Source organism: Manihot esculenta, chromosome 6, assembly GCF_001659605.2.
Source record: "Manihot esculenta cultivar AM560-2 chromosome 6, M.esculenta_v8, whole genome shotgun sequence".
NCBI lineage: Eukaryota > Viridiplantae > Streptophyta > Magnoliopsida > Malpighiales > Euphorbiaceae > Manihot > Manihot esculenta.
The window spans coordinates 22953323-23006228 of record NC_035166.2 but is presented as its reverse complement, the minus strand read 5'-3'; the positions used below and the strand labels follow the sequence as shown (position 1 = coordinate 23006228).

Here is a 52906-nt window from a genome sequence, read left to right as displayed (position 1 = left end):
ATAAAAAAATTTTTATAGTAAATACTCCTCCATACAGTTGTCATTAGTTAATAAGTGGGGTTTAAACAAGAAATTGAAAATATAATCACTCATCTCTTGCCAAAGCGTGGCGCGCATGCACCACCCCATTCTCATTTCGCCACCCCAACGTCACGATATCTTCACGCGCCTCTACTCGTTATCGATTAACGCTGCCGGCACTCTTTGACGTCTTTAGATATTGCACGCGCTACTGAAGCGTATGATGCGGGTAGCTGTAGCTACGGAATAAAGAAGCTGGACACTTGTCCATGAAGTAACTGCCGTCTGCTACCCCCCCAGCACAACTGCTTTTAATTTTGTTATCATCACCTGTGCTCGAGCTCACCATAAGCAAATCAGCATAACAATACGTCGTTGTTAATTTTAGGCTGAATATATAATTTAATTTATAACTTCTATTTATCAACAAAGTATTATACTGTTATTATAATCATAAATTAATATATTATTCCATTTGTCTTATGAAATGTATTTTATTTTACTTTATATAATTTAAGAAATGAAATTAATCTATTTTTAAGGAGAAAATAATTTACTTAAATTAGAACATTTGTTTATTTTAAAATTTATCAATTACATATATTTTCTATTAAAAATAATTAATTCATCTGATTAAACTATTTTTATAATTAATGTTTTATTATGTGTTGATTAGAGATATTAATAAATAGTAATAAACAAATTATTATATAAGAAAAATTTATAATTTAGAATGTATGAATTGAAAATTATACCTAATTTTATAGGACAGAAATATTATTGTCGCACTGAAAATAAAGTTTATACTAAAATATCAGTGAGTCGGTTTACAGGATAAAAATGAGGGCGAGTATAGAGGATCAATAACGTTATTTGTTCCATATTTTCAATTTTGAGGGATATTTTTAGCTCTGCCAGTACTGCCAGTAACAGAAAGAGCAAGCGAAGCAAAAGCAGAGGCAAAAGGAAAATCGATGTCGCTTTAGATCACCACATTTCCTTCGTTTCGAAGCGCACTCAATCATGGTATTCTATATAAGTTACTTATGTTTTCCTCTATCTTCTTCGCATTCCTCGGTTTCCTCACCTTTTTCTTTCCTTTTTTTTTTTAAAAAAAAATTTTTGTGTTTGGTGATTAATTGCTCATGTTTTGATGTAGGAATGGTAAATTTGGGATTTTTAGGTTACGAGTTGTTCAGGTAATTTCCAGATCTGGTCCAAATCCTGCTCATTCTTGTTTTTAATCCGCTTGGTTCTGTTTTTAGATTGCTTACCTGTGTCTTAATGTAGTAGTTTAAGTGGTATTCTTGATTGGACTAGATCTTTGTTCTTGAGATTTTCAATTGACTTCTCTAGACTTGCATTCTTGCTCCTTCCCTCTATTTCTCTCTGATTCTGGTACTTGAGCTCATTCCTTGGTGGGCATTTTACCTGATTTTTGGTCATTGTGAATTCAATATGGAAATTAGTTGTTTCAAAAGCTGGAAAGATGTGAAACTAAAACAGTTAAAGGGGGAAAATACGTAATTAGCACTGGTGTTATGAAAATTATGCTGTAGTTTATTGGGTTCAAACAGAAAAAACTGAAGTAAGGAATGCAGTTAGTTTTGCCACACCCACATTCTGACTTCTGAGTTATATTATTTTCTCATTTTGCAATTTATGCGTGTTGAAACTGTTAACGGGTGGAAAAATAAAATTGCAGGAACTGGGGTTTGGATTTCTCTGGTTATAATTTATCCAATCATGGGCAAATCACCAGGGAGATGGATCAAGACCGTACTGTTTGGAAAGAAGTCTTCCAAATCTCATACAGCTAAAAGGAGAGAGGTAGCGTTTCCTCTTAGTCTTCGCCCACCCCTTCTTTTGATTACTAGGTGGCACTTACCTAATTATTGATATTATCACATCTTACACTTCAAATGTCCAAGAAGTATTACTCCTTCTGAAATTTAATTTTGGAACTTTTAATCTATATAACATTAGCTTCAAATTTAATGGCATCTCATTTTAGCTTTTCTTTACTTGTTCCTGTCTTGATCTTAACGGAATTGAATTCTTGAACGGTCAAACCTGTGCCACTCTTACTATTGAGGTAAGACCTAATGAATCACAGCATATAGAAATGCGCCTTAAGCTACCTTTCCATGCTTTAGCTTTTAGATGGTAATTGTGGAATTATAACTGGGAATTTATAATGGGTTTGGTGTTTGTGGAAAAGTTCATATATTTACATGACAATATTTCTATATTCATGTGAAATATGCACTTAGTGGACTTATTAGATTTTTATTTTCTCTCATTTCTTGTCTTTTTCTTCACTGCGAGCTTGCCTACTTATTGATATATATATATATATATATATACATATATATATCCTTCTACTTTGGAGCCACTGGTTTGATAAATCAGTATGGTTTGACTATTAACTTTCTCCCATGTGTATCAAGTTATGTAGGTAAAAATTTATATGTAACTTCACTTACTATGTGTAGAGATCTGCAAATGAGAGAGAAGTATTGGTCTCTGCACAGGCAACAGAAGCTGATTCTATCTCTGTTCCTCCTGTAACCTCGCATCCAACACCCGTTATCACAGTTCTCTCAGACAGACAGTTAGAACTTGAGAGCCAGGTGACTGCAAACTTGCCACATAATGGGGGCACATTGTTGCCAGGAAATCAAGAGGCAGATTTACAAGGGTCTACAACCCAAGTCTCATTGTCTGATGCTGAGAAAATAAGGCAAGAGAAAGCTGCAACATTGGTACAAGCTGCATTTAGGGGCTACTTGGTAATCTTCTCCTTATAAGTACTTTATTCTAGAAAGTTCACTAATTTCTAGCAAACTTTTTGAACTTGTCTCCTTTTGGTTTTGGTGGTGAGACATGTCCTTTTTGAGAGCTATAGTGAGATCAGATCTGTTTATTAGGTACTGGGGCATCGCCAGTTGCAGAAGCACAACTACAAAATTGATAGAGTTCTCGTTTTGTTTTTCTTTTCCCATCTCATTAACAAGGATTTTTATATTTGAAGGGGTGTAATCCATGCAAACCGCACAAAATTATGCACTATTTCTTTGTCAAATATCTTTAATTTTTTTGCCATCCGATCCCACTGTTTGTTCTTATGGACTCATAAGATTATGCAATGGAATTCGTATGCTGGCATGCGTGCCCAGATCCCCCAACGAAAGGAAAACTTTTACATGCACAAGGGAGGCATCTCCTAGTCGAATGAATTTGTAGTTATTTTACTGTTTGTTGCACATGATAACCAATATCAGATTATGTTCGGTAGAGACTATACATACACTGATGCAAGCTTATTATGCAAAGGCTCGTCGGGCATTTTGGGCCCTTAAAGGCATAATAAGGCTCCAGGCTCTTATCCGTGGGCACTTGGTCAGGAGACAAGCTGTTGCCACTTTGTGCTGTGTGCTGGGAATCGTCAAGCTGCAGGCACTTGCTCGAGGAATAAAAGTTAGGAATTCATATGGCGGGCGGCATGCTCTTAAAAAATTCAGCATGGTGAGGCCTTTGGTACTTTCTTGAATAAACCCTCCTGTAGTTAATTACTTATCTTTTCTTCATGAATGTTATTGGGAACATGTCTTCTTGTTATGGTGCATTCAGGATCTCTGATGTAATGGGAGTTTGGTAGTTGAGTTAAATTTATAAATAAACTCTTCACTTGTATTCCCATTGCATCTAAATATTATGGGACTATGACCTTAGAGTTATATGTTCTTGTGTATTATGCTGGAGCAGTAAAATTATCAAGTTTACTTGTATAAGCCCATTAACTACTTTGACTTGAAGCTTGTCTTTGTAAAGCTTAAACTTTTCTCAATTTTACATGACTCAGGCTCTTCAGTCTGGCTTATTGTCTCATAAAGTTACCTTACAAATTAAATAAGTTTAGTTTGCGGTTGTTCTTATTGCATACCTGAGAATTATTGTTTTTTAGTAATTTTTGTCATTTGGAAGGTGCAATGATATTTTGAACCACATTACATGTTTTTAGTGTCTTGTGTTCCAGAGAGAGAGGTCCATAGGTGTATTTCTTGTAGTTTCTTTTGGTTATTTTGTTTGATCTGTTCTAAGATTGAATCAATCTAAATATGACTAGTAAGCTGGTCTAATGCCTAAACTTTTGCATTAGAAAACTTCAATTTTGTTTCAGTATGTGTCTTGGAAAAAGCCGAAAGAGTGTGACCTATGTGAGTACTTCTCTGTTGTTGGATTTGTCTTATCCCGACCTCATACACATGGTGTGTCTAATTGGTGTTCTGCATGTTTCACTTTGACCATCATCTAGTTTCTTATATGTTTTTCCATCAGGAGGGCAAGCATGGGGATCTTAATGGAGCTAATATTTCTATCCAAAGAGCAAGGCTATCGGCAAATGCTTTTGTTCACAAGGTATGATTGCCATACTGCCATGACAAGAGATTGTCATACCCTTCTGTACTTCTATTCCTTGCTGAAGTTTGCAAATTAGGAATCATCCAGTTAGTGAAACTTGTTTCTGTAATGATGAGAGTTGTAATTATCATCACACTATAGCAGCACAATTTGCAAACATTTTGGGGAATGTTGAACTTTTTGCTCCTTAAATTATTTGACAAGGTTGTATCTGCCACATAATTGGGTTCTATTTGCTTCCTGTGCCTTTTATCACATCAATCTTAAATTGATGCATATCTCTCTACAAGTATCTTTTATTTTGGCAGTGGCTTTCTTCAATTTTGGGGTGTAGATGTTTAATAGTTCCGTTTATTAGTATCAATTATGAAGTATGCATTGACTATATGAACATTTTAATCCATTTAATATCTGCTGGGTTTGTTTCTTCAGCTTGTGGCTTCATCACCTACTGTGATGCCTTTACGCCTTTATTATGACCCTGCCGAACCAAATTCGGTTTCAAACTGGTTAGAACGTTGGTCTGCGTCCAACTTTTGGAAACCAATTCCCCAACCAAAGAAAATTTCTTACCCTAAAACTCAGAGAAAGCAGGTTAATGGTCATATGCCAGAAGCTGAAACTGGTAGGCCAAAGCACAGTGTTCGGAGGGTCCCTGCTGCAAATGCTGACAATACTTCTGTGCAAGTAACCTCTGAATTTGAGAAACCCAAGCGCAACCGTAGGAGACCTTCAAGCCTTCCTACTGATACAGTGCAGGAAAATCCACAAAATGAGCTTGAAAAGGTAAAACGTAGTCTGAGAAAGGTCCATAATCCAATAATTGAAAGCTCTGTTCAGGCAGAGGTAGAAATTGAGAAGCCAAAACAAAGTTTGGAAAAGGTATCAGGCACTTCTGGTGATAACCTTTTGGTACAGAATATGAATAATTCGGGGGAGAAGACGAAGAAAGAAACATATTTGGCTATGCCCAAAGTACCTGATGTGGTGACGAATGAACCAACCTTGATAGCCCCCAAATTGCCCGATGTAGAAACAACAGCAGAACCGCTAGGAGTAAAGGAAGCATCAGAATTACACGCGGATCAAACCATGGTTGAATCAAAGCCTTCAGTAGAGAATGTTGGTAAAGATGAAAATTCTCCTGTTACGAATGGGGAGTTGAGCTATAAGGAAGATCCAACAATCAATGAAAATCATAAAGCTAGCAGGAAAGCCTCTAGTCTGGCAAAGCAAGAACGTGCAGAAAATGGATTACAGAGTAGTCCAGCACTCCCAAGCTATATGGCAGTTACTGAATCTGCAAAAGCAAAGCTGAGAGCACAAGGTTCCCCAAGGTTTAGCCAAGATGGAGCTGAGAAAAATAATCTTGCTCGGCGTCATTCGCTTCCATCTTCAACAAATAGCAAAATCAACTCACAATCGCCAAGGACACGGACTGTTAATTCTGGTGGGAAAGTGGGGAATAAAAGTGACAGACCTGTGTTATCATCAAGAGAAGGAAATGGTATGAAGTTTTAACTTCTCATTTGAATTACTGATTTTTGCTTATGGATTGCACTTGAATGCATCATACTTCGTAGTAAAATGACTTCTTAAAGCAGTTTTAGTCAACCTATTTTCAAATATCACTTCTTAGGACATCTACTTGTGGAGTTGTTCTTTCCACAGTCAAATGATTCACATCTCCAAATGCTAACTTGGATGTTGATTGATTTTGCAGCAAAGGCAACCCATATTGAGTGGAAGAGGTGATTTTTTTTTTTTGGTGCCTTGAGATTCAAGAGGTTAGCACAATGGGCGGCTTTCTGATTTCATACGTAGTTGTTGTCTGTGATGTAAGATTATGTTGTGAAACTAGAAACTTTATCTATAGTTGGAAAGCTTGTCGATCCCAGACTCTTTATGTTAGATATTGCTGCAGTGGCTGTGTGAGTGAATATACATCATAGGTTTTGAGTTATTCGTTGTGCTACAATCATACATTTATTCTAAACTGTGGTTTGTTTCGACGGTGGGTCTTTAGATGTCAATTGTGTAATTTTCTTTTCTTCTCCTTTTTCATCTTGGTAGGCGGCAGTTCGTTATGTAATTAAACTTATTTCTAATTACCATGGATCTGAACACTGAATGTATTCTCGTTTATATTGCTCAGTATCTATGCGTTTATCATTTTTCAAGTTTCACAACCTGACTGATTTTCCTCATCCCGACCCCAAGGCCTGAGATTTAGCGTGTATTAAAATAGCTGAAGAAGCGTTAAAGCTCTTGATTGGTCGCATAATTTTGATGTCTGGCTAACATTATTTTACACAGATCAGGCGTCGAAGGAAATATTGGAAATGTTATTTTTTTTTTTTTGAAATAGAGGTTAGGAGAGTCGAATCTTAGACTTTTTAAGGTTACAAGAATGCATTTTCCAGGCTAAGTTTCGGAGTGCTTGGAAATGTTATTTTTGACGTCAGGCATTGCAAGGAAGTTTAAAGTTTTGAAAATGATGAAATTGAATGTTAATGCATGCGAGAAAGATAAGGGAATGGGAAAAATACACCAAGAGTTCTCTCTCTAAAATTTCTTAGAGAGAGATTTAAAAAAAATAAATAAATAAAAAGCTTAAATTTTATTGCAATCATTCTACCGAATCAGACAATGGAAGAGATGCCCTAGCTAGCGTATGGACCACCTGATTTGCTGATTTCATTTGTTTAACATCACTATCAAGCTTTTAGTCCTGATTCGCTGATGTCATTTGTTTAACATCACTTATCAAGCTTTTAGTTCTGATTCGCTGATTTCATTTGTTTAACATCACTCATCAAATTTTTAATATTAAGAACTAAAGATCCAAAATAAGACTGAATAAAAACAAGATTAATCAAAAGAAAAATTATGCAGAGTCTGAACTAAAATTATACAATCCGTCGGCATCTCTGCAACTAACATTCTTGTCTTTCAACTAACTTAACGCTTCACACATATATAAAGCCTCAGCTAGAGCTGGATTGTCAATTCCTCCTAAGGCCATCATACAACCGCCCATGGAGTGCCTATATTCATTCCCGAGAATCCAGCCAGCCTCTGCATTGAGATCAAAAGCAACATCAATATTTAGTTTCAAAGCTCCTCCTACTGGAGGCTGCTAAACCAGGCAAAAGCCTGACTGTGGGTTGCTGGATCGGTAACTTTGATGCCTAAGCCAAACGCCACTCGTGGAGGCCTCGCAACACACGGTTACACACAACAACTATAGTAATCAACTTGTTCTCCCACACTTTCCCATTTCTGTGTATCCATAATTCCATAGCAATGAAGAAAGCCATGGCTCGTTTCATTCTCTCTCGCTGTCGGCCTCTCTATTCCCTCCTTCTGCTGTCGGCCTCTCTCTACTCTTTAGGGTAGAGGGAGGCCTCACCTCCCCAGCTTCATATGAGTTCCTTTCCCCTACCCTATAGAGCTGAGATGCATTCAGTTTTGGTTTTCTTTTTTTACTTTTCTTTTAGAAACAGTGAGGCTAACATGCGGAGGGTTTTTCTTAGCTATCTTGTGCTGTTGTTTCTTCTTTTCTTTTTATATGTTCGAAGATGAGGAATCATCATTTTATTGGGGAGAGGAGGCTCACCAGGGTCTGAACAAAGCACATGTCTTCTGCTGTCCTACAATCCAACTGGAAGTCTTGTCTTCTTGATCCATTTTTTTCCTTCGTTCATGCTCTCTCTTGTTTTGAGAGTGCTGAATCGTTTATGATACTGAGCATATCTGGAATCTCTTGTTGAGTTTCACTTCATGGACGATAGATCCTTCGCGAATGGTCGCCGAAGAACATTGCCCAATATCCCCAATCATCTCTCAGACTTTTTAGGAGAACGTTTGGCTGCTGGGCTTTTTGATGGTTTGAGGTCTCTTTCTCTCTGATATGTAGTTACTCCAATGATGGTTTTTATTAGTTAACAACAATACACAAGCCTCCACTACCAGCTTCATCTTAGGTAGACGGCAACGCAGCAGTTCTTAGACTTCGTAGCTTCCTACGAAGTGGTGTTTTTCTTGTGGGTTTTGAATTGTTGACTTTAAGTTTCGGACTTAATAGCCTTTATTTTTTGTATATTTTGTCTACTATGATCTAGGCCTTTAGAGCCCATCAAGCTAATGAAATTTCTACCTTCGGAGGGAAGGAACTGGAATGTTAAAAATAAGATTAATTACTTTCACCTTTGAATAGAAGAATAGTTGATATGTATAAGAATTTTCAATCTCTATATTTTGCCTTCCACTTCGTTGAGTTTAACGGATATAAATATTTAACTTTCATTTACTTGAATAACTCAAATCGAGATTAAAATGTCAATATCTATACAATGTTATTCTGTCTAATAACCAACTCCTACGGCATACCCAAAAGAAAATTGGGAGATTATTTTGAAGCATTCAAATATCAAAATTCTATACAAAATAGCCAAATAAAAGGGTAGAACAAAGCTATCAACTAGTACCAAAAATAACAGATTATCAGAATACAATAATATATAAGATTTAATGAGGAACCTTATCATCAAGGATTACTAGAACTATTCTGATTGGGGTCGATCACGATTCCATAAGCTGGTTGTCTCCTCCGGCTAAGGAAATTTCTATTAGAACGTGGGGCTGCTGAACTAAATGGTTGAGCGTTGGGAGGCATAGGCATCTCAGCAGAGTGACCAGAAATGCAGAGAGCACCAGAATCATCTTGCTCCCAGTATACTTCAACCATTATGCCTCTAGGATTCTCTGGAGATTCTGTTCCTGGAATCCCAACAAATCTAGCTCCTACAGGTATCTACATTTTCATTGTAGGCAGCAAATGTGAGGGTCAAATTTAGGACTGAATTTTTTTTCCCTACTCAAGTAGCTTGATTTACGAAAGGACTAAACAAATTGTTCCTACCTGAACTGAGGCTCCAGATGTTAAGGTCAAAGTGACCAACCTCCCCTCGATCGCAGCACTTTCTAGTTCTGCCTGCTTGGCAATATTTAAGAAAACTTCTTCAAGCGTTGCAAGGCCAATTTGAATATCTGATATAGCAAATTCTCTCTGTCTATCTTGAAGCTCCGAAAAAAATCTCTGTTAAGATTTTAAATGTCAAATAAAACTTGTGAAGAAAAAAAAGGGGCAGTAAATAATTGTGACTGAACTCTTCAATGACTATCTATTTTGTTGCTTCTGTTGAAGATTTGAAGACTTGAGTATTTTGAAGAAAATGACCAACAAGTCTGTTCCACTGTTCTCAGTAAATAGTGAAACGAGCATATCAAATTATAGCAAATACAATTCCCTGATTGTAGTCCATATAAGGAAACATAACACTAATAGTTGCATATAATATCGTTAATTTTCTAAACCTATTAAAAAAATATACTTTATCTCGCATAAACCAAAACAATGTTGTTTTCTTCAGCACTGACAAAGTAATTAATATGAAGGAACAAACGTGTGCTACATTAAACTAGCAGGCCAAATCTACACATTTGTGTCTGTTCAGTTCATGAAAATTGCTGCTTTCCACTGTACTATATATATACATAATTTCTTCCATCGTCCTACTTTCAAGTTGACATGTATAAGCCAACAATTTTTAAGCCATGAAGGTGACATTTCACAATAATAAGAAAAGCAAAACAGGAATTCAAAAATGCTTACCGTTAAAAGCTTCTCTCTATCATGGGGAATTACAAAAGTCAGGTAGGATTTGGTCTCCTCTGTTGGCATTACATCCAAATGCTGTCAAGGCATTACCCAAGTCAGAAATAGAGTACTCTGAAAAGCATAGAAACTCTTGAACTATTTTAGTCATTCAACATACATATTTGAAGAACTGCTTTACATCCTCATGATGATTGGCAAGATCCACAGTTGTATTGGAAGGAGATTGTCCAGCAGTGCTTTCAACAAAGCTCACATTAGTGATGAAGCCAGTGCCAAATCTTGATTTCAACCTAATTGATGTTCCAATGCATCGGAGCCTACCCTTGGCCATAATTCCTATGCGATCACTTAGAATGTCGGCTTCTTCCATTGAATGTGTTGTCAGAATAATGGAGCAGCCTTTCTTTGCATTCTGTATAATATCCCAGACGTGTCTTCTTGATATTGGATCCATACCAGTAGTCTGCAGGTTACTAATTGAAATTAACAAATATGCACGTACAATTAGATCAAACATGCATGTACAATTTAAAATATTCCATTCTTCATACTGGTTCATCAAGAATGGCCAACTTGGGATTCCCAATAAGGGCTATTGCAACACTGAGCCTGCGCCTCATTCCTCCACTATAACTCCTGGTTCTGACTTTAGCTGCCTCAGTGAGTCTTACCTTTGCTAATGATTCCTCAGCAACCTGCACTTGAAAGAAGTACAAATAACCGCAAACACAAAAATTGATCAAAGCACAGTTGACCTTCGAACAATCATTTGAAAGAAAGCATTATGACAACATCTTTCCAGGTTAAATAAGCAATTACACATACCAAATCTATTGAATCTGGGGGTAGGCCTTTAATACTAGCAAAGAGATGGAGATGCTCTGCACCAGACAATGCATCCCAAAGGATGTCAAACTGTAAAAGGAAACTGCCTGTAAATAGACACGCACAAGCAAACATAAAGAAAGACAAAATCTGCACAAATAAATGTGTGCGCATCCACACTCATACATATTTCACCTGAGGACAAACTCCTATGATTCGTCGAATGTTGGACATGCCAACAGAACTTCGGATGGAGTATCCATAAATCAGAGCTGTTAACAATTCAGTTCATAACATTATTATATCTCAGTTGACCTTATCCCTGTTTCCAATGTAATTGTGATTGATAAACAAGGAAACAAATGTGTGTAATACCATCTCCACTTGTCAATGGTGTTATGCCTGTCAAACAATTGATTGCTGTAGTTTTTCCAGCACCATTTGGTCCAAGGAGACAGAACAATTGATCCTTAGCTAAGTTCATCCATAAACCCTGCAGTTAATTCTTAAATAAGATGTGTCCAAGCAACGTAAAAGAGCTTAAAAAGTATATTTGAGTACATTCTTAAAATAAGCAGATAATACAGTTGAAAAGATGTTGCTTACCTTGAGAGCATGGTAAGGTGAAGTTTTCTTGCATTTAAAGCAACCAATATTCGTAGTCCCAGCATACACCTTTGCAAGTCCACGTACCTGAACTGCAACATCTGGATTGACTAAACCGTCTTTTGCTTCTTGTTTAACAAGATTTTCCTCTTCAAGGACATCATCATCTTCTGGAGTAATGTGCTCTTGTTGTGGGTCTGAACCCATGCAACTACATATGCTACCCTCTGTTAAGGGAAAAACACAGAGAAGAATTAGCAACAAGAAGATATGCGGGAAACAGACCGAACTTAAAGCTCACCTACCTTCCACCCTATTTCCACCTTTTCCAGTCCAATATCCAGGCTTTAAGAAATAAAATATAGGTTTTCTCACACCATATGCATTTGGAATTATATTGTCAAAGTAGATTGCCAAAACAAACCAGACAAAGAATGTAGCTGTAAGCCATAAGTAAACACCATTCTGTCAACAACATATAATTTAAGATCAGCTTGAATGGCAAGAATTTAACTTAACTTTAATGAAAAGAGAAGAAAACTACAGGGGAAAAAGTAGAAAAATCATTTTACCAATGAATGTCTCATCTATTATTTTACTACATTGTGAGCTTAAATACTGCAAGTTCTTTTAATGTGTGAGTTTTGAAAGTTTTTACATACAATTGATATTACACACTCTTCTGCTGCACTAGCATCTCGTACACACTCTGTCCGTCTACTCCAGCTAATCCCAACATCTTCAGGAGTGGCAGTTGCCTCGGCAAGCAAATTCACGGCTATAGCAAGAAGATTGGGTGGGAACAATGACCAGATAATTCTTAGAATATTAGAAACTTTGATACCATATGGGAATCCAAATATGGTAACCAGCTGCAACCACAAGAGAAACAATTAATTCACTTTAATTAATGACTTTACAAATATATTAATAATAAAATAACACATAAAAAAATATGAAGAGTAACAAATATAAGGACTCGTAATTGATCTATATTTTCTAATTAATAGACATCTCCTTTCATTTTTTTCTTTTCTAGCGAAATGAAAAGTTGGCTTTAGTTAAACATGAGCTTAAAGAAAACACAGCAGAATCCAATAAAATATTGAAACAATTTAAATGCTAATACTCAATGTAATTCTTCATGTGAGGACAAAGAAATTGATTTGAAATGCTGGGGAAAGAGATTGAATCAAGAATTTGACTTCGACTCTATTTTAGGCCATAAAGAGAAGAGAGGGAGGGTGGACGCATGCTCTATTTACTTGTACTATGAATCTGCGGGGTCCCAATAAAAGAGGTGTATAAGATTTTTTCAACCTGTTCATTGCTTAAATCAAGCTTGAAGAAAAACATAATTTTCAGAAACCCAGTTTGCGTCAGCTAGCTTGAAGGTTTGACTTTCATGTCAACTAGTATATCCTTTTTTGTCCCTTAGAAAGGGTGATAAAATATCAGCCAGACAATTATTCCATCAGATTTATGGCTACTGCAATACATTGGGGATGTCCAGTCCGGGTTTTAAAAAAGTGGTTAATGATAGAGTAGGAATCTTGCCTGTGTAAAAAAGCCAACAATAAATACAGAGAAACCGGCTGTTGTGGCTGAAGATGACTTGCTAATGAAGTTTGACAGCAAAAAGGCAAAACCAACCTGTCATCAAACATGAGAAAATAACAGGAAAGAGTTGGTAGAATAAGCATAAATTAAATCAGTGAAAAGTACATGGAAGAGACATTGAGTAGTTTTACCATATTGAGCTGAAAAAGATAGAACACAAGAAACACAACTGCAAAATTGTTTTTCTTGAAAAAGTCAAACTGAAATATCATTCCAAAAAGACTGAGGAGAAGTGATGACACTAGTGCAAGTATTCCATCCCATGTGATCCAAGAGAGCCAATATGCAGATTCGTAAAGACCTGTCATACTCATTGCCTGTGGAATCAGATAAAAGATAAATAAATAACACAATGAAAAAGATGAGGAATCAGCAGGGGACAACTCACTAAAGCTTGAGATTCCAACTGGGAGGTTTCAGGTATGGAACAGTGTGATAGGAAATGGGGATCTTTAAGATGTGCAGGGATACAATTCCTGAGCAGTCATCATTTCTAGTCCTACTCAAGTCCAAAAAGGATAAAGTCAAACCTGGCGAAGTTTGAGTTCTTTCTCTGCCACCAAAGATCCAATTTGCAACACAAATCCGAACATGGCAAACGCAAGAAAGAAAGTTGGTCCAATTGTTGCCAATATGGAGAAATCGTCTTTTGCAGGGTGTGCAAATTCTTTAAGTCCAACTACCCAGCTAAAGTTTGGATCTGTTTATCCACAATAATAAAATAAGCAATGTTTGTTCAAATGAATAAATAAGACACTTCGTTTATGTCAAAATTTAGCCAAAAGAGCATAAACAAATTCCTTAATACCCAGCTAAAGTTTGGAACTGGATATCTGGAGTTACATTACATGTAAATGGCAAATCAAATATAGAAAAGTAAATGTGTCATTTTGCACCTCCAATGATAGACCGAGCAATTTCACGCTCTGCTGCAATCTGAAGTGGGATTTGAAATTTGAATGTAGGATTTTCAAAGTATCCCCTATTTCTAACTGGGGTAGAGTTAGTCTGTATGCCATAGCTGATAACAGTGGCATTTATATCATTGAAATGCAGAGCTCCAGGACAACGCATAGGATTATTCAAAAGCCAAGTATCTACATCTTCTGTAGTTCTGAATGATTTCACCTGTACATTGAAAAGGTAAACAGGAGAGCTTTCATGATGTTTAATGTCCAAGAAATAAGTTTAGCTTTCAACTTTCCAGAGTTTGTCTCTTCAAATAGTTTTCAATCAAGCAAAACCAAAATATAAAATAAGGAGAAATTTTGTGGAATGAAAATAAAACCAGCACTTGAACTTGCAAAATAAGATAAAGCTACGAATTGCTCGTAGATGTGATTAACCATAACTAGCCTAATTCAAATAACTAAAGAAAAACTTCAAAAAAAACACTAAAATTTGGTGCTAGTTGATTTTTTTTTTCCCTAAGAAAATTGAAAGCCTCCTAAATTGTTTTTGGTTGTTTACATTCTCAGAAAACAATTAGAATATTCAAAATTGCAACCAATTCGAAAAGCTACTATCTACAGCCATTAAACACTGCTCATAGCTTGTTTAACTAATTAAAAAAAGACAGAAAATTCTAATTTGAAAAACAAAAGGTCCAATAAATACAAGGAAAAAAAAACAATATCAACAGTAGCAAAATAACAGACCTAAACAAATGAAGCTCTATATTGAATCAACATTCCAAATAATAACCGTCAAATTGTACTTACGCCAATATCAGACATTCATCGTCAAAGTAGAGCTTTTCACTTCTCACTTGATTTTGTTTAAATTTAAAACTAGACATTTCTTAAACACATTAATAATAATGAAACGAAATTTGTGTTAATACAAAATAAGATTCTTTTCTTCATTGGTCCTCAACCAAATTCTCATTTCCTTGTTCCATACCTTATTGGACGGAATCAACCTGCCAGGATTATTTGCCATTATTGAGTTGACAATACGATTCAGTCTAACGCTGTCGTTTCCGCTCCACACAAAGTCGAAGCACGGCTTCTTAATGTAGAACTTGTCCTCGCAGGGAGGGATCGGCGGCGAGACCAGAGGCTGAGGATTGAGTACCGACTTATATTCCGTGGTATCAGAGTTGCTAGCTTCAGTGGCTCTGTCTATGCAGAAGAGGAGGAATATGAAGAAAAATGACGAAAATAACTGGAGGAACGCGGCGCTTTTGTTCCTCCATGAGAGCAACAGGTTCTTCTTCAATAGAGCTTTGAATTGCTGGTATAGTAAAGGAATTCCTCTTTGTAATTCCATAGCTCTGGTCCCTTTTTCACTCTTTCAATGCTTTTGTTGGTTCACTGAGACGGCCTGCATCTGCTTTAAAAAGCGCGGTTCATGGCTTATGGTTTATACTTGGGGTAGCTTGTGAATGCTGACAGGAAGATAATCGGGTTTGATTCGTTTAAATTTCCCGGAAGTTTACGAGTTGTGCCGCTGAATCGCGACGATGCTGGATCGCTGGGGGTATTGTGGTAGAGTGATTGGCGTATAATTCGAGCTTGAATTTGGTTGGAATTACGAAATGTGCCACTTGGTGTAATTTGTAAAAAATGTAGGATTAAGAATTTTAATTAACATTTTTACTTTGATAGAGATATCATTGGATTATCTTATGCTGTTAATAGAAAGAACAAATCCATTGTCTATTTCTGTTTGTCATCTCAATTATTACGTGTTTGCATGAAACCTAAAAAATAAAAAAATACAAAAATAAAATGTCCACATATGAGAATCAACCTCTACTTCTCATTTAAAAATGCTAGTCAATTCAATACGATAATACTAATAAGTAACAACTGAAAATGCAACTTTTCCCGTTGTTTTGACATGAAAGGAAAAAAAAAAATCTTTAATTAATCTGGTAGTCAAGCATCTAATTCCTTTTTTTTATATAAAATAATTAAAAATTAAAAAAAATTAATTTAAAAAATTATGTCATTAATATATCAACTTAATCTCAATGAAACGTAACAAAACATGATAGAATATAAAACAATCATAAGGACGTACTTAAGATGTAATCTTTTGAATAACCTCTTGTATTCATCTCTCAAGTCAAGATTATTTTTTAACTTATTTCATTCACCCATAGCTATACTCTTATTTACTTGGAGCTTAAGGAACTTGTAAACTTTTATTTAAAACTGTCATCAAACTTGTCGTTAATATGAACTAAAAAAGAAAAATCAAATCTCATCACATCATTCAGAACAACTTGAATCGAAACAACAGGATATTAATTAAGTTGAAATCAATTATTTTGGGAAAAAAATAAGTTTCAAACTATGGGATAATGTGAATCCAATGACCAAGAATGGAAGTCATTGCTCAGATACTGGCAGGAATAATCTCCTGCTTCTGCTAAATAACGACCGAATGGCGAAAACCCGCCAAATAATTGTTGTATATTTTGGAATTCCTTGTTGCTTAATTAGTCTTGTAATTAATAAGCCGCGTTTAATTTGTTGGTTTGGTCCCGACTCCTCTCCTTGGAGCTTTCACGCCCACAAGCAGCCACAACCCCTGATCACCGTACGTGTAAAAGTCATATTCCATACAATTGTTCAAACTTGTTATTACTCCATCCATCTAATAATTTCATTTTATTTTTTTCCACATATTAAAAAAAATAATTTTTTATTAACTTTTTAATTATTTTATTTTAAAAATATTAAATTTTATTAAATATTAAATTTTTTTTAAAATAACATAATTTTAGACTAAAGTGGTTGTGAGGTAACTGTGGATTATAATTTATATATAAAAAAATTCAAATCCAACTGATTTAGTTGGCTCGAATAAGTTTTTCACAATTTAAAAGATATGATTGTCGTTTCTTTAATTCTTTGACTAACACAATTGTTTCTTCCTACGTATTTCTCTGTTTTAAAAATTGGCTGAAGGTATTTTCTTGATGTCTTCTTCCTAGACCATGTCCAATTTATTCAATATCTTAATTAATTGTAGTATTAGTCCACCGAGTGAAGAAATCAACAAGCCCACGCGGATGGCTAATTTTAGTTTAATTGCGATTACGAGGACCACTCCGTAAAAGGAAAGATTTATACGCGATTAACTCTAATAGTATAAAAGGAATTTATTCAGTGGATTATTTGGTTTTGTTCACACTTTACTTTTTTTTTTTATAATTATTCCCTAAATTTTTGTTTTTTTAATAATTTTACCCTATTTTTAATGGAGTAATTAACTATTATTGAGTTTAATTTTGCTATAATTATTAAAAATATATATTTAATGGTATAATTATTAAAGGGGTAAAATTTAGATATGCTTTTATTTCTCAATCATCCATTAAAAAATTTATTAACATGTGGTTTGTGCTTGTGTTGACACGAACGGGGATGGAAAATATGATGTTGTTAATTAAAAAAAAAAAATCTAAGTGTTTTTTTTTTTAATTATTTGTTATTATTATTTTTTGTGGTCAAGATTTTCCCTATTTTCTTTTAACAATTTGATAGTCAAACATTTGAAACGACAAACCGCATGGTATTTTCGCGTCTCATTCTTCTCTTACCTGCTAAGCAATTTCGTTTCGCATATGTCCTCTTCTTTCACTTTCACTTGTTTAGAGGTCAACTAAACCGATTAATGAATTAATTTTTGGAGTTGAACAAGATAAATTAATTAATTTTAATTTCCGGCACCATCACATTAACTTCATCATCTCAACATATTAAATCTATGATTATCATGAAACAAAACCATATAACCTAATTTACTTTAAATATATTAATTTATTTTTATTTAATTCGAATTCAAAATATTATAAATTCAATTCATCATATTTCACAACCACAAGCAAGCGTCGATGGTTTATGAACAGCAAAAGATAACCATAAACTCATAAAACTCAAGATTTAACTGAAAAATGGCATTTGAAATCTGTAAAAAGCATATATTATTTGTAATAATAAATTGGCTGCTTAGAATTTAATCTCATCCCATCCCATCGCAAGTTATGGATTATGATAATTTTAAATTATATATAATAGTTACTAAAAAAATTATTAAATGATTTGAATTAATCATTTTGAATTAAGTTAAAAATGAATTTAAAAATTATTTAAGTCAGTTTAGACCGAACTATTTTATTATTAATATAAAAATTATATACTATCAAATAATTAAAGTCTCAATAATAAAATTATAAAGAAAATTTATATTTCACATGTTTTTTTAAATGAAATTGAGTTGAAATTTTAACGTACATTAAAAATTAGTAAATGAAATGGAGTGAAGTAAGAGTAGGAAATGTAGTTTTCTACCTTTTATCTTGCATTAGACATGTTGATGATGCCTTCTAAGAAACCACAAAAACATCATTAAAAAATTCAAATTAATATTCTTTAAACCGTAGATTTAGTATTATTATGCAATCAATATATCAACTGTTTATCGAACTAACACAAGATTTTAATTATTATACAATTTCTTTAATGAACCAACTTCGCTTGAATAATACCCAAATCGATGGGTAATTGACTTAGGAAATTGCACAACATCTCCACAATTTATTGAATTGACCACTACTCCTATAAGCCATAGAGCTGGTCGAGGGCGCTTGTGATATTTTAGGACAATCAGAAGGGCATTTCGGGACTTCCGAAAAAGATATTAGAAATTGTCCAAATGCATCAAGGGTAATACAGACATTTAACTGAAGGTAATTTGGGCAGTGAAAATATTGTCCAAAGTCAAGTAAAACTGAAAGTCAAACAGCCAAAATCTTGAGCCAGTAACCGAACCCTGAAAATCGAAAGAAATAGGGAGGGGTAAAAAGGTAATTCGAATATTTGGTGATTATTACCGTATTACATTACGTGCCTAACGAACTACATAAAATGAGGAACTCCGCTTCGTTCGATCTCAATTCTTTTGTGCTCATAAAGCAGAGAATTGAAATCGCATTCTTCTGATCACAAGTCACACTGACACAGCAACCCTCTCTCTCCCTCTCTCTCTTGGTTGGCGGGAATTTCAACGGTAATATATTCTTATCTGGGCTTATTACTGTGCATTCAAATCCTTGCTTAGCACATCCATGGCGGACACGTCACATGGCCCTGCAAGTTTCTGGACTCAAGCTGATGCTTTGCTTAGAAAGAACTTAACATATCAGGTTATCACTTGCTTCTCCCTCTCTCTCGCCTTATATTTATATGTAAGTGATGCTCTTTTTGAGTAAATGTTTGCTAGTAGATTCTTTCTCTTATTTTGATTTCTGCTGACTTGTGAGCATAGTGCTGGTTTTTTTTTGAAAAATTGCTCTGTTTTTATGATTGATTTTCTTTTTCGCTGTGTTTATGTTTTGATTCTTGCTTGCTGATTAAGGTTCCGGTATTTCTTTTTCTCCCCTTCATATTTTTGTTTTGCTTTCTGGGTTTTGTATGATTAGTTAGATTATGGATTGATATTGTTGGGTTTACTGCTCGCTCGTCCGTCTATGCACATGCGCTTTTCTCTTTCATTTTTACCTACTGGTGTGAGTTCTGAGATGCGAGGTTTGTTGGGGTGTTTAGTCTGAGGAATTGAAGGAGGGGGGAGAAAGAGAGAGAGAGAGAAGGAGGGCGTTCCGTATATATTCTTTGTTTTCGCTTTGGCATTTCATACCTAAATTTTGTCATTGATTAAGAGTTTGCTTTTCTTTTTCCCTTTATTTTTGATATTTTCCCTTTTTCTTCTTATATAATCTATATGTGGTCAAATTCATTGCTTAGCTGCTCCAATACGCAAATTCATAGAGAAATTTCAGCAATAGCCAATGGGCAAATTTTAATTGGAATGTGTTATTTTCTTAACTCTTGATTTTGGATAATTCAATTGTCGTTAATTAGCAACTACCAACTCTATTTGTCTGGTGCTGCAAACAATTATGTACATGACAAATGCTAAGCGTTTCTAGGTAAACTTAATTATAATTTTATGTCTGTCTGTCTACAACTGGTAGAAAACATTTACTAGAACAATTATTGTTTTTTATTCATATCAATTATGGACTGCCAAAGAGGCTTTTCCATGTCAATTTGGGATTAGTTAATTTTCAATATACCGGAAGCTTAACACAGATTCTGAATTTTAATTACACAATGAAGATACTGAACGTGATTTATCCGCTCTTTTTCTTCTTCTTCTTCTTGACCAGAAGCGAAACGCTAAGACAAATTGCAGGCTCATTTTATTTCCATTTATCCTCTGCATACTACTTGTTATCACTCAACGTTTGATTGACAATGAATTGAACAAGCCTAGTAGGAAGTGTGGTTGTACTACTGTTGATACAAATGGAGATGGACAACCAGAGAAAGTTTGCGGTTTGCAATACTCAACTTTGGATCAAGTTGCCACCTGTTCCATTCCAAGCCCCCCGCAGTGGCCTCCTCTCTTACAAATTCCAGCTCCCCAGTATCGTGCAGTCAGATCTGAAGTTATCCCATTTACAGACTTGCCAAATGATTCATGCAGGAGCACAGGGTCCTGTCCTGTAATTATACTATTCACTGGAAATAATCAATCACTTGGAGAAAGTATCTCTCTCACTCTCTTCCTCTCGCCCTCCCTCTTTTATATGGTTTTGTGTGTGCTTGTGTCTGATATTCACCTTTATGATAATTTATATGCATCTTATTTTTTATTCTCCATAACTGCTTTGTCTCACCCATTAGAAAATTGGAAATGAACTGTTGGGTTTTTATCTGAATCTTAATCTAAAATTTTGCTGTTCTACACAGATTTGGCTGGGAATATATTCCCAAGTTCTTTCACTATAAATTCTTCCAATTTTCTGGAAAGTTTAGCCAACAATGCACTGGTAATTTTTTTCCCTTCTCTTTTTATGCATTTTGCCCTTTTTATTTATTTCACTTTTATCATTTGTAATCTTTTAATAGTAGGTTTTGCTACTAGTAAGAATTCTCAAAATGTTTCAGGGTTCAGATACAGAGCCAAAACGAGATAGTTTTCTTGATCCAGCTTTTATTGAGGATTCTCCTCTCTATTATATTCAGCATCAATGCACATCAAACTCCAGATTCTCTGTTTCTGTTCAGTCAATCATTGACTTCCAAAAAGGTATAGATTTATCACCTTAGAGTAAGATTCATGCTGTAAACTATAGCAAATTGTGCTACTTCACAAGGCTCAGAGGAAATTATTTATGCCTTTAAATCCCATGCCTATTTGCTTTACTTTTATGAAGTCACACAACCATGCATTATTGGCTAGTCGAACAACTCTGCATTGGACCTGTTTTGTATCTTATTCAGTCACCCTGCCACTTAGTTCTCTAATAATGTCAAATCATTTGCTTGTAATATAGTGAATTTGTTCTGTCTTGAATTCAGAGGCAGCATGTGTTCAAGATCTGAGGTTGTGGCGCAATAGTTCTTCCGAGATAAATGAACAGCTATACAAAGGATATCGCAAAGGGAATTCTGATGAGAAGATTAATGAGATACTTGCAGGTTTGCCTTCCTGATTCTGGTGCAATTTTCTCTTTTTTTGTGGGAATGTAGTATTATGTTTGATGTATCCTAACAATTTCTTCTTCTGCAGCCTATGATTTCTTAAACTCCAATGCTAATAATTTTAATGTGAGTATATGGTACAATTCCACCTACGAGGATGGTGAGGTTCCAGGCCAATTTAACTTTCTGCGGGTTCCTCGCTCTGTGAATCTGGTAAATGTTAGAAACTCATATCCTTACACTTGAGAACTGTGGTTCTGAGAATATTAATGGTCTATGACTTTGTAAGGTTAATGGATATAAAAAATAGATTAAGATCACTGACTCTTGGCTGTCCAATACCCTTATACACACTGGAATATGGTTTTCATTTTCATTTTCTCTTGAGCAGTAGATTGTCCCCTGTCCCCCTCACATTTATACTTTGTTATTAATATTTTTTATTAATTTCTGCAAATTCTTCATCATTTTATTCATTTTTTCTTAATTCTTTTCCCATTTATTTCATGAAAGACTCCCTGTGCTTGTGAATGCTGACTTTGATATTACTTGTCAATTTGAGGGAAGGTAATTATCTCCTTTTTTTTTATTATTATTATTGTTTATAATTTGGAAGAGGAGAGGACCCCTCCATTGTAATGTGTTGCATATTGTTGTAGCTGGGTGACATCTTTGTAGCTTGGCTGCTACAGAGGCATTGTGCAACCAGTTATGCTGTCTGCAACTTATGTTCTAGGGAAGCCTTTTCCCTCTCAAAAGAACAAGGTTGCAGTTAGAATTATAACACATTAAAAATTTACCGTCTCCTTTAATATATTTGTTTGGTATCTAGGTTTATATTATTCACATTGACTATTGTAGATTTCATTGTTTCTGTGCCTTCTTATGCAGTTTTCTTTTTTACTTGCTTTTTGAGCTTCTTATCATTTGAAATGAACTGTATAAACTGCTGAAATTTATTATTTTTGCCTACAGGTGTCAAATGCCTACCTTCAGTTTTTCCAACGGCCTGGTACAAAAATGCTATTTGAGTTTGTCAAAGAAATGCCTAAAGCTGCCAGCAAGATCAATGTGGATCTTGCATCTCTTCTTGGCACACTTTTCTTTACATGGGTCATTCTACAGCTATTCCCTGTAAGCATGTGAACCATAGTTCATTAACATTAAACCATGCAAATTATGTTTCAAGCATGAACACCATCAGCAGTTTATTTTAATTTTTTTTTTATTGGCTGAAAAGGTTAAACTATGGGTATTAAGGATTATACTGTGTGATCATAATGAGTCCTATATTTCCAAATTACTATCAATGTTCTTTTGTTTGGCAACTGAACTTTCATATGAAGTTTTATCTTGTCTGTTGAGCTGAAACATGAAAAAGAACATTCCATATTGAGACATTAAGCACATCAAGTTAGGATTACTCCTTAATGGGACATATTTTTGGTCATAGGGGAAGTGTTTCACTGATGCTTAGTTTAACATTCTGATAGAGACTATTTGGAAAAGTTGTCTTAATTTGGATCTGCTTTTTGTAAAACTCACTTGGAGTTTAATGATTTGAATCTTAGTTTTCTGATTTTATCTTCAATGCTAATTATAGTTATGTGTTTACTTTTGTTTTGTAGTTGCATTCAATGAGTTAGACAATAACTAGCCAAGCCACCTAATGACATATTTTTCTGTTGATGTAGGTGGTGTTGACTTCTTTAGTATATGAGAAACAACAAAAACTGAGGATCATGATGAAGATGCATGGACTTGGTGATGGGCCTTACTGGATGATTTCTTATACATATTTTCTTTCCATATCTTTGATGTACATGTTGGTTTTCATTATATTTGGCTCAATTATCGGTAATATTCCTCTCATTTGTGCTTTATTCTTTTATCTTATCTTCCAGTTACTAATGGAGTTATATTACAGGGTTGAAATTCTTCACATTGAATGACTATGGCATCCAATCTGTGTTTTATTTTATATATATAAACCTGCAAATTTCCTTGGCCTTTCTAGTTGCGGCAATGTTTTCCAATGTTAAGACTGCTACAGGTTTGCTGTTAGCTATTTGCTTTATTTTTCGATTAATATTCACTTTTAAAAGTATTACCTATTTTTCTTATCTTTTGTGATTAAATTTTAATGGTATAGTTGTAAGCTACATATGCGTCTTTGGAACGGGGCTCTTGGGTGGTTTCCTTTTCCAAAACTTTGTCGAAGACTCATCATTTCCTAGTAAGTAGACACTGTGTGAAACATCTGCAATTTGACTGGTCACATTGTATGCTTTAATTTAGGAAATCATTTTCAGGTGTTTCTCTTGTTCTTTGAGATAGTTCTATGGGAATGGATATTTTGTAGCCGAATTTTCCAACAGTTGTTGCCTTAGATTCAATGTTTAATGTGTCTTTAGGTTTGTGCATGCCTCGTTTTTTACTATATTTACTCATTGCGGTACTTTTCTGTTTTCTGCAGGAGGCTGGATCATTGTGTTGGAATTATATCCTGGTTTCTCTCTATACCGGGGTTTATATGAGTTTTCACAATATGCTTTCACTGGAAATGCAATGGGGACACATGGAATGCGTTGGGGAGATTTGAGTGATAGCAAAAATGGAATGAGGCAGGTCTTGATTATCATATTTGTTGAGTGGTTGGTGGTACTTTTTGTTGCATATTATGTGGATCAAGTTTCAGCATCTGGAAGTGGAAAAAGTCCTCTATTTTTCTTGAAAAACTTTGGGAAGAAGCGTCCATCATCTTTTCGGAAGCCTAGTTTTCAAAGGCAGGGATCTAAAGTTTTTGTTGATATGGATAAACCTGATGTCATTCAAGAGGTAATAATTTCCTTACATCTAGTTGTTGTTACCAAGTACGCAATTTACTGGTAGGGAGCTGTTGTATCTGGTAAACCTGTATGAGTAGTTCTTGCAATTTTAATCTTTGTGAGGACGTGTAAATTGAAAATGGAAAAGTTGTACAGGCACATGCAACAGGATGCTTATCTTCTTTTCAGTATGCAATGTTTAATGAAGAATGTTCTATCACTAATAATTGTTTATCAAACAACAGATTTTCAATTGTCGATGGTCTTGAGTTGTATTCTACCTCTGCCTTGAAAAATAGAAAAGCTGTAAAATTACTAGCCTTTGCTAGATGTTTATTTCATATCTTTGTCAAAATTTATCATTTGGTCTTTTTTTGTGTCAAAAATTTTAGCATTAATTGAGCAATGTCGTTCATATATAGATGTTGATCTCACTATTTTTCTATTCAATAATACAGAGAGAGAAGGTTGAGCAGTTACTGCTGGAACCAAGCACAACTCATGCAATTATTTGTGACAACCTACAAAAGGTGTACCCAGGAAGGGATGGAAACCCTGAAAAACTGGCAGTACGAGGAATATCTCTTGCTTTGCCACCAGGAGAATGCTTCGGTATGCTCGGTCCAAATGGAGCTGGGAAGACTTCTTTCATTAGCATGGTTAGTAGTGTACAAAGTTCTCTACGGTTCTAATATGCACAACTATAGAGATTCCCCAACGCTAAAATACCTAAATAGTCTTTTACAAGTGAGATTACTGTGGAAAGATGATGATAGCATGAAACACAATTGTAATTACTTTTTTCAAGGTTTTACATTTTATAGAACTGATAAATGCTATGGAGATGTACTGGCTATATAAGCCTCTTTCTGAATTCTTAATCCCACAAAGAAGGTTCTTTGGAGGAGAGATTTGGATTCCTTTCAGCATTTTCATAAAAATTCTCCACTTCAAGTCTCACTATATTTGGTTCTACATAAACTCTCCACTCCAAGTCACACACTTATATTTGGTCTCTACTTTCTGCTTTCTGTTTGCTTCTCAATAACATTCTGAGTTTATTGTGAGAAGTTCTGCCTGATGTTGATTTAGGCTTCAATTTTCTTTCAAAATCAGATTCATATAGGCACTTCTGTGACATTCTGTTACTTTATTCCACTGATTAGATGATTGGGCTCACAAAGCCAACATCGGGGACAGCATATGTTCAGGGTTTGGACATACGGACTCATATGGAGTGGATTTATACCAGCATGGGCGTATGCCCCCAGCATGAGTAAGCTTAAATCCTTGTTAGTTTCTTCAAAGAATGCATTTTTGCCCTCCACTTCATTGCCAGCCCATCTGTAACATTTGCTTTTTCTTGGGGGGGACAAATCTTAGCCTGCTCTGGGAAACTTTGACAGGAAGGGAACACTTGCTATTTTATGGCAGACTTAAGAATCTAAAAGGTTCTGCCTTGCTCCAAGTAAGCCATTTATCTTCTTTACTTTTTTATTGTTATTTGAAAGGTGGTTTGTTTTCTTTAATCAATAGATGACTGTATGAGCCTAGGAGGATTTCAGTTGGAAAATTGGCATGCATAGTATATATAAACAAAGAAATTATACTGCACATACATGTGCACGCAAAATTCACATACACAAGGCCATAGCAATTAGATTTAGGTGACACTTATGAGCATGTGATTGGAAGTATGTCTACAGTTGAATGGATGTACTCCACAGTGATTGCTAAAATTTTTGTTGTGGATGAAGAAAACAACGTGGTAAAGCAGCAGTAGATTGATCATATTCAGTGTAGTTTTCTAGCCTGGTTAATGGAATCAGACATTTGAATTTCACTTTTCTTCTTACCCTGTTGTTACCATAGGCAGTGGAAGAATCTCTCAGGAGTGTCAACTTGTTTAATGGTGGGGTTGCTGATAAACAAGCTGGGAAATATAGTGGAGGTATGAAGAGGAGGCTTAGTGTTGCAATATCACTGATTGGGGATCCCAAAGTATGTTATAGTCTCTCCATAAGTACTTTGCTTTATGAAACCTTTGGATATAAACAGCATCTTTAAAGCACCCATAATGCTTGAAAATTTTGCAAGGTTGTCTACATGGATGAACCCAGTACTGGATTAGATCCAGCTTCAAGAAGCAATCTGTGGAATGTAGTGAAGCGTGCAAAGCAAGACCGTGCAATTATTCTTACCAGTATCCTCTCTTTCTTTCTCTATCCCTTTCAATTCTTTCCTGGCTAGCAACACCTAGGAACTTTGCCCCCTTGTTATTCACAATGCTTGTTTTCATGTTTATAGCACATTCAATGGAGGAGGCAGAGGCATTATGTGATCGATTAGGCGTTTTTGTTGATGGCAGCTTGCAGTGCATAGGAAACCCAAAAGAGGTAACTTAGTATCAAAATGATGCCTATATATTTGAAATTTCTTTGCTATTTCACTGCAGAGCAGAGATCATGGTACTTAACATTTCTTATCTGCGATGTTTGCCTGTTGATTTGTTACTTAGATCTTAGTTCTTTCTGCTTTTGAATTTATCAAGGAATAGAAAGAACATGTTTTAATTACAATTTTGATGGCAGCTGAAGGCTAGATATGGGGGTTCTTATGTGTTCACAATGACAACATCTTTGGATCATGAGGAAGAGGTGGTGAAGATGGTGCAACAACTGTCCCCAAAAGCTGAACGGACTTACCATACTTCTGGAACACAGAAATTCGAGATGCCGAAAAATGAAATCAGAATTGGAGATGTATTTCAAGCAGTTGAGCTTGCTAAAACCAGATTCCCAGTTTTCGCTTGGGGTCTGTCTGACACCACATTAGAGGATGTCTTTATCAAGGTGGCTAGCTCTAGCGGGGCTTAGCTTTAGCCCTTCACCATCTCTATACTTTAATTTGCAGGATTTTTTATGTATTGGGTGTTAAAAAATATATATATATATATTTATGGGAGAGAGGAGAGAGAAAATATTTGCGACTCATGATCCGGAGGAAAGATAGAGTATTTCACAACCCGACAGATAGGCGGCGGGTTATTTTCTAATAAAGAAAATAATTTTTGGATAGTCTTCAAAAAAATTTCTAATATCCAGAAAGATAATGAAAATCAATTTATTTTATATGCATAAATGGAAATAATTTGGGAATATTAAGATTAATATCTGCTTTTAAGGCTTAGTTTAGGTAAATCAAATTGGTATTTATATGTATCAAGAAAGGACCGATTGTACTTCAATGTCCAAATCTTTGTATTAATTTCTTTATTTTAAAATTTTTAATTTTGGATTAGCCAATTGATCGATCAATTTTTAAATTTGATTAAATTTTTTAAGCTTTTAAATTTAAATAGTTAATGTTTTTTTTTTAAAAATAAAATAGTTAATAAATAGATTGAGATATCCAATTTAAATATCAGCATTTTACTATACTGAGCTGAGTTTTTTTTCCCTTTTTTTTTTTTGAAAAAAAAATACCCACTGATTTAGTTGGGCCTAATCTAATCCGACTCTTCAGCTTATCCAATTCAACATCCATTTTAGCTTTTGATCGAAAAACATTTTCATTTTTTCACGAAAAGAAGTTTTGAAAAAAAATGGTAGAAAACATAAACTATAGCCAAATAAGATAAAATGAAAGTAAGGACCATATTAAAATGTTATTGATAATATATAAAATTATTTAAATTAAAATATGAGACTTACGTGAAAATATATTAAAAAATATTTTTACACATTTATAAAAATTTAAATTTAATAAAAATTTAAGTTTACTAGATTAAATTTTTATTAAGTTAAAATTTAAATAACTTATAAATAATTTATTTTATTTATACTTTAATTTTTAAATACAGCAAATATATGAAAAGTTTGATCACTCAATAATAGATTAGCGATTTTGTTTTTATTTTTTTTGAGATTAGCAATTTTGTTCCGATTTCTAATACAATATTGAGAAACTATTTGGTGTTTTTATTGTATAATAAATTTATTATAATCATTGATGATCTATACTGAAATTCACCATAACCATAATCAAAATGAACGGCGACTAATTTAACGATTCCACGTGTATCACTGTCCACATAGCATAATCTGTAACTGCCAGAAAATAATTAAAATAAAAGAGAGAAAATCATAACAAAATATATATTACCATATATATGTCCTCCTTTTTCGAGATTCTAATCTGTCTTATCTTCTTCACTTTTTTTCTTTTTTAAATTTATAGTGTACATGCATCCTTATCCTCACTCATAGAATCCCATTAGAATTTTTCTTTATATATAGTTGAGGGTGCTTGAGATTTTAGCTTTCTGATAATTTGACGTATTCACAATGGCCAGGATCTCTTCCTCGTTTTGTTTTCTTCTCTTGTTGGCTTTGTTATTTTCTAACTATAATGGCTGCAAAGCAAAGACTCAAATTAATGTCTATGAACTCCGCAAGGGAGATTTTTCTCTCAATTTCACTAATTTTGGTGCAACCATGCTCTCTGCTATTCTCCCTGATAAACACGGTATCCATCTCTCTCTTTTATTTATTTCAGTCTTTTTATGAATATGAACTTACAAGATTCTGCAATTTCATCAGGAAAATTGGCCGACGTTGTTCTTGGGTTCGAATCGATTGAGGAATACAAGGTTGATATCATTATAGTTAAATTATATTCCTCTCTGATAATCATAAAAGAATATATAGCATAAATTGTTTACAGCTTCAGTTTCCTTTTCCTGATAAATCTTTTTTTCTTCCAGAATGATACAACCTACTTTGGGAATATTGTTGGACGTGTTGCTAACAGAATCACTGCAGCCCAATTTACTTTGAATGGAACTCTTTACAAATTGGTCCCTAATGAAGGGAAAAATATACTCCATGGTACCTCTCCCTACAAAAAATTAGATTTTTTAGTAAGGGATAAAAATTGGCAAATTTTTTCCAATGAAATTTTGTCATAAAAGGTTCAATCTGCTTGCTTTAATTTGAAGTTAATTGCATCAATCCTCTGTAATTTCTCGTTCTTTCGTTATCAGGTGGCCCCAAGGGCTTCAGTGAAGTCACATGGAAAGTCTATAGCTACAATAAAAATTCTCATATAACGTTCACCTATGACAGCTTTGATGCGGAGGAAGGTATATAAAATTTATATTTAATGGGTCTGATATTTGCATGAATCTAAATAATTAACCTGCAATTAATGGATTTTCTACAGGATTTCCTGGTGATCTTTCTGTCTCAGTAACTTATATGCTAGTTGGAACCCACAATTTAGCTGTGAAAATGTTGGCTAAGCCTCTCAACAAGGCTACTCCAGTGAACCTAGCCTTGCACACTTACTGGAACCTTGGTGGCCACAACAGTGGTGATATTCTCTCGCACAAAATCAAGATATTTGGATCTAAAATCACCCCAGTCGACAATGATCTCCTTCCCACTGGAAAAATTACCCCAGTAAAAGGGACACCCTTTGATTTCTTAGAGCCCCGTGAGATCGGAAGCAGGTTCAACGAGCTATCTGATGGATATGACATTAACTATGTGCTGGAGGACTTAAATCCTGGTCACCTGAAGAAGGTTGCAGTGGTGAAAGAAAACGTTTCTGGAAGGCAGCTGGAGCTGTGGACTAATAAGCCTGGGTTGCAGTTTTATACCAGTAATAAGTTGGACAATGTTAAAGGAAAAGGTGGATTTGTTTACAAGAAGCATGCTGGAATTTGCTTGGAGACTCAAGGGTTTCCTGATTCTGTCAATCACCAAAATTTTCCATCACAGATTGTGAATCCTGGAGAGACTTACGAGCATTTCATGGTATTTAGGTTCACAGCTAGCTAGGTAATAGAGTTCGTTTTCAAGAGATTAATAGTATTATTGTTATTAATTAGCTCGTCTTTCCGGTTTAGATTATGAATAATTGGAATTTTTTAGAAAATGGTGTTTTTATGTTCCATATATTAATTAGAAATAAATATTTATACTTTTTAACAATTAAAATCTCATACTAATTGGGGGACGCAGGTCCCTTGACCCTGAAGTAGGGGTAGCTCCCCAGTATAGAGCTCTTAATGGGTTTGTCTTATTTGGTCAATTTTCTTGTTTGGTTCCTCTAGCAGCAGACTAATTTAATCATTGTGCAGTGGATTTAAATCAAAAGGTTTGATGAATTGATTTTGATATTTCTTGTTAGTGAGTCTTTGTCATACCAACTGAAGTAAAAGTATTATTACATTTTTATTCTTCAGAAGCCAAATAAGAAGAAAAAAATCAAAGCAAAAAAAACAATGAAACTAATTACATTAGTGATGACATTCTATTCCAAAATAAAGTAACTCGAATGGCTATATCTGAAACCTGCATAATGGGCAAAAATTACTCTTCTCTAACCAATTGCTTATGCAACTTGCATGATAGATGTGCGAACAAGGCATGCGGGTAGCTTCAACACCAATCGAGATGTCTTCCAAGCATATGACACATTGCTTCGAAGAATCTTTATTAATCATTACCTTCTCTAATGCTTCAATCGCTGCCCAACAAGCGCCGACGAACCTCGACCTCTGCGAGTTGAAGGACTCCAGGGAAGCACCAGCCTCGTCAAAACTCGTATTAATGTTAGTTGATTGGATAGTCTTAAGATGCACAATCATAGGAATCACCTTTCGTTCCATGTTTCGACTTTCTTGTGCGCATTCTGCTATTTTCTGTATCATTATGGGATGAACATATAAAGGCATGTTCATCTCTGAAAGCATGTTCGTTATGGTAGACCAAGAACTGGTGTCATGTGTTAGATGTTCTCTTTTCACTCGAAACTCCTGCAAGATTGTAACGTCGGCGCTGCTGGTACAATACATTTGGATCAAGAACACTGCTTCTGGCAAAGAATCACCCATATCTTCAGCTTCCCCCAGCCATGCCTCGCATTGATAGGTTGTATCGGCGGGCATCTTGAACAAAACAAGAACAATAAAGAGAGCGAATAGCTCCGGGGAGATGATTCTTCTTCTATCTAATGCTTAAAGATCAGGAACCAATTATTTATTAACCTAATTGCATTTATTAATTTATTTATTTTTGGGTGCAATCACATCAGTTTTAGGAAAGGAGTGACTTTAAAGCTAATAATTAGGTAGTCCCTATCAAGACCGTTAGCTTCTTGTATCCGACTTGGATTTGGTTTAGGATTTCAAATACAGCAATATTAGGGTTTTCTTCTATTTTTTATTTATTTTTATTTTATAAAGAGATTTGCATTCTTTTTGGAGTAGGAGTTGGACTAGCGGACTTAAAGAAAAAACCCAGAACCTAAATATATTTTCTCAAAATTCTGTGCCCTAAAATCTTCTTCCTTGTTCGATAATTTAATTTCCTTTTCGCATCTTGGTTTATTGATTGTTGTTCTCCATTCTCTTAGTTGATAATCTGCTTAGATGTCAAATGAAGATCAAGAAATCTGTTGCCATGTCACTCCACTGGATTGCATTATTTTTAGAGTAAGCACACGAATTCGGTTTAAATTAATTTAAATAATTTTTAAATTTATTTTTTATTTAATTTAAAATAATTAATTTAAATTATTTAATAATTTATGGCTTAACTAATATATATATATATTTTTGAACTAAAAATGTAATTGCATTCAAATTTGGAAGTCCAACATCAAAGCATGAACAATCAATTGTGGAGGGGTGCTCAGCCACTCAATCCTGTCTGAAATAGTAGAGGCAGCTCTAGCTATAAGATGTGCCACACTATTGGCAGATCGAGGAACAAAACTCACAGATACTGAATTCATCTCTGCTATTAGAGATTTACAATCATCAACAAGGGACCCAAAACTAGAAAAATCAGAAGTTGAAGAAGAAAGCAAAGCCTTCACTACCGTAAGAGCATCTGATTCCAACACTATCTGATCATAACCCAGCCTCTTAATCCAACTCAGAACTTCTCTAATGGCAATTAGCTCAGCTGTTTTAGGAGAGAAGTAACCAAGGAGTCTATGTTGACAAGCGCCAACAAAAGAGCCATCATATGAGCGAAGCACTCCACCAACTCCAATGAAGCCATCAGGGAAGACTGCTGCATCTACATTAGCTTTCAAGAATCCTTGAAGCTGTGGAACCCAGAAATGTAACGGTGGAGGAGCTGGCACAGCATCAGAAGAACTGTCATCAACGTGTCGCGCATTACACCAATCGTAGAGGATTGTCCTAGCCCGATACACCACAGCAGCAGGGCTCGACCACTTCGAAGACCAGACCACATCATTCCGTGCCTGCCAAAGAGCCCAGCAGATCATTACCACCATAGCTTGGTCTTCCTTTCTCACCAGCTGCAAAACTGAGCACAACCATGCCAAAAATGACGCCGACTGAGGAAAAAGCCATCCAATCGAAGACGCAAGCTATACCCTCTTGGCAAAAGGGCATGTAACCAACACATGGAGCACAGATTCACTAACAGAATTACATAAAGGACATGAATTATGCACAGGAACATGTCGCTGTTGAAGCAGCTGCAAAACTGGTATGGCATTATTGGCTGCCCTCCACACTAAGTCGCGACACTTAGGAGGAGCCCTGACGTTCCATAATTTCCGCCACATCGCATTAATATGACCTCCCACAACTCCATCCCCAATATTAGTTAGGAATTTATAAACTGATTTAACTGAATATTGACCCTTTGGCTCCAACTTCCAGATCAATCTGTCACTAGCAGCAAATCGAGGGAGGGGAATAGACAGTATGGCCTGCTGCTCTTCCATACTAAAAATTGAACGTAACAATGGCAAATTCCAAAAACCATTAATCATCAAATCATGAACAAAGTTTACCTGTGAGTTAACAGGCTGCGATGTTTGCACCCAGGAGGAAGGCAAATTTGGGATCCAAGGATCTTCCCAGACTCGAATTTGCTGTCCATTTCCAACTTTCCAACACATACCGGCCTTAATAACAGATTGTGCTTCCCAAATGCTTCGCCAAAAATAGCTCGGATTGGACCCCAGACGAGCCGTGATAAAATTAGCATCAGGAAAATAACGAGCTTTAATTAACCTTGCCACCAAAGAAGAAGGATTAGTCACAATATTCCAAGCTTGCTTTCCAACCATAGCCACGTTGAACTCCCTTAACTTCTTGAAGCCCAACCCTCCAACAAATTTTGGTTGACTCATCCTATCCCAACTCATCCAATGGATTCCCCTTTCATGGTTAATACCTTTACCCCACCAAAACATATTCATTATCTGTTGGAGGTCGTGACAAAGAGTCTTAGGGATTAGGAACATGCTCATCACATTATTTAAGATTATTTACATTTCCAATCAACGTTAGAATAATTTCCACAAGCAAAGTGGGCCTTACAAGGATATTGGGCTTCGCTCGTCAAATGGCGAGTAATAGACGCTACATGGATCGCAGTGTTCTGCGCATGAGGGTGGAAATAGATATTCCTCCAGGTTTTGGGGGTATGGTTACTGACAGTGATACAGATGACGATGATGAGGAGCTAGCGTCACGGTTAGTGCCCGCAACGAAGACAGTAACGGAGGCTTTGGAGATGATCAAAGTTGAAGATTCTGAGAAACAGTGTATGATTTGTTTGGAGGAGAGGCGAGTCGGATGCCTTGCTCCCATATATATCATAGATTGTGCATTCTGAATTGGTTGGAAAAGAGCAGAGCTTGTCCATTGTGCAGGTTTGAATTGTGTAGGTTTGAATTGTGTAGTTGAGAATCACAGAATTAGCTAGTAGTCTGATACTGATAGACATCTTTTCTGATCAAGAGATTGATTTTTATTAGAAACTGATTTGATTCTTTTATTTGTAAACGATAATCTTTCTGGCCAAATGTAGAGGGCCAGAGTTTAAATAATAATTAAAAAATAATTATTTTCAATACCCATCCCACCTATAAAAAATTGACAGAAACTATTAAATAATTTAAATTAATTATTTTAATTTAAATGAAATGTCTAAGGCCAGCGGATCTGGAAATTTTAAAATTGATAACGATTTAGAATTTAATTATAGAAGTGGCTGAGAAGTGTTTGCCCTTCGTGTAGGTTTCAGATCGTCTAATTTGAAGCTTATATTTCTCTAAATCAATGTACAGAAGTTTCAAAACCCACCCTCTTCTCTTGAACCCCATATTAATATCTGGCCAGCTTCATCATACAAGAGATTAAATAGTGATCAAGATGATTAGACCTATGCAGCTTATGAATATTGCATCCAAAGGAAAGATAAGAGAGTATAATTTTTATACAACACAAAACACCAAAAAGAAAATCTAGAAATTCCTATGATTGATCAATAATCTCAAGTAAACCAAATGCTTACAGCACTCAAACATGCACAAATGGTGGATCACATAAATTACAACCTGAGATTGAAGTTTCAGGCAAAAACAAAAAAAAACAAATCAAAAGCCGGTGAGCTTCACCTTCAAGAAGCAGAGTGAGTCGTGGTAGTTGTCATCTTAAAATCGATCTTGTCAACTTTAACCTCTCCATCAATCAGTTCATATACGTATACCACAACGCGTAGGCCATCGATATCCATGAGGACAAAGCTTGGATTTACATCATAAGTAATGCTGCTGTAGGCACCCGTGGCAGACCCTGGGTTTATAACAACTCCACCTTCATGGTTGTAAGATGTGAACTGATGAGCAGGGCGGAGGGACGTGCCATACCGGCGACCGGAAAATGCTTTGAAGGGGGATGAAGGTGCCGCAGCGGCGCAGCCGATGGTGCCGCAGCAGTGCAGTTGTAGCGTTTTGGTTTGAAGGATAAAGAAAAAGGAAGGCGACTGGAAATAATAGAAGTTTGAATGTTTTATTTTTTTTTTTAGGGTTCTTCAAAACGACGTGGTTTTGAAGATTTTATTTTAAAAAATAAATAAATTAAACGGCGCCGTTTTGTAGCCTTAAATAGGAAAAAAAATAAAAGTTAAAACGTATATATACATATGCAGAAGTCTAAGTTCAACGCCACAACACCAATATCAAAGCAAAGCACGAATATCAAGGCCACAACTCAGCCTGCCTCTGCCAGTCTGCCTGCAACCTGCCTGCCTGTCTCTTCGCCTGTGCTACTGTGCCGCCGGTCAGGTGAGTCTGCTTTTTTTTTTTTTGTTATTTGTTTAATTAATTAAATGTTCAATTTATTAGGGTTTATTCAATTACAATTAGTGATTAATTATCAATTTGTTGAATAAATTAGTTACAATCATATTATAATTGTTGTGTGTTTTACATACTTTTGAAATTGATGTTAAATTGTTTAAATTTGTTCAATTAATTGAGTATTTAATTTAGGGTTTGTTAAATTAAAATTAGGGATTAATCATGAATGTGTTGAATAAATTAGTTACCAATCATATTGTTTAATGTTTATGTGTTTTACATACTCTTGAAATTGATGTTAAATTGTTAATTATGATACTAATTATGTATATTTGTGTGTTATACATAAATTTAGGTTTTATTTAAATTTAGATATTGAGAAATTTAAATTGAATTTTATACACAAACTATTAAGTTAATTTAATTGTTAAGTTAATTCCTAATCTACTAAACCCTCTTAATTTTTTTCAAGAAAAGAAGAAATCATAATACAATAAAGGAGAATATTGTGGAATGCTTATTTAGTATACTTCTAGTATTCCACAACCAAACTAAAGTTTAAAAATAAAACAATAACAGAAAGAAAATTGTACCAATAAAGAGCACTCTCACTGTCCAAGAACGAGTAAAACCCCAACTCCACATAAAAAATTACTTCATTGAAAACAGTAGAATAAAAACAACAAATAAATTCTAATTAAATGTGAATTACTAATAGTAGGTAACCTTTTATACTTTAATTGGAATATACTGTATAATTTTGGTAGGCCACTGACGAATTTATGTCAAGTACATAAGAAACTTAAATAGTTAAATTGATAGTCTTTGATGAATGTGTAATTGATTTTAATATTTTATTTGTTTATTTAAATAGGAATTACAATAATGATCGACAAATATTTTACCAAACTACCAAAAAATTCAGAACCTTTAAATTCAAAACCAAAGGAGAAAGTTGCTTTTGTTGAGAAAGAAAGTCTTGCATCAGATGATGATATTATTGGTGATCCTGGACTGCGAAAACCAATTGATAGTTACCCATTTGAAATTAGAGATTCATTGAGGAGAAGATACTTGGCTAAAGGCCCTTGTCAACCAGTTGGGCATGAATTTCCATTCACTCTTATTCGCGAAAAGAATCGAAGGTTTCAAGTTGCTTGGTTCAAGGATTATGAATGGTTAGAGTATAGTGTATCTAAAGACAAAGCTTATTGTTTATATTGTTATTTGTTTGCAAATAACAATAGAAGTGGGGGAAATGTTTTTACTGAGATTGGTTTTAATAACTGGAAAGATGGAAGACGTGCATTTGTCAATCATGAAGGAAGTCCTGGTAGCTCACATAGTGGTTGTAGAATGAAGGTCGAGCAATATCGTAATCAAAGAGGGAATGTGAATCAGCTATTGGCAAGACAAACTGCTGCTATGGAAGATGATTATCGCACTCGATTGTCAACGGTTGTATGTGTTGCTCGAATACTTTTAGAGGAAGGTTTGCCTTTTAGAGGACATGATGAATCTGCAGAGTCACTCCACCGAGTGTATTCGAGCAACACATACAACCGTTGACAATCGAGTGCGATAATCATCTTCCATAGCAGCAGTTTGTCTTGCCAATAGCTGATTCACATTCCCTCTTTGATTACGATATTGCTCGACCTTCATTCTACAACCACTATGTGAGCTACCAGGACTTCCTTCATGATTGACAAATGCACGTCTTCCATCTTTCCAGTTATTAAAACCAATCTCAGTAAAAACATTTCCCCCACTTCTATTGTTATTTGCAAACAAATAACAATATAAACAATAAGCTTTGTCTTTAGATACACTATACTCTAACCATTCATAATCCTTGAACCAAGCAACTTGAAACCTTCGATTCTTTTCGCGAATAAGAGTGAATGGAAATTCATGCCCAACTGGTTGACAAGGGCCTTTAGCCAAGTATCTTCTCCTCAATGAATCTCTAATTTCAAATGGGTAACTATCAATTGGTTTTCGCAGTCCAGAATCACCAATAATATCATCATCTGATGCAAGACTTTCTTTCTCAACAAAAGCAACTTTCTCCTTTGGTTTTGAATTTAAAGGTTCTGAATTTTTTGGTAGTTTGGTAAAATATTTGTCGATCATTATTGTAATTCCTATTTAAATAAACAAATAAAATATTAAAATCAATTACACATTCATCAAAGACTATCAATTTAACTATTTAAGTTTCTTATGTACTTGACATAAATTCGTCAGTGGCCTACCAAAATTATACAGTATATTCCAATTAAAGTATAAAAGGTTACCTACTATTAGTAATTCACATTTAATTAGAATTTATTTGTTGTTTTTATTCTACTGTTTTCAATGAAGTAATTTTCTATGTGGAGTTGGGGTTTTACTCGTTCTTGGGCAGTGAGAGTGCTCTTTTGTAATACCCGGCTCGAGTCCGGCATCGGAATTCCTGTCGTCCGGTGGAATCTCGGGTGTCGGAACCCTCGAGAAGGGTAATGCATATGTTTTCCAAGGTCTTTTCACTTGTTTTCATGTTTTGACATGGTAAAAGACTTGAGTTTTGAAAGAAAAGCAACAAGGGAGAAATGCAAAGGTTCGGCCGCCGAAGGTCACTTTAGGCCGTCGAACATTGCATGGTTGCGGCTTCACGTTCGGCTACCGAAGGTGGTCTGGCCAGCCACCTATAAAAAGGGCCAAGGGTCGGTGGAAGGAGGTTATTTCTCCTCCACTTGCAGCCAGAGGTGAGTTTCAGCCTCTCCTACGTTGACTTTCCTGTTTTCCATGATTTTCATCAAATCTTTCAAGAGTTTTAAGAGTTTTGGTGACTTATGAAGGTTTTGAGCAAAAGAAACAAGTTTTGAAGCTTGGAGCTTTGGAAGAGCCGTTCTTCATATCTCCACGTTAGGATCCTTCATCCTCAAGTTGTGTAAGAGGTAAGTGAAGATCCTGAGCTTCTTTGATGATTTTGAAAGGTTTTATGAAGTTTGTATGGGTAGTTTGCATGTTTAGGTTTAGGTGAGGTTTGTGGTGATTTGTGGTGTTCCAGCATGTTTAAGTGTTATGTGCTATGTTTGTTTGGGGTTTTAGGGTAGGTTTAGACCCCTTTGTGCATATATATGTGTATATGCTAGTTGGGAGTAGTTGATTTGCATGTTTGTAGGTTTTTGGGCAAAGGTTGCATGAAACAGAGCAGGGTTCTGCCCTTCGGGTAAAACCAGGTTCGGCCGCTGAAGGAAGGTTCGGCCGCCGAACCCTTTGTGGAGGCAGTTCGGCTGCCAAAGGTTGCCCCCGAAAGCTAGGCTTTCGGTTTAGAAAGGGACTTTCGGCCGCCGAAAGAGGGCGTTCGGCCGCCGAAAGTGTGTGAGTTTCGTCTCTGGACGAGACCTTCGGCCGCCGAAGGTGCCGCCGAACATGCATGAGTTTCGTCTCTGGAGTGGGGTTTCGGCCGCCGAACCTGCCGCCGAAAGTGCCCTGTCCAGCTTTCTTTTGCATGTTTTATGTGATGGTGTTAGGATTGGTTAGAGGGGTTTTGGGGAGTTTCTTAGAGATGTTCTTGCGTGAGTTTAGTCCCTCATTTGAGTCCACCTGTGTAGGTACGGACCAGAGGAATCAGGGAAATCAGCAGTGAGTCCAGTGTCAGAACCTGCAGAGTCAGTTCAGAGATAACGGAAGGTGAGTGGAATTTAACTTAATGTTTTAATATGAGAACTGAATTATGTTATCATGCTTCATGCATCATGAATATGCTTTAGGGTGAGTGCATTAGTGTACACAAAGATGATGCATTGCATTTATCCTTGTACTTGGCATTGCTCCTTGTACATTGCTTATGTGAGACGGCACGGACTTCGTGAGGATTCATTAGCCCTCAGAGGAAGACCTGGAACAGCCCTACGAGGACCAGGCACATGGTACTGAGGTACCCCAGATGAGATAGAGGGAGTTTTGATCCGTCCGGCCGAGGTGATGTGATTATGTGTTGCATTCCATGAGAGCATGTTTTATCACCTGTTATTTTACTATTCTACTCACTGGGCTATTGTAGCTCATCCCTCTCCCCTAATTCCAGTTGTGCAGGTTCAGAGGTCAGAGAGAACTCAGCAGGGTACAGGAAGAGTACAGAGTTTTGTAATAGCTAGTGTGGACATGGAATTGTATAGAGACAGTGTATATGTATAGAATGGTGCTTGATTTATAAGACTTGTAATCCCTTTGTGGAGTCACATGATCAGTTTATGTATATTTCTTTATTCTTGTATGTTTATGAGCACAACCAGGCTTAACATTATGAGTTTGATCCGCCTAGAGCCATGAGGAGCTCTAGTAGGGATTAGTAGAGCACAGAGAGAGTGCATGCACAGGTTAAGCCTTGGACTGAAGAAAAGTTTTATGTTTTTACAGCAAATGTATGATCATGTATGGGATTTCACAGGTATACAGACAGGATAGCAGGCTTACTACGGGTCCCGGCGACCTTAAGTCGATCTGGATCCTAGTGCCGGTGGCAGTTCGGTTTTCGGGCTGTTACAGATTGGTATCAGAGCCCTAGGTTCACATGGTCGGACCTATAGAGAGAGAGTTGGGCTCATAGAGAGGTTTAGCAGGTCAAGCACCATAGGAAAAACATGTCCACAAGGATAGGATGTTATGCTGATGTGCAATGCCCTGAGTTATGCATGTGCATGTTTTTGATGTGTTGCTTATGTATTATGTGATTTGTTGTTTTCTCAGAGAGTGAAGATGCGAGGAACTCGTCGATCCGCGAGATTGACTGGAGTCCCACCTGTAAGTGAGGGTACAGCTGCTCGTCCACCTGCCTTGCCAAGGGCAAGATCGCACAGGTCAAGCAGGGAAGGAACGTCACGAGACCCGAGAAGGTCTTCTGACGAGAGCAGGAGAGGAGTAAGCAGAGGGGGAAGGTCAGTAGAAGAAAGAGGTGTGATGGAAGAGGAGCAGAGTAGAGATGTAAGCTTGGGTGTAGGAAGGTCAGAAGAAGGTATGGGGGAGTCCCAGGGAGGCGTACAGGCCTCGGGGTTTGGCTATCCATCCTTTCCACAGGGCCCAGAGTATCCGATGAGAGGCACGTCGGATTACTCTAGCTTTGCCCCATATCCACCCTACATGCCCTATATGCCCTATCCTTCCTTTTATCCACCATATCACATGTATCCACCCCCACCTGTTCATCCAAGTCCAGTACACCCTGAAGTGAGGGAACCAGTTCCTCCACCACCACCTCCTGAACCAGTAGCCCCTGTTGTGGAAGCACAGCAACCCAGTTCTTCAGGGAGAAGTAAGGTGAAGATGACCGAGTACTTAAAGTTGGATGCTCCGAAATTCAATACAGGAGATGATCCCTTTGAGTATCTCAGTGCAGTAAGAATGATAACAAGTGAGTTGGGAGCTGATGATGGTAGAGCCATTGAGATGGCAGGGTTCACGTTAAAGTGCAAGAAAGCTAGAGAATGGTTCAAGAACTATGTGGACCCGAGACTTGAGAGTATGACATGGGAAGAGTTCGCCAACGAATTTGCTGGATGGGCTTTTCCTGACAGTTCCAGGGAACTCAAGGTTGTGGAGTTTGAGCAGTTGCGACAGACGGAGGAGATGAGTGTTGATGCATATACAGATAAGTTCCTAGAATTGTTGCCATATGTCGGTCAAGCATATGATACAGATCAGAAGAAGGCAAAGAGATATGCCACAAGGCTTCATCCCAGGTATTTCTCTTTGATTCTTCATGCGGAGAAGGAAAGTTTCCACGCTATTGTGGATGCTGCTAGAAAGATGGAGGCCAGTGCCATAAGTCAAGGTGTAGTCAAGGCACAGTCTTCTGGTGTTAAACCAGGTTCCTCCTCACAGGGTACAACAAGTGCAAGTAAGAAGAGATGGGAGAAATTCAGAGGAAAGAGAGGCAAGTTCTGGAACAGGCTTAAGTCGGGTCTGGGAATGAGTAGTGGCTCCAGTTCTGGCGCAGATTTTATTTTACTATTCTACTCACTGGGCTATTGTAGCTCATCCCTCTCCCCTAATTCCAGTTGTGCAGGTTCAGAGGTCAGAGAGAACTCAGCAGGGTACAGGAAGAGTACAGAGTTTTGTAATAGCTAGTGTGGACATGGAATTGTATAGAGACAGTGTATATGTATAGAATGGTGCTTGATTTATAAGACTTGTAATCCCTTTGTGGAGTCACATGATCAGTTTATGTATATTTCTTTATTCTTGTATGTTTATGAGCACAACCAGGCTTAACATTATGAGTTTGATCCGCCTAGAGCCATGAGGAGCTCTAGTAGGGATTAGTAGAGCACAGAGAGAGTGCATGCACAGGTTAAGCCTTGGACTGAAGAAAAGTTTTATGTTTTTACAGCAAATGTATGATCATGTATGGGATTTCACAGGTATACAGACAGGATAGCAGGCTTACTACGGGTCCCGGCGACCTTAAGTCGATCTGGATCCTAGTGCCGGTGGCAGTTCGGTTTTCGGGCTGTTACATCTTTATTGGTACAATTTTCTTTCTGTTATTGTTTTATTTTTGAACTTTTGTTTGGTTGTGGAATACTAGAAGTATACTAAATAAGCATTCCACAATATTCTCCTTTATTGTATTATGATTTCTTCTTTTCTTGAAAAAAATTAAGAGGGTTTAGTAGATTAGAAATTAACTTAACAATTAAATTAACGTAATAGTTTGTGTATAAAATTCAATTTAAATTTCTCAATATCTAAATTTAAATAAAACCTAAATTTATGTATAGCACACAAACATACATAATTAGTATCATAATCAACAATTTAACATCAATTTCAAGAGTATGTAAAACACATAAACATTAAACAATATGATTGGTAACTAATTTATTCAACACATTCATGATTAATCCCTAATTTTAATTTAATAAACTCTAAATTAAATACTCAATTAATTGAACAAATTTAAACAATTTAACATCAATTTCAAAAGTATGTAAAACACACAACAATTATAATATGATTGTAACTAATTTATTCAACAAATTGATAATTAATCACTAATTGTAATTGAATAAACCCTAATAAATTGAACATTTAATTAATTAAACAAATAACAAAAAAAAAAGCAGACTCACCTGACCGGCGGCGGATTCCGGCGGCACAGTAGCACAGGCAAGGAGACAGGCAGGCAGGTTGCAGGCAGACTGGCAGAGGCAGGCTGAGTTGTGGCCTTGATATTCGTGCTTTGCTTTGATATTGGTGTTGTGGCGTTGAACTTAGACTTCTGCATATGTATATATACGTTTTAACTTTTATTTTTTTTCATATTTAAGGCTACAAAACGGCGCCGTTTAATTTACTTATTTTTTTAAATAAAATCTTCAAAACGAACTCGTTTTGAAGAACCCTAAAAAAAAAATAAAACATTCAAACTTCTATTATTTTCAGCCGCCTTCCTTCTTCTTCATCCTCCAAACCAAAACGCTGCAACTGCACTGCTGCGGCACCACCGGCTGCGCCGCTGCGGCACCTTCATCCCCCTTCAAAGCATTTTCCAGTCGCCGGTACAGCACGTGCCCCTTGCCGTACCGTCCCTCCGCCCCTGGTGTTGGATCTTGCCAGGAACAAGCATCAACTTAAACTTCGCAGGCAGATCGGCTGCTCTATGGGGTATGTATAAATCCCCTAGAGCTAGCACCAACACCATTATCCTTGGCTCCAAAAAGCAAATCCCACTTGCAATCTAGCAGCAACAGCAATTTAAAGTGATCAAATGCGAAGACGTTAAAGCTCTGATCAAGCTTGACACTTTAAAACATGAAGATCAATGTAATCAAACTTCAAGAAGAGATCATAGTACCTGATGAGTTTGATTAGCTCTCCTACTAGCTCAGAAACAATCGGAGAGAAGACATTAATGAAGTTTTAGGGACCTTCGCCATGCCTCACCTGTGCGTTTCCGTCAACGAGAAGGGTCGATTGATTGGTAGTTGAAGGTAACGTCGGCGTTGCTCCAATGACCTTATAATTTATATTCAACATTTATTATATTTTTTTACTGAATAAAAAATTCATTAAAGATAACTAAAAGCATAGATTTAGTACAACCAAAGATTGCCGCTAAAGATTAACAAAAAAAATACGTGAGCAAATGGATTATATATTTGATTGATATATATGAAAGAGACAAAAAAAAAAAAAATTAATTGAGCAAAGTTAATCTCGCCATTTAAAGAGATTAACAAACCTGATTAGAATGATCTCGAACTAAGACGATAATTGCTTCACAATTTCTCTTTTTATTTATAGATGCATCAAAGTAGATATTGATTATATCCACAGAGGAGGGAGCAAGAGATTCGCATAAGTATATTTTTTATTATATAAATATTTAAATTATATATATATAGATATTTTTTTAGGGAAAAATTATATAAATCTCTGATTTTTTTTTTTCCTACACACTTAACAAGTCAAAAATTGCCATTTTTTCCAACAAATAACTCTAGAAACAGAGAAACGTCATGCACGATAAATGTTGCCCAATATATACAGGGTCTATTTGACTGTCAATGGGCCAACAAATAACACACTTAATTTTAGTTTTTAAATATTATAAAATAAAAATTAATTAATAAATTTTTTTAAATTATAAAAATTAAATAATAAAATATTTAATGATTAAAATTAATATAAAAAATTAGTAAATAAATTTTTAAAATATTAAGAACCTTTTAATATATTATTTAAAATTGAAAAACCAAAAGTAAATTTTCCTAAATATAACTGCTCTATATCTCTATCTATGATAGTCTTTTTTTTTCTTTTCTTTATAATTCTTTCAAAGTACTCCATATGTTATTAGTTCAGTGATGTGATATAACAGATTAAGATTTTAAATTTTTAATGTTCCTTTTCTTTTAAGCGTTCTTTTGTATAAACAAATAAATAAATAATACATTTCGATTAATTAACTCAATGATATTAAAATAGTTACCAGTAATGTGAATTCTTGGCGTTTAAAATCAATATTAAAAAAAATAAATGATGGAGGACGAAGTCAATGAAGCTTATCAGCAGGCAGCTTTTTTGTGGTGAATTTCGAGTGCATGAGGCAGAACTACCCATGCTTCCAACAAGGAACCCAATATATATATATATAGAACCTGTATATATAACCCATACTCCCAGTGGAGAAGGAGAGGAGAGGAGAGGAGAGCAGTACCTCCTTGTAGCTATATATGGTTTCCGGATAGAAAAAGATAAGTACACTCAGGGGCGGAGGGAGGGTACGGCAAGGGGCACGTGCCGTACCGGCGACTGGAAAATGCTTTAAAGGGGGATGAAGGTGCCGCAGCGGCGCAGCCGGTGGTGCCGCAGCAGTGCGCAGCGGTGCCCTACCAAATGGAAGCTCCTCCCTCCGCCCCTGAGTACACTGGCAAATTATTAATTTTTTTTAAAAAATTTTGTCATCGGAATCCGGCCAATATGCCTATATTTTTATGTGTTATATCATATGGCATTAACATCCAATTCCTTAGTAGATCCAATCCAAAAGTTAGAAAATAGGCAGAGTTCATATGTCAGCAAAATGGAAGCTCCCTTTTATTATATTTCTTAGCCTACCTGATGATAAAGCTTGCAAAAAGGAATTTCTAACCATTGAACAAGCACATCAAGCTCACTGGGTACTCTACCTGGTGATGATAAAAATCTAGAAGAAAGAAGGAAAGTACAAAGGAATTAATTAAGTAAGACGAAATCCAAACTAGCTATAGCAATTTTCAGCTCTATTGCATAAGTAAATTCCTAATTACGGCAGCCTGTGCAGTGTCTGTATTCGCCAATAGCTCAGATAGCCTCTCGCTAAGATCATCAACCTCTCTGTGCAAGCTTCTGATATAATTGCATGTCTCCTGCAACACCTTGGCAGCTGACACCTGTGATTAAAGCTTGTTAATTCAAGTTCTTTTGCAGCAGCTCAAAAGCAAAAAAAAAAACCTGTGATTAAACAATCAATTTTTTTTATATATATTAATGAAACCTCTTAGCTTCTTCCCTTAAATTAATTAGTTCCCTTCTAATACTTTCTTATATATTCCCGTCTAGACTAGTCATCGGAAAATGCAAATTAATTAATTACCCTGATGAGTAAGACAAAATTGCACCTCCTGCTTCCTGTCTAGGACTACGTACATTTCCATTTCTTATTTCTGGATTTGCTGCTTTGGTTATTTTAGATGGGATAAATAGAGAAAGCTTCTTTCAAGATTAGTTGAAAAGTTAAAGAAATTTAAACCAATTATATTCCATGAGTAAATCTCTACTTTCTTTGCCTAGTAAAAGGAAAGGGGTCATTCTAGTGAGTACTGCCAAGAGCAAGTACTAATCATTATAGGTCTAAAATCTTTGACTAGTAAAAATTTGAGAGATCCATAAGCAATAAAGATGAAAAGGTTAACATGGCAAGGAAGCAAAGTCGTGAGACCAAAGCTATACCTTGTCCGAACGCCTATTACCAATCTCAGGAAGAAGCTGTTGCAACTTAGTAACAAGATCAAGGATCTGATCATCTGTGATTCTTGAACTCCCTGATGGTCTTGATCTCGATCTTCGGCTAGACATGTTATAAAAGAAATGATGACTGAAACAATATATGTCTATTTACCAAAAACTAAGATGCTCTATACAGCTTAGAGAAGAGAGAAGAGAAACGGCAGGACACAGGCGGCGACTGGCGAGGTAACGAGAGAGTGGAATGCTGTAGTGAAGTATATAAAAGGAAGAGAATGTAAGATAGAGAAAGAAAGTGAAGAAGAGACAAGTTATTATGGAAGAGTGATGATGGGTGGTTTGAAGATGAAGTAGAGAGAGAGAGAGAGTTGCATGGGAGAAAGAGGTGGGCAAAGCCCGTGTTTAAATAGAGGTTTTGGAGAGACAATGTGTGTGTAAGAGAGAGATTCATAGAGATACTCCATACTGTCTGTGTTCTCAAGTCGAAGTTTGATCTCAGCTCTCAACTCACTCTCTCTTCTCTCTCCTTTCTTTCAGCACGTAACACACCCAGAGAGAGAGAGTGCTTGGTTTTGAGCTAGAAGTGTGTGTCAGTTCTACACGCAATACCATGTTTTTTTTTATTTTATAGATCCAATATTACAATAATATTAATTTTTTACAAAAATATATTAACATTAAGGTTGCAAATTTTATAGCCTTTACAAAAATCCATATTAGGTGATATTTAATATTAAAATTGAAATGAATATATTAATGAAATTTAATTTAATTAGTGATATTAAAATAATTCTCGATAATAAATGGATTACTTCCAAATTGAATTTTATTTTGTATATTATTTTTGAAAATCTTTAACTACGCCTAAGAGGTGTTCTCAAATAATTTAATAAATATAAGATGATAAATTTAATTTATAAATCATGACTGACAACAGAAAAAAAAAACAATGTGCTAAAATTCATATAATGAAAGAAAAAATAAAAATTTAAATATATGGTATTTTGATGATTGCAATGCAATATCTGTAAATTATTGGATGAATTTAAATAATATATTAACGTATTTTAATTTATTAACTAAAAGTTTTATGTTGTTCATGCCAATGTTCGGTGGTACTCTAACACTGAATAATTTCTCAGCGAGTAACAGCTAAATCGGAGGTACTTGAGAAAAAAGGGTTTAGTAGTTGACTGGTCAAAGGCTGAAAGCAAACAATGAAACAACACACCATGCTCTTGTCCGAAGCATATGCATTGCACGCCAAGGCACGTGGTTTCTCGGAGGCCCAAGCGTTACACCGACCCGGTTCCGCGGCAAAGATCCATTTTTTTTAAATTAGTAAAGTGTTTCTGAAATAAAATATTCATATATATTCTTCCCTTTTGTTACCCCTAATTTAACATATCAGGATTTTAGTGCGGCCATTGGCGGTTCATGCGATATCCCAATATTTTTTTATATATAATTCGCTATGATAAATTTGCTTTTCAGGTTTTTCGATCACGAAGATAATTTAAGATTGTATAATTTTATTTGATTCATATGATTATTCACATATAATTATTCATAATTTATTATATAAATAAAAATATAAACTTAGATTGAAATAACTTTAGATATGTTGAATTCCACATCGGTCGTGGAAAGGATAATGTGCCTCTTATATGGGCCATGACCACTCATCCCCTTAAAGTTAACTTTTGGGTGAGTTAAGTTCGGTCCAAATTTAATATGGTATCAGAGTCTCCCAATCTGATGTTGGACGCCCCATAAATGTGCTACGTACCAGTAAAAATTTTAAGCGTGAGGGGTGTGTTGAATTCCATATCGGTTGTGAAAAGGGTAATGTACCCCTTATATGGGCTATGGACACTCCCCCTAGAGTTAGCTTTTGGGGTGAGTTAGACCCGACCCAAATTTAACAAGATAAAAGTTATTTAACGGAGAGATATCAATTTTTAACTAAGATTAAAAAAAGATTTTATAAATTTTCTTACCCTTTTTTATTGTGTTGGATCTGGAAGTACATATAAATATTATATATACAATCATTGGAACTTATTAAAATCTAAAATTAAGCTCAAAATGTTGCAAAAACTAACAAAAAAAAATACAAGTTGGCAAATCAAAATGATATACAGATTTTGTGTTACTGTCAATAAAATAAAACATTTTTTAACTATAAATTTATATCTTCAGGTGGACCTATTGTTAATATCCATGCACCACTTTTCTTGGCAGTTAGCTTAATTGTTTAGGCTGGTTGGGTGTATTTTAATATTAAGTAATTTAAAGTTTTTAGAAAATATTAAAATTTTATTTGTTTGATTATTAATATTTTTTTATTTTTAAAAAAATAAAATGGTTTTTTTCTCTTGATACAAGAGAAAATAAGATTTTCTCAAATCCACTTAAATTATTTTTCGAAAAATTAACTAAAATTCTCAAACTAAATGAGAACATAATTTCATAAAAATATAAATTTAATTATTTTTATTTTATTTTCATATAAATTAAAAACGTATAATTATTTTTTTTCTGAAAGCAAAATTACTAATATCATCCCAAATAGAGAGACGATTATACCCGATAGATTCTCTATCTAATGTATGAGCAGTTAAAGTAGTATTACGACGAATTTATCTAACGAAAATATCAGTTGTATAGTGTAATAAAAATTTACAATTATTCAAAATCAAATTCCTATATAAAATAATTTGACAAAAATATTTCTCAAATATCTGTCTAAACCCTGTATAAAATCATTTAGTAAAAATACTCATTTTTCTTTCTTATCTCTCGAACATAAATTATTAAAGTCTCTCGAACAAAATCACGAATGAGAGTTTCTACGAGATAAAACTCGAATAAAATTCTAAAACTGACATCGTTGTTGCGATTCTGAAAATCCATAATAACTAGTAAACCTATGTTGAATATTACCTTTCGAAACAACTAAATCAATAAAATTTGAAAAAAGCTAACAATGACTCTTTCACATTAACGAATGCATCCTCCCGATCTTTATCTATTAATTGAGAATCAACTATCAAAATGTAAAAAAATTATGAAAAAATTTTATATGAGAACTAAAAGTTTTTGTTTTTTTAAAAAATAAAATGTTCGGTTTGTAATTAGGAACCAAATCTTTTAATATAATAACTGTCCGAGAATTGCTGTAATAAATCTGACAAATAGATCTACATATTCTAAAAATTATATGTGAGAAACATTTTCACCATATAGAAATCATAAATAACGATCGGAATATATAATAATATTTTATTCTTTTTCGATAGTGAATTGACGCAGATCGTTTTCTATAGAGAAATGAAAAAAAAATAGGTTTAAAAAAAACAAAAACAAGCGTATAGAGTTATAAAAGGATCACTGATGAAATTTTTTTTTTTAAAACATATAATTATATAATTAAAGTAATATAATTATAATTCACTACATGCATGCACCATAATTAAAATTTTAATAAGTAAATAAACATTATTATATAACCTTGAATTGAGAGCCAGCCCTCTTAAAGCTCAATAGATACTAATATTTAGGAGTTAATTCCCATTAACCGAAGTGTTGACAATTGTTGTAAAAAAATTTATATTCTCTGTGCACCGATCAGTTGATTAATTTAGAGTAAAGTATTTTCAATAAATATTTATTTTTATTTATAAAAATTAAAATTTTAAATTTTATTTAAAAAAATTAAATTATTTATTTTAATGATTGAGAATTAAATAAATTAGCAATAAAAACTATTCCATATTAATTATATCGAAGATATCGTAATTGATGTTTACAAAAGAATAAAATTCGCGATTGATTGATTGGTTGTCAGAGTTTATATTCAGAATCAGTATCACATGATAAATTATAAATAGAAGGAGAAGAAGAAGAGGGTTTTGATCAGCGTGCATCTCGGAGCACATGAGGTTGATCCAATGGACAGCGAGGACTATGATCAAAGCCACGAGGAAGCCTTATTTGTTTAAGCTTCTTTGGAATCCAGTGAGCAAAAAGGTTAATATATTTATTTGAGACTCCAAGAAAGATATAAATTGATCTTCTTAGCATATGGGTTTGTACTATTATTTTTATTATATTATATTATATTATAATAAATAAATAAAATAAAAGAAGGATTGCTTGCTACTTGCTAGCTGGGGAGATTCTTAAGCTTGGGTTAACGTTCTTTTAACCGTCAAATGTAACTGGATAACCTACTTTTAGAGGAGAGATAAGACGCTATAATTATTAATTAGGTTTAGGATATAAATATAGTTTGGCCGTTGAAGAAGTTATCGAAGAGCATGGAAAAGCAATGCACGTGCAGGGCATAGAAATAGCATCATTATCTTCTCTTTCTCCCATGCATAGAGGGAAAGAAATCCAAGTACATACATAAACAAAATATATATTGAATGGTGAATTAATTGATTGTGAAATTGAATTATTTTGAATTACAGTAAAATATATTTTCTAAATAGAATCATTTTAAATTGTCAATTAATTTGATTAGGGGTTGCAAATCGTTTTTAAGTTAAAAAAATATTTTTTAGAAATTACTTTCATAATAAATTATTAAATTAACTTTTAGATTGGATTTTTTATTTTATTAAATCGTGTAAATTTAAGTTACTGTGTGAATCCAGTTAAAAAATTTTCACTTGTAAATTCTACAAAAAAATTTAATGATTTTCACTTTGGGTAGCCTGTTTCATTTAAACTACAGGCCTCTCTACTACCATCTCTATGGGCCAGTTCCATAATCCAAAACAAGGTTAGGGCAAAAACTGTCCAGCCACTCGCCAACCCAGCACCAACACCAACACCGATTTTTTTTTTTTTCTTTAAATTTTCATTTTGGTCGATGGTTTGTATAAGCTAGGACGATAAATAATTTTATTATAGGTATGGATCATGATAAAATTCTTTTTTAAATTTTAATATAATTATCATACATATAATAATTATACTAAATAATTTTTATATTTATTATCCCAATTCAGATTTGTGAAAACTAATGAAAAATTTATATTATTACTTAAATATTCGAGTGGTAATGGAAGGATGTCAAATCGAATTTTGATAAGTTTAGATTCGATTAAAAAATAAATTTAAAAATTCGAATCAATTCAAACTTGATTCATAAAATAAATATTAAACTCGAATTCAATTCGTAATAAACTTGTTTATTACATTAGCGAGTTAACTCAAATTCTATTAAAAAAACTTGAATTTAATTTTATTTAGACTTGAATTTGATTCATTATAATTCAGATTTATTTAAATTAAAAATAAATTTAAATTTTAAGGTCATTAAAAAAATTTTAAATTATTTTTTTTAAAATTAATTAAAATTTCTCAAATTCAAAACTAATAAAACTAATGAAAAATAATGTAAGAAGGATTGTCCGTTAGAAGTCACAATCTTCCTTATCTCTTTAACTTTCGATGTGGGATTGATATTGACGAGCGAGTCTGCTCATGAGCTTGCTCATGAGTTTATTCATAAACTTAAAAACGAATCGAGTTTGTGAGTCTAAACGAACCGAATACTACTAAATTTAAATTTAGCTCATTTATTAAATAAGTTTAAAAAGTGAGTTCAAACTTAATTTATTTAGAAAACGAATCGAATCCAATTAAATTTTTATTGAGTCGAGTCTTGAATAGTTTACGATTAATTTGATTCGTCTACACTCCTACTTAAAATATAAAGAACACCTGTAAATTTTGAAAAATGAATCTCAATAATTCAAATCCTTTGCCAAGTATACTATAGCTATCTTCAAACACGCGTTTATAGTTATCACAGCAAATTTCTTATTTAAAATCAAAACCCCAAATGGAGAAAAAAAATCACGTAAAATTTAATATTATATATGTGCATATTTTTCCGCATAAAACACTTAAAAAAGAAATTTGGATTATCAACGAATTTTATTAATGAATTTTAATATTTTAATAATTATAATAAATTTGTAAATAAATTTAAAAATTTATTAATAATTTATGTGAAAAATTACTAACGAATTTAAATTCGATTGATAATTTATTACTATTATTAACATATTTTCAAATTAGTTTGTAATTTATAAATATATAATAATATATTTTAAAATTAATTGATAATTTATAAATATATAAAAATAATGAGTGTTGAAATTGACTAATAAATTTAAAATTTATTGATAATTCACTAATAAATTTTAATATATTATTGAATTTTAAAAAATATTTAAATTACTTATAAATTCTAAATTATTAATAATATATTTAAAAAATTATTAATGAATTTAAAAACTTATTATTAAATTAATAAATAAAAAATATTAAATTTATAAATCGATAAATCATTAATAACTTTAAAATGAAATGCTGTATTTTATCGCCTTTTTTTAAACAACTCATATTTCTCGTAATTTTTTGGAGGGAATTAGCGACGGATAATACTTTCGTCGCAAAATTTTATTTTCCAACCGATTCTGCGACAGATTTCGTGTCCATCGCACAAAGAATTTAATTACCGATAAAATCTACGACGGATCAGTGACAAAAAAACATTTCAGAAATTAGCCACGGATTTCAGATCAATTAATGGCGGATTTAAAGAAAATTAGTGACGGATATAGATCCGTCGCTAATTGAGTCAGAAAATTACAACTTATGAACAGTTGTTGGGCAGGTTCCACCGAGTATTCAACACACTTGAACCCTAAAAAGATGGGTTTGAGCTT

The 52906-nt window shown here is 34.7% G+C and overlaps 7 protein-coding genes across 9 annotated transcripts; 3 read left to right on the top strand and 4 right to left on the bottom strand.

Annotated features, from left to right (window-relative positions):
- The first annotated feature begins 897 nt into the window (after positions 1–897).
- Positions 898–6618, top strand: LOC110617461 (protein IQ-DOMAIN 31). Of its 2 annotated transcripts, XM_021760238.2 has the most exons (8): positions 898–1047; positions 1181–1220; positions 1727–1851; positions 2517–2813; positions 3358–3549; positions 4363–4443; positions 4879–5953; positions 6170–6618. In XM_021760238.2, the coding sequence occupies exons 3-8, from the start codon at positions 1768–1770 to the stop codon at positions 6199–6201; spliced, it is 1761 nt and encodes a 586-aa protein (XP_021615930.1). In that variant the 5' UTR covers positions 898–1047; positions 1181–1220; positions 1727–1767; the 3' UTR covers positions 6202–6618. The 2 variants fall into 2 exon arrangements, with proteins under 2 accessions (XP_021615930.1, XP_043813477.1); XM_043957542.1 differs by lacking the exon at positions 1181–1220 and having other exon boundaries at positions 925–1047.
- A 2189-nt stretch (positions 6619–8807) lies between these two features.
- Positions 8808–15674, bottom strand: LOC110617520 (ABC transporter A family member 2). The gene is made up of 16 exons (XM_021760370.2): positions 15083–15674; positions 14077–14308; positions 13711–13880; positions 13312–13497; positions 13118–13213; positions 12223–12432; positions 11866–12025; positions 11561–11787; positions 11330–11447; positions 11150–11226; positions 10955–11044; positions 10681–10824; positions 10287–10592; positions 10124–10204; positions 9371–9547; positions 8808–9262 (listed from the first exon to the last, which is right to left on the bottom strand). Exons 1-16 carry the CDS (start codon positions 15449–15451, stop codon positions 8996–8998), a joined length of 2910 nt encoding a protein of 969 aa, XP_021616062.1. The 5' UTR covers positions 15452–15674; the 3' UTR covers positions 8808–8995.
- Positions 15675–19069: 3395 nt separating this feature from the next.
- On the top strand, positions 19070–27684 carry LOC110617487 (ABC transporter A family member 7). 2 transcript variants are annotated; one of them, XM_021760301.2, is made up of 18 exons: positions 19071–19340; positions 20364–20745; positions 20950–21029; positions 21148–21289; positions 21562–21681; positions 21773–21897; positions 22660–22818; positions 23379–23541; positions 23612–23737; positions 23837–23920; positions 24161–24522; positions 24971–25171; positions 25679–25788; positions 25896–25980; positions 26385–26513; positions 26610–26715; positions 26820–26908; positions 27104–27681. In XM_021760301.2, the coding sequence occupies exons 1-18, from the start codon at positions 19263–19265 to the stop codon at positions 27386–27388; spliced, it is 2826 nt and encodes a 941-aa protein (XP_021615993.1). In that variant the 5' UTR covers positions 19071–19262; the 3' UTR covers positions 27389–27681. The 2 variants fall into 2 exon arrangements, with proteins under 2 accessions (XP_043813567.1, XP_021615993.1); XM_043957632.1 differs by lacking the exon at positions 20950–21029 and having other exon boundaries at positions 19070–19340; positions 20364–20804; positions 27104–27684.
- A 1095-nt stretch (positions 27685–28779) lies between these two features.
- Positions 28780–30485, top strand: LOC110617488 (galactose mutarotase). The gene is made up of 5 exons (XM_021760302.2): positions 28780–29039; positions 29114–29163; positions 29278–29401; positions 29557–29655; positions 29736–30485. The coding sequence occupies exons 1-5, from the start codon at positions 28859–28861 to the stop codon at positions 30353–30355; spliced, it is 1074 nt and encodes a 357-aa protein (XP_021615994.1). The 5' UTR covers positions 28780–28858; the 3' UTR covers positions 30356–30485.
- A 247-nt stretch (positions 30486–30732) lies between these two features.
- Positions 30733–31652, bottom strand: LOC110617489 (NEP1-interacting protein 2). The gene has a single exon (XM_021760303.2). It carries the CDS (start codon positions 31465–31467, stop codon positions 30859–30861), a length of 609 nt encoding a protein of 202 aa, XP_021615995.1. The 5' UTR covers positions 31468–31652; the 3' UTR covers positions 30733–30858.
- A 5529-nt stretch (positions 31653–37181) lies between these two features.
- On the bottom strand, positions 37182–37790 carry LOC122723880. The gene has a single exon (XM_043957785.1). The coding sequence runs from the start codon at positions 37788–37790 to the stop codon at positions 37182–37184; it is 609 nt and encodes a 202-aa protein (XP_043813720.1).
- Positions 37791–45222: 7432 nt separating this feature from the next.
- On the bottom strand, positions 45223–46675 carry LOC110618296 (transcription factor PRE3). Its single transcript, XM_021761455.2, has 2 exons — positions 46140–46675; positions 45223–45580 (listed from the first exon to the last, which is right to left on the bottom strand). Exons 1-2 carry the CDS (start codon positions 46263–46265, stop codon positions 45431–45433), a joined length of 276 nt encoding a protein of 91 aa, XP_021617147.1. The 5' UTR covers positions 46266–46675; the 3' UTR covers positions 45223–45430.
- Between the last annotated feature and the right edge of the window lie 6231 nt (positions 46676–52906).

Bases quoted from the DNA above. Each gene is read 5' to 3' on its own strand.
- LOC110617520 (XM_021760370.2), bottom strand. From the start codon at position 15,451: ATGGAATTACAAAGAGGAATTCCTTTACTATACCAGCAATTCAAAGCT. The intron at 13,498-13,710 runs GTTTGACTTTAT...CTGATTCCACAG, and splicing joins AAGAACTCAAACTTCGCCAG to GCAATGAGTATGACAGGTCT. The intron at 10,825-10,954 runs GTATGTGTAATT...TTTCAAGTGCAG, and splicing joins CCCCAGATTCAATAGATTTG to GTTGCTGAGGAATCATTAGC.
- LOC122723880 (XM_043957785.1), bottom strand. From the start codon at position 37,790: ATGATCGACAAATATTTTACCAAACTACCAAAAAATTCAGAACCTTTA.
- LOC110617487 (XM_021760301.2), top strand. From the start codon at position 19,263: ATGGCGGACACGTCACATGGCCCTGCAAGTTTCTGGACTCAAGCTGAT. The intron at 23,921-24,160 runs GTAAGTAGACAC...TGTTTTCTGCAG, and splicing joins CGAAGACTCATCATTTCCTA to GAGGCTGGATCATTGTGTTG. The intron at 25,172-25,678 runs GTTAGTAGTGTA...TCCACTGATTAG, and splicing joins AGACTTCTTTCATTAGCATG to ATGATTGGGCTCACAAAGCC.
- LOC110617488 (XM_021760302.2), top strand. From the start codon at position 28,859: ATGGCCAGGATCTCTTCCTCGTTTTGTTTTCTTCTCTTGTTGGCTTTG. The intron at 29,164-29,277 runs GTTGATATCATT...TTTTTCTTCCAG, and splicing joins AATCGATTGAGGAATACAAG to AATGATACAACCTACTTTGG. The intron at 29,402-29,556 runs GTACCTCTCCCT...TTTCGTTATCAG, and splicing joins AGGGAAAAATATACTCCATG to GTGGCCCCAAGGGCTTCAGT.
- LOC110617461 (XM_021760238.2), top strand. From the start codon at position 1,768: ATGGGCAAATCACCAGGGAGATGGATCAAGACCGTACTGTTTGGAAAG. The intron at 1,852-2,516 runs GTAGCGTTTCCT...TACTATGTGTAG, and splicing joins ATACAGCTAAAAGGAGAGAG to AGATCTGCAAATGAGAGAGA. The intron at 3,550-4,362 runs GTGAGGCCTTTG...TTTTTCCATCAG, and splicing joins CTCTTAAAAAATTCAGCATG to GAGGGCAAGCATGGGGATCT.
- LOC110618296 (XM_021761455.2), bottom strand. From the start codon at position 46,265: ATGTCTAGCCGAAGATCGAGATCAAGACCATCAGGGAGTTCAAGAATC. The intron at 45,581-46,139 runs GTATAGCTTTGG...CTTTAATCACAG, and splicing joins GTAATAGGCGTTCGGACAAG to GTGTCAGCTGCCAAGGTGTT.
- LOC110617489 (XM_021760303.2), bottom strand. From the start codon at position 31,467: ATGCCCGCCGATACAACCTATCAATGCGAGGCATGGCTGGGGGAAGCT.